At 37.4% G+C, this 67548-nt stretch overlaps 2 protein-coding genes across 4 annotated transcripts in view; one reads left to right on the top strand and one right to left on the bottom strand.

Moving 5' to 3' along the window:
* Positions 1-29938, top strand: part of caskin2a (CASK interacting protein 2a) — a 94466-nt gene extending 64528 nt beyond the window's left edge. The window contains exons 13-21 of the mRNA XM_084740948.1: positions 17966-18087; positions 18404-18485; positions 23287-23360; positions 23448-23558; positions 24588-24689; positions 24925-25063; positions 25337-27577; positions 28394-28631; positions 29366-29938. Of these exons, the coding sequence (XP_084597074.1) occupies positions 17966-18087; positions 18404-18485; positions 23287-23360; positions 23448-23558; positions 24588-24689; positions 24925-25063; positions 25337-27577; positions 28394-28631; positions 29366-29462 (3206 nt within the window). The 3' untranslated portion in view covers positions 29463-29938. The remainder of the gene's footprint in view (positions 1-17965; positions 18088-18403; positions 18486-23286; positions 23361-23447; positions 23559-24587; positions 24690-24924; positions 25064-25336; positions 27578-28393; positions 28632-29365) is intronic.
* A 4871-nt stretch (positions 29939-34809) lies between these two features.
* On the bottom strand, positions 34810-64345 carry nherf1a (NHERF family PDZ scaffold protein 1a). 3 transcript variants are annotated; one of them, XM_084741087.1, is made up of 6 exons: positions 63641-64345; positions 42600-42770; positions 39771-39924; positions 39531-39571; positions 36490-36579; positions 34810-35031 (listed from the first exon to the last, which is right to left on the bottom strand). In XM_084741087.1, the coding sequence occupies exons 1-6, from the start codon at positions 64109-64111 to the stop codon at positions 34867-34869; spliced, it is 1092 nt and encodes a 363-aa protein (XP_084597213.1). In that variant the 5' UTR covers positions 64112-64345; the 3' UTR covers positions 34810-34866. The 3 variants fall into 3 exon arrangements, with proteins under 3 accessions (XP_084597213.1, XP_084597214.1, XP_084597212.1); XM_084741088.1 differs by having other exon boundaries at positions 36490-36576; XM_084741086.1 differs by lacking the exon at positions 34810-35031 and having other exon boundaries at positions 36409-36576.
* Positions 64346-67548: the final 3203 nt, after the last annotated feature.

Here is a 67548-nt window from a genome sequence, read left to right as displayed (position 1 = left end):
TACATGCATACATACATACATACATACATACATACATACATACATATGAGCATACATGCATACATACATACATACATACATATGACCATGCATACATAGATACATGTGACCATACATACATACATACATACATACATACAAACATACATATGAGCATATATACATACATACATATGACCATACATACATACATACATACACACATACATACATACATACATATGAGAATACATACATACATATGACCATGCATACATACATATGACCATACATGCATACATATGACCATGCATACATACATATGACCATACATACATACATACATACATATGAACATACATACATACATATATATGACCATACGTACATACATACATACATACATACATACATACATACATATATATATATATATATGTATATATATATATATATATATATATATATATATATATATATAAATTCTTTTTATAATTCTTTTTAATTTAAAATTTAAAATGAATTGGGACTTCTTGATGTTATTGAATATTTTTGCATATGTTTATGAAATGAACAATGTTCAAATTGGAAAAGGAAGGTTCTTTTTCACTTATGCACCATTATGGTACAATGTTGCCCACAGGCAACGAACCCCAAAAACTTCCAAAAATAAAAATAAAAATAAAATTTCGTCAGATTATGTTTATTTAGTCAATTTTGAGACATAAAAACATATTTCCCTCACTGGCATCATAATGTGTACCATAGAGGGATATGACCATACATACATACATACATACATATGAGGATACATACATATGAGGATACATACATACATACATGCATACATATGAGCATACATACATATGAGCATACATACATACATACGTATATACATATGAGCATACATTCATACATATGGCCAAACATATGACCATGCATACAAACATACATACATATGACCATACATACATACATACATACATACATATGACCATACATACATACATACATATGACCATACATACATACATACATACATACATACATACATACATACATACATACGTACTTATGACCATACATGCATACATATGACCATACATACATACATACATACATACATACATACATATGACCATGCATACATTCATATGACCATACATACATACACACATACATACATACATATGGTCATACATATGACCATGCATACATACATACATACATACATATGAGCATACATGCATACATACATACATACATACATACATATGACCATGCATACATACATACATGTGACCATACATACATACATACATATGAGCATACATACATATGAGCATATATACATACATACATATGACCATACATACATACATACACACATACATATGGTCATACATATGACCATGCATACTTACATACATACATATGAGCATACATGCATACATACATACATACATATGACCGTGCATACATACATACATGTGACCATACATACAGACATACATACATACATACATACATACATACATACATATGAGCATACATACATATGAGCATATATACATACATACATATGACCATACATACATACATATGACCATACATACATACATACATACATACATATGAGAATACATACATACATATGATCATGCATACATACATATGAGCATACATACATACATACATATATACATATATATATAAATTCTTTTTATAATTCTTTTTAATTTAAAATTTAAAATGAATTGTGACGTCTTGATGTTATTGAATATTTTTGCATATGTTTATGAAATAAACAATGTTCAAATTGGAAAAGGAACATTCTTTTTCACTTATGCACCATTATGGTACAATGTTGCCTACAGGCAACGAACCCCAAAAACTTCCAAAAATAAAAATAAAAATAAAAATAAAATTTCTTCAGATTATGTTTATTTAGTCTATTTTGAGACATAAAAACACATTTCCCTCACTGGCATCATAATGTGTACCATAGAGGGATATGACCATACATACATACATACATACATACATACATACATACATATGAGCATACATGCATACATACATACATACATACATACATACATACATACATGTGACCATGCATACATACATACATATGACCATACATACATACATACATACATACATATGACCATGCATACATACATATGACCATACATACATACATACATACATACATACATATGACCATACACACATACATATGACCATACATACATACATACATATGACCATGCATGCATACATACATACATACATACATACATACTTATGACCATACATGCATACATATGACCATACATACATACATACATAAATACATTCATACATATGACCATACATACATATGACCATGCATACATTCATATGACCATACATACATACACACATACATACGTACATATGGTCATACATATGACCATGCATACAGACATACATACATACATACATACATATGACCATACATACATATGACCATGCATACATACATACATACATACATACATACATACATACATACATACATACATACATACATACTTATGACCATACATGCATACATATGACCATACATACATACATACATACATACATACATACATACATACATATGACCATACACACATACATATGACCATACATACATACATATAACCATGCATGCATACGTACATACATACATACATACATACATACATACATACATACTTATGACCATACATGCATACATATGACCATACATACATACATACATAAATACATTCATACATATGACCATACATACATATGACCATGCATACATTCATATGACCATACATACATACACACATACATACGTACATATGGTCATACATATGACCATGCATACAGACATACATACATACATACATACATACGAGCATACATGCATACATACATACATACATATGACCATGCATACATACATATGAGCATACATACATACATATGACCATACATACATACATATGACCATACATACATACATATGACCATACATACATACATACATACATACATATGACCATACATACATACATACATACATATAACCATACATACATACATACATACATACATACATACATACATACATATATATATATGACCATACATACATACATACATACATACATACATATAAAAATTCTTTTTATAATTCTTAAAATGAATTGTGACTTCTTGATGTTATTGAATATTTTTGCATATATTTATGAAATAAACAATGTTCAAATTGGAAAAGGAAGGTTCTTTTTCACTTATGCACCATTATTGTACAATGTTGCCTACAGGCAACGAACCCCAAAAACTTCCAAAAATAAAAATAAAAATAAAAATAAAATTTCTTCAGATTATGTCTATTTAGTCTATTTTGAGACATAAAAACACATTTCCCTCACTGGCATCATAATGTGTACCATAGAGGGATATGACCATACATGCATACATACATACATATGACCATACATACATACATACTTATGACCATACATGCATACATATGACCATACATACATACACACATACATACATACATATGGTCATACATATGACCATGCATACATACATACATATATACATGCATATGAGCATACATGCATACATACATACATACATACTTCTGACCATGCATACATACATACATGTGACCATACATACATACACATGACCATACATACATATATACATACATATGACCATACATACATATGACCATGCATACATTCATATGACCATACATACATACGCACATACATACATACATATGGTTATACATATGACCATGCAGACATACATACATACATATATACATACATATAAGCATACATGCATAAATACATACATACATATGACCATACATACATACATACATACATACATACATACATATGAGCATATATACATACATACATATGACCATACATACATACATACATACATACACACATGCATACATACATATGAGAATACATACATACATATGACCATGCATACATACATATGACCATGCATACATACATATGACCATACATACATACATATGACCATACATACATACATATGACCATACATACATACATACATACATATGACCATACACACATACATATATATGACCATACATACATACATACATACATACATACATACATACATACATATATAAATTCTTTTCATAATTCTCTTTAATTTAAAATTTAAAATGAATTGTGACTACTTGATGTTATTGAATATTTTTGCATATGTTTATGAAATAAACAATGTTCAAATTGGAAAAGGAAGGTTCTTTTTCACTTACGCACCATTATGGTACAATGTTGCCTACAGGCAACGAACCCCAAAAACTTCCAAAAATAAAAATAAAATTTCTTCAGATTATGTTTATTTAGTCAATTTTGAGACATAAAAACACATTTCCCTCACTGGCATCATAATGTGTACCATAGAGGGATATGACCATACATGCATACATACATACATATGACCATACATACATACATACATACATACTTATGACCATACATACATACATACATACATACATACATACATACATACATATGACCATGCATACATACATATGAGCATACATACATATGAGCATACATACATATGAGCATACATACATATGACCATGCATACATTCATATGACCATACATACATACACACATACAGACATACATATGGTCATACATATGACCATGCATACTTACATACATATATACATACATATAAGCATACATACATACATACATGTGACCATACATACATACATATGACCATACATACATACATACATACATACATATGACCATACATACATACATACATACATATGACCATACATACATACATACATACATACATACATACGTACATATGACCATACATACATACATACGTACATACATACATACATATGACCATACATACATACATACATACATATGACCATACATACATACATACATACATACATACATACATACATACATATGACCATACATACATACATACATACATACATACATACATATAACCATACATACATATAACCATACATACATACATACATACATACATACATATATATGACCATACATACATACATACATACATACATACATACATACATACATTCATACATATGACCATACATACATATGACCATGCATACATTCATATGACCATACATACATACACACATACATACGTACATATGGTCATACATATGACCATGCATACAGACATACATACATACATACATACATACATACGAGCATACATGCATACATACATACATACATATGACCATGCATACATAGATACATGTGACCATACATACATACATATGAGAATACATACATACATATGACCATGCATACATACATATGAGCATACATACATACATATGACCAAACATACATACATATGACCATACATACATACATATGACCATACATACATACATACATACATACATACATACATATGACCATACATACATACATACATACATACATACATACATACATATAAAAATTCTTTTTATAATTCTTAAAATGAATTGTGACTCCTTGATGTTATTGAATATTTTTGCATATATTTATGAAATAAACAATGTTCAAATTGGAAAAGGAAGGTTCTTTTTCACTTATGCACCATTATGGTACAATGTTGCCTACAGGCAACGAACCCCAAAAACTTCCAAAAATAAAAATAAAAATAAAATTTCGTCAGATTATGTTTATTTAGTCAATTTTGAGACATAAAAACACATTTCCCTCACTGGCATCATAATGTGTACCATAGAGGGATATGACCATACATGCATACATACATACATATGACCATACATACATACATACATACATACTTATGACCATACATGCATACATATGACCATACATACATACACACATACATACATACATATGTTCATACATATGACCATGCATACATACATACATATATACATACATATGAGCATACATGCATACATACATACATACATATGACCATGCATACATTCATATGACCATACATACATACACACATACATATGGTCATACATATGACCATGCATACATACATACATATATACATACATATAAGCATACATACATACATACATGTGACCATACATACATACATATGACCAAACATACATACATACATACATACATACATATGACCATTATACATATATACATACATATATATATGACCATACATATATACATACATACATACATACATATATATATAAATTATTTTTATAATTCTTTTTAATTTAAAATTTAAAATGAATTGTGACTTCTTGATGTTATTGAATATTTTTGCATATGTTTATGAACTAAACAATGTTCAAATTGGAAAAGGAAGGTTCTTTTTCACTTACGAACCATTATGGTACAATGTTGCCTACAGGCAAGGAACCCCACAAACTTCCAAAAATAAAAATAAAAATAAAATTTCGTCAGATTATGTTTATTTAGTCTAATTTGAGACATAAAAACACATTTCCCTCACTGGCATCATAATGTGTACCATAGAGGGATATGACCATACATACATACATACATACATACATACATACATATGACCATACATACATACACATACATACATACATACATACATATGACCATACTTGCATACATACATACATACATACATACATATGAGCATACATACATACATACATACATACATATGAGCATAAATACATACATACATACATACATATGACCATACATACATATATACGTACATACATATGTAGCTCAGCGTAAGTTCAGTCAGGAAGACCTTCTATTACGCTGCCTTCATTCACAACTTTCCTTTACTCCGCCTCTCTCCTCCTATTCCCTGTAATCAGCTGTTTGTGGGCGTTCACCTTCGTCTTTACCATCCATTCAGATTTTGCCACGGTCGCGATAGCCAGTCAATTTGCTGCTGCCAAATCTTTAAATCGCCTCTGTCTTTGCTCCATCAGTTGTCATTCAGTCAATCGCGCGACCCTCCTCCACCCCTCTCTCCTGCAGTCACTGGACCCAGGTAGCAGAAGATGTTCACCTCGATCCTCCCTGACGCCCTCTCCTCCAGCCTTCAGGTCCAGGCAGCAGGAGTCCAGAGCCACTTCACCTCACCAGTCTCTGCTTTGCACCTCATCATCATCACCACCACCACCAGTGTCTAGACCCCGGGGGGGGTTCTCTTCACTACAGCTTCATCACCCCCATTTATATATACATATTGTTTCACCTCATTGGGGTCTAATTCAAAGACTGTTCATGTTTCATATATCATGCATGTGCCAATAAACCATTTCTCTTTTACTCTTAGTCTCTCCTGATTGAAATGAGCATACATACATATGAGCATACATTCATACATATGGCCAAACATATGACCATGCATACAAACATACAAACATATGACCATACATACATACATACATACATACATATGACCATGCATACATACATAAATATGACCATACATACATACATACATACATACATACATACATACATACATGCATACTTATGATCATACATGCATACATATGACCATGCATACATTCATATGACCATACATACATATACACATACATACATACGGTCATACATATGAGCATGCATACATACATACATATGACCATACATACATACATACATACATACATATGAGAATACATACATACATATGACCATGCATACATACATACATACATATGACCATGCATACATACATATGACCATACATACATACATACATACATACATACATACATATATATATAAATTCTTTTTATAATTCTTTTTAATTTAAAATTTAAAATGAATTGTGACTTCTTGATGTTATTGAATATTTTTGCATATGTTTATGAAATAAACAATGTTCGAATTGGAAAAGGAACATTCTTTTTCACTTATGCACCATTATGGTACAATGTTGCCTACAGGCAACGAACCCCAAAAACTTCCAAAAATAAAAATAAAAATAAAATTTCTTCAGATTATGTTTATTTAGTCTATTTTGAGACATAAAAACACATTTCCCTCACTGGCATCATAACGTGTACCATAGAGGGATATGACCATACATACATACATACATACATACATACATACATACATACATACATATGACCGTACATACATACATATGAGCATACATACATACATATGACCATACATGCATACATACATACATACATATGAGCATACATACATACATACATACATACATATGAGCATACATACATACATACATATGAGCATACATACATATGGGCATACATACATACATACATATGTAGCTCAGCGTAAGTTCAATCAGGAAGACCTTCTATTACGCTGCCTTCATTCACAACTTTCCTTTACTCCGCCTCTCTCCTCCTATTACCTGTAATCAGCTGTTTGTGGGCGTTCACCTTCGTCTTTACCATCCATTCAGATTTTGCCACGGTCGCGATAGCCAGTCAATTTGCTGCTGCCAAATCTTAAAATCGCCTCTGTCTTTGCTCCATCAGTTGTCATTCAGTCAATCGCGCGACCCTCGTCCACCTCTCTCTCCTCCAGTCACTGGACCCAGGTAGCAGAAGATGTTCACCTCGATCCTCCCTGACGCCCTCTCCTCCAGCCTTCAGGTCCAGGCAGCAGGAGTCCAGAGCCACTTCACCTCACCAGTCTCTGCTTTGCACCTCATCATCACCACCACCACCAGTGTCTAGACCCCGGGGGGGTTCTCTTCACTACAGCTTCATCACCCCCATTTATATATACATATTGTTTCACCTGATTGGGGTCTACCCGCCAAAGACTGTTCATGTTTCATATATCATGCATGTGCCAATAAACCATTTCTCTTTTACTCTTAGTCTCTCCTGATTGAAATGAGCATACATACATATGAGCATACATTCATACATATGGCCAAACATATGACCATGCATACAAACATACATACATATGACCATACATACGTACATACATACATGACCATATATACATATGACCATGCATACATACATACATATGACCATACATACATACATACTTATGATCAAACATGCATACATATGACCATACATACATATGACCATACATACATATGACCATGCATACATTCATATGACCATACATACATATACACATACATTCACACATATGGCCAAACATATGACCATGCATACAAACATACATACATATGAGCATACATACATACATACATACATATGACCATATATACATATGACCATGCATACATACATACATATGACCATACATACATACATACATACATACATACTTATGATCATACATGCATACATATGACCATACATACATATGATCATGCATACGTTCATATGACCATACATACATATACACATACATAAATACATATGGTCATACATATGACCATGCATACATACATACATATGAGCATACATGCATACATACATACATACATACATATGACCATGCATACATACATACATACATGTGACCATACATACATACATATATACATATGAGCATAAATACATACACACATATGACCATACATACATACATACATACATATGAGAATACATACATACATTTGACCATGCATACATACATATGAGCATACATACATACATATGACCATACATACATACATATGACCATACATACATACATACATACATACATACATACATATGACCATACATACATACATATGACCATACATACATACATACATACATACATACATACATATGACCATACATACATACATATCACCATACATACATACATACATACATATGACCATACATACATACATACATACATACATACATATGAGCATACATACATACATACATACATACATATGGCCATACATACATATGACCATGCATACATACATACATATGACCATACATACATACGTACATACTTATGACCATACATGTATACATATGACCATACATACATACATACATACATACATACATACATACATACATATGACCATACATACATATGACCATGCATACATTCATATGACCATACATACATACACACATACATACATACATATGGTCATACACACATATGACCATACATACATACATACATACATACGTACATACATATGAGAATACATACATACATTTGACCATGCATACATACATATGAGCATACATACATACATATGACCATACATACATACATATGACCATACATACATACATACATACATACATACATACATATGACCATACATGCATACATACATACATACATGTGACCATGCATACATACATACATATGAGCATACATACATACATACATACATACATACATACATACATACATACATACATATGGCCATACATACATATGACCATGCATACATACATACATATGACCATACATACATACATACATACTTATGACCATACATGTATACATATGACCATACATACATACATACATACATACATACATACATATGACCATACATACATATGACCATGCATACATTCATATGACCATACATACATATGAGCATACATACATACGTACATACATACATACATACATACATACATATGAGCATACATACATACATATGAGCATACATACATACATACATACATACATACATACATACATACATAGATATGAGCATACATACATACATACATACATACATATGACCATACATACATATGACCATGCATACATACATACATATGACCATACATACATACATACATACTTACATACATACGTACATACATATGAGCATACATACATATGAGCATACATTCATACATATGGCCAAACATATGACCATGCATACATACATACATACATACATATGACCATACATACATATACACATACATATGACCATGCATACATACATACATATGACCATACATACATGCATACATACATACATACTTATGACCATACATGCATACATATGACCATACATACATACATACATATGACCATACATACATATGACCATGCATACATTCATATGACCATACATACATACACACATACATACATATATATGGTCATACATATGACCATGCATACATTCATATGACCATACATACATACACACATACATACATACATATGGTCATACATATGACCATGCATACATACATACATACATACATATGACCATACATGCATACATACATACATACATACATATGACCATGCATACATACATACATACATGTGACCATACATACATACATACATACATACATATGAGCATACATACATATGAGCATATATACATACAAACATACATACATATGAGAATACATACATACATATGAGCATACATACATACATATGACCATGTATATATACATATGACCATACATACATACATACATATGACCATACATACATACATACATACATACATACATACATACATATATATATATAAATTCTTTTCATAATTCTTTTTGGTTTAAAATTTAAAATGAATTGTGACTTCTTGATGTTATTGAATATTTTTGCATATGTTTATGAAATAAACAATGTTCAAATTGGAAAAGGAACGTTCTTTTTCACTTATGCACCATTATGGTACAATGTTGCCTACAGGCAACGAACCCCAAAAACTTCCAAAAATAAAAATAAAAATAAAATTTCTTCAGATTATGTTTATTTAGTCTATTTTGAGACATAAAAACACATTTCCCTCACTGGCATCATAATGTGTACCATAGAGGGATATGACCATACATACATACATACATACATACATATGACCGTACATACATACATACATATACATACATATGACCATACATGCATACATACATACATACATGTGACCATGCATACATACATACATATGAGCAGACATACATACATACATACATACATACATATGAGCATACATACATACATACATACATACATACATACATACATATGGCCATACATACATATGACCATGCATACATACATACATATGACCATACATACATACATACATACTTATGACCATACATGTATACATATGACCATACATACATACATACATACATACATATGACCATACATACATATGACCATGCATACATTCATATGACCATACATACATATGAGTATACATACATACGTACATACATACATACATACATATGAGCATACATACATACATATGAGCATACATACATACATATATACATACATACATAGATATGAGCATACATACATACATATGACCATACATACATATGACCATGCATACATACATACATATGACCATACATACATACATACATACATACGTACATACATATGAGCATACATACATATGAGCATACATTCATACATATGGCCAAACATATGACCATGCATACATACATACATACATATGACCATACATACATATACACATCCATATGACCATGCATACATACATACATATGACCATACATACATGCATACATACATACATACTTATGACCATACATGCATACATATGACCATACATACATACATACATATGACCATACATACATATGACCATGCATACATTCATATGACCATACATACATACACACATACATACATATATATGGTCATACATATGACCATGCATACATTCATATGACCATACATACATACACACATACATACATACATATGGTCATACATATGACCATGCATACATACATACATACATACACATGACCATATATGCATACATACATACATACATACATACATATGACCATGCATACATACATACATACATGTGACCATACATACATACATACATACATATGAGCATACATACATATGAGCATATATACATACAAACATACATACATATGAGAATACATACATACATATGAGCATACATATATACATATGACCATGTATATATACATATGACCATACATACATACATACATATGACCATACATACATACATACATACATACATACATATATATGTAAATTCTTTTCGTAATTCTTTTTGGTTTAAAATTTAAAATGAATTGTGACTTCTTGATGTTATTGAATATTTTTGCATATGTTTATGAAATAAACAATGTTCAAATTGGAAAAGGAACGTTCTTTTTCACTTATGCACCATTATGGTACAATGTTGCCTACAGGCAACGAACCCCAAAAACTTCCAAAAATAAAAATAAAAATAAAATTTCTTCAGATTATGTTTATTTAGTCTATTTTGAGACATAAAAACACATTTCCCTCACTGGCATCATAATGTGTACCATAGAGGGATATGACCATACATACATACATACATACATACATACATACATACATATGACCGTACATACATACATACACATACATACATATGAGCATACATACATACATACATACATACATATGAGCATACATACATACATACATACATATGACCGTACATACATACATACACATTCATACATATGAGCATACATACATACATACATACATACATATGAGCATACATACATACATATATACATACATACATACATACATACATACATATGAGCATACATACATACATATGACCATACATACATATGACCATGCATGCATACATACATACATACATACATACATACTTATGACCATACATGCATACATATGACCATACATGCATACATATGACCATACATACATACATACATACATACATACATATGACCATGCATACATTCATATGATCATACATACATACACACATACATATGGTCATACATATGACCATGCATACATACATACATACATCCATACATATGACCATGCATACATTGATACATGTGACCATACATACATACATACATATGAGCATACATACATATGAGCATACATACATACATACATACATACAGACATACATACATACATATGAGTATACATACATATGAGCATACATACATACGTAAATACATATGAGCATACATACATATGAGCATACATTCATACATATGACCATACATACATACATACATACATATGACCATACATACATACATACATACATACATATGAGTATACATGCATGCATACATACATACATACATATGACCATGCATACATACATACATGTGACCATGCATATATACATACATACATACATATGACCATACATACATACATACATACATACATACATATGACCATACATACATACATATGACCATGCATACATACATATGAGCATATATACATACATATGGCCATGCATACATACATATGACCATACATACATACATATGACTATACGTACATACATACATACATATGACCATACATACATATGAGCATACATACATACGTACATACATATGAGCATACATACATATGAGCATACATTCATACATATGGCCAAACATATGACCATGCATACAAACATACATACATATGACCATACATACATACATACATACATATATACATACATACATACATACATATGACCATATATACATATGACCATTCATACATACATACATATGACCATACATACATACATACATACATACATACATACATATGAGCATACATGCATACATACATACATACATATGACCATGCATACATACATACATATGAGCATACATACATATGAGCATATATACATACATACGTATGACCATACATACATACATATGAGCATACATATATATGAGCATACATACATACATATGACCATGCATACATACATATGAGCATACATACATACATACATACATACATACATACATACATATGACCATACATACATACATATGACCAAACATATGAGCATACATACATACATATGAGCATACATACATACATACATATGACCATACATACATATATATGACCATACATACATACATACATACATACATACATACATATATATATAAATTATTTTTATAATTCTTTTTAACTTAAAATTTAAAATGAATTGTGACTTCTTGATGTTATTGAATATTTTTGCATATGTTTATGAAATAAACAATGTTCAAATTGGAAAAGGAACGTTCTTTTTCACTTATGCACTATTATGGTACAATGTTGCCTACAGGCAACGAACCCCAAAAACTTCCAAAAATAAAAATAAATATAAAAATAAAATTTCTTCAGATTATATTTATTTAGTCTATTTTGAGACATAAAAACAAATTTCCCTCACTGGCATCATAATGTGTACCATAGAGGGATATGACCATACATACATACATACATACATACATACATATGACCATACATGCATACATACATACATAAATGTGACCATGCATACATACATACATACATACATACGAGCATACATTCATATGACCATACATACACACATACATACATATGACCATGCATACATACATACATACATACATACATATGACCATGCATACATACATACATACATACATGCATATGAGCATACATACATATGACCATGCATACATACATACATGTGACCATACATACATACATACATACATACATACATACATATGAGCATACATACATATGACCATGCATACATACATACATACATGTGTCCATACATACATACATACAAACATACATACATATGACCATGCATACATACATACATACATACATACATACATACATATGAGCATACATGCATGCATACATACATACATACATATGACCATGCATACATACATACATGTGACCATACATACATACATACATACATATGACCATACATACATACATACATACATACATACATACATACATATGACCATACATACATACATACATACATACATATGAGAATACATACATACATATGACCATGCATACATACATATGAGCATACATACATACATATGACCATGCATACATACATATGACCATACATACATACATATGACCATACATACATACATATGACCATATGTACATACATACATACATACATACGAGCATACATACATATGAGCATGCATACATATGACCATGCATACATTCATATGACCATACATACACACATACATACATATATACATACATACATATGACCATGCATACATACATACATGCATATGAGTATACATACATATGACCATGCATACATACATACATACATACATGTGACCATACATACATACATACAAACATACATACATGTGACCATACATACATACATACAAACATACATACATATGACCATACATACATATGACCATGCATACATACATACATACATACATACATACATACATACATACATATGAGCATACGTGCATGCATACATACATATATGACCATGAATACATACATACATATGACCATACATACATACATACATACATACATACATACATACATACATATGAGAATACATACCTACATATGACCATGCATACATACATATGAGCATACATACATACATATGACCATGCATACATACATATGACCATACATACATACATATGACCATACGTACATAAATACATACATATGACCATACATACATACATACATACATACATACATATATATGACCATACATACATACATACATACATACATATATATTTAAATTCTTTTCATAATTCTTTTTCATTTAAAATTTAAAATGAATTGTGACTTCTTGATGTTATTGAATATTTTTGCATATGTTTATGAAATAAACAATGTTCAAATTGGAAAAGGAACGTTCTTTTTCACTTATGCACCATTATGGTACAATGTTGCCTACATGCAACGAACCCCAAAAACTTCCAAAAATAAAAATAAAAATAAAATTTCTTCAGATTATGTTTATTTAGTCTATTTTGAGACATAAAAACACATTTCCCTCACTGGCATCACAATGTGTACCATAGAGGGTTAAATGCTCAATAAAGCCTGGACTTTGTCGTCGGCCCATCTGTCTTATATTTTCTTCTATAACTCCATGCTGATATGTTTAAGCACACTGAATAAAAAACAAACTGGCTTGTGCCTGCAGATTTTTGAATTACACATTTAGCACTGCAACCCACCCCGACAATTCTTGTACTTTTTGAAAGTGAAATAATGTCTCTGGAACTTAATTTAGACCCTGGCACCTGCAGTCCAATAGGTCCTAGTCCTTGGGGGGAGTTCCAGTGGTGGAGAGATGGATATTGTTAAAGATAGCTCTGGACTGAAGTGTGAAAAAGCTCTATTACAGTCTATATTTGCTTTCTAATTTCTGAAATATTTTATTTTTTAAGGAATAATTTGATATTTTGGTCTGTGTGTTGAGTCTGGAGCTACAGCAGGGAGGTAATTTCTCTAGCTTAGCATGAAATCTCACTAATCAACACATTAAATTTTGTTTGTTATATCCATACACAAACAGAAATGTAAATGTGATAGCTGTTAGTCAAGAAATAGTTACACCATGTAACTTTCCCCCCAAAGCACTAATTGTTATTTTTATATTTCTGTTAATGTAGGCTACAGATTGAACAAAGGATATAAAATTAGTGAGCTTCAGACTTGTTGATTGGTCTATTTTTGAACTTGGACAGAGCTGTTTCCTCCCACTCCCAGTCTTTATGCTAAGCTAAGCTAAGTGCCTCCCAGCCCTGGGTAAGTACTTGCACACGAGGGTCGTATCCAGCTTCTCATTCAATTTTTGGATAGAAAGCAAAAAATGTCTTTCCAAATATGTCGAACTGATCCTTTTTGGGTAAATGGAACTTGCTAAAGACTTATTAGAGTTGTTTTTGTTTTTGCAGTGCACTCAGACCACATACCTTTACCTACAATTACATCCTACAAGATTTCTTTCCCTCCTGATTTTGTAACTCTCAGATTCTCTGCAGGTCTCATTTTACACTGCAGTTTCTCTCTCTGTGTTTTCTCTTTCTCTTCCTCTTTGTTTCTCTTTCTCTCTCAGGTGACAGAAACAGTGTTGGCAGTGCGGGCAGTGTGGGCAGCAGCCGCAGCGCTGGAAGCGGCCAGAGCTCAGAGAGCGGACACAAACAGAACGGGACTCAAAATCGCCACAATGCAGACAAGGTTAGACTACAGACTGCAAAAAGGATGTTCCACATGAAAAATCTTATTCCCTTATTACTCTGTAAAAACTCTCCATACCAAGTCCTCCAGTGCAGTGTATAAAATGACATAGAACTTGCTTGTGAAATGTCAGAATACAGCTGATTTCTCCACTAGCTTGATGCTAACAAATAGTCATTGTAGTTCCCTTGTTTCAGGTATTGAATTAACATTTTAATAACATGTGATCTGACCTTCCATGGTGGATAATGTCTGCAGTGCACCTCAGTAATTCAGCGTTCTTCATTCCATCTTCCGTCATGTGTTTTGCGTGCAGCTGGCTCCCTCTGCTGGTGAACCAGGAGACCATCATCACATTGCAGCAGCAGACCTCAGCAAACAGGCAGATGGAACCACAGGTTAGTCAGGGAATACAACGCCATTTGTTTATTAACAATACTGTTAATTGTAATAAGTTTTCTGTCTGTCCCAGCTCTTTTCTATAAAAAAAAATCTGAGAATGAAGTCATAGTATTGCAGTGACTGTTATCTCCAAACTCTGCAACCCACACAAAAACAATCTAGATGGATAAATAACAGGTAAGGTAAGAAAAAAAATATGTGTTTTTGATTTTGGGTTGACGTGTCCCTTTAAAAGTTTTAGGAGAGAGGCTGTGAGCTTCACATTTACAGAGGTGGGGAAGGCATGGGTTGTTTAACTTTCCCACCTCCTCAGATAAAGTGCAGCGCACAGTCGTCTCACAATAGCTTCTGGCTCATTTCCAGAGAGTTCCAAAGGCCGAGCTTTAATCCTGTTCTGATGCTGTGAACTTGTGTTTTGATCTCTGCGCTCTTTTACTCAGCTGTCTGGAAAAAGCAATTCCCTGCTGTGCTTTAACTGCTGCCTCAAAACATGTCAGTTATGGACTGAATGTTATGGAATGGCAAAGACACAATACCCTTCATCTGCTAAATGTTTGACTTAACTCTTGAAAAATACAGATTTCTCATTTTTTTTCTTGTACTTTTTCTTTAAATATTTTACTTATTTTAATCACATATTCATAAATTCATGATTTTTAAGTCAGAATGGAAAGACTTTTTCCCATAAATGGTTTGGCTTTGTTCTCTTAGTTTTACAGATTTTCTTCTCCTAATATTATGACTTTTTCTGTTTTCTAACATTCCAACTTATTTCTCATAATTGTGGAACTTCTTCTCAAAATATTTTTACTAAAATCTCACCTAATGTCTATCCTAAAAATCCATAGTACTTTCCATTTGCATGTTAGAGGATTGGAATAGTATTTTGCTGTATCTTGAAATCCTACCAAAGTTGAAACAAACTGATCCACACAGCAGATTTGTCAAAATATTTTTGATGATCCAGCACCCATCCAGGTGGACACATATTTTTTTTCTATTTTTAGTTTCTTTATCTGTCTCAAAATACTGCCAGATGAAGCAAACAAACTTAGAAAGTAAACTCAAGTAAAACCTCTTGATTTCCTGAGAATCAGATACATTTTAGGATAAGCTGTGCATCATTTTAGGGCTGTACCATATGACAATATATATCGTGAGACATTAGAAAAATGTCTAATTTAATATCATGCTTGTTTATTTCGTTATGTTGCAAATCACATTCTTTAATGCAAAGTTTTTCATCATGTGGACAATGCTTTGTGCTTTTCTGCACTGCACTGATGCAATTTGCATGAAGGCAACACAAAATGGGGTCATTCCAAATAAGAGAAGGTCTCTGAGCAGCCAAGAAAAGTGTTTTATATTTATCTTGATATTTTAACGTAGGCTCGTTTGAACTCTTGCACAAAGCTTTTAAAGAAAAGGAGAAAAATGATAAGTACATTTTATTTGCCAAGTTCAAAATTCAAAATGTAATGAGAAACAGGCCTTAAAATGAATTTAATTCATAGAAAATGTGCTATGTCATGATATGTATCGTTATCTGGATATAAAATGACCTATTCAAGAACAGGTGATTTTGGCCCTACATCATAGTAAACAGCATCAAAGCTGTGGCTGCTGTTCTAACTTTTCAACATCTCTGGACTTAGCGATACCAGAGGAATGCAAATAAAGACAAATATAGCAGACAGTTGTGCTTCTGTTCTGCAGATTGAGCTGTTATTGCGGTCAGTCTGAAAGGAAATGAGATGGAAGGAGGGAGAAAAGGCTTACATCACCTCACCACAGAAACCAATAAAACCACAAGCTACTCTCAACCACACAGCCCATAAAAGCACTCAATCACCTCTGAGAGGAAACAAAAAAGACCAGCAGAATGTGTCTGCCTGTGCACGCAAGCACAGATCTGAACAACAGGTGCAGAAAAATCATATAAGGTGCACTTGTTGCAGCTTTTCTCCGGACTTAAGCTTTATCAGCTGAGGAGCGCCTTTGAAAATATCTAGGAGTGACATGTTAGATGAAACAGAGGATCTGTGTTGACCTCAGGCTGAATGGGAAGGAGGGTTAAAGTGGAGAAGAGAAATGAGGAGCGGGAGGGAGTGGTCAGAGGGAGGAGACAGAAACAGAAGCAGAGAGAGCAGAAGCTGTTTGTTAAATGAAGGAGAACGAGAGGAGATTAAGTGACTGAAGTTGAAGAAATGTCTGCTCTGCGTGAAGGATAGGCAGAAGGAAGGATGAAGTGCCAAACATCAGGAGCTCTGCCGCTCTCGTTCCTCCTGAAGGGTAAGAACTCGAGTACGGATCTGATGGGATGTTTGATGTTTCCGCAGGGCTGCGGGCGATCAGACAGGTCTGTCGCTACAATGAGTTGTTAAATGTGATCAGAGGAGTCTGCTCACCTCAGTGTTTATTTATTGAGATTGTGATGTGGAGGCAGTGAGACAGTGGAGATGAGAACAGAGAAAATGCTCCTGATAGATTAATACGGTTCTCAACTTGAAAATAGAATTTTCAAGTACAGAGATTTAACATCAGTCCTATTTTTTGATGTTTTTCTTCATTACTATTCAAATTCAGGTACAAACTACCTGTAAAAAACTGACAAGCTTTTATTAATATGTAATATTAATTTTATTAATATGTAATATTTTGTCAAATATTTTTTGGAGTGTACTTTATGTGGCCTTTGTGAGGAGCAGCCTTCTTCTCCACCCAAAAGTCGATGAAGTTTTGTGTCTTGCCCTGAAGCCAAATACCTCTCCACTGGGTGCTGTTTTACTCTCTTGGGAGACCAGGGCCCCTGACCTTCACAACAAAGTAGAGAAAATAGAACTCCAACAACACAGCAAATGAGGAGTACAGAAAGAAAAGCAACAGGGACGCGGGATAGCCTCGGGTCTAGTTGAAAAAAAGTGGAAGAAAAGTGACTTTTATGCTAAACTTTTGATGTGACTTTAAAGCTGCAGTAGGCACTGTAGGGCTGAAACTAATGATTGTGTTCATTGTCAGTTTATCTGCTGATTATTTCTTTGATTAATCAATCAATTAAGGGTCCAAACTTTTTCAAGTTGTTCCTGTAACAATTATTTTCAGCAATCTGTCAATCATTTTCTTGATCGATTAGTTGTTTGGTCTATAAAATATCAGAAAATGTTGATCAGTATTTCCCAAATTGCAAGATGACATCCTCAAACATTGTCCGCAACCCACAGATATCTGCTGTTAGAGAGGAGTAAAGAAACCACAAAATATTCAGACTTAATCAATTATCATAATAATTAGTAATTTATTTTAATAATTGATTCATAATCAATTAATCATTGCAGCTCTGACTCTTGTTTTTCAAGTTGTTTCTGTAACCATTATGTTCGTCAATCTGCCAATGATTTTGTTTGTGACTCAATTATTTGGTCCACAAAATGTCAGAAAATGGGGAAAAATGTTGATCACTGTTTCCCTAAAGTCCAAGGTGACGTCCTTAAATGTCGTGTCGTTTTGTCCACAACTTAAAAATATTGAGTTTACTGACAGAGAGGAGTAAAGAAACAGAAAATATTCACATTTAAGAAATTGAAATCAGAGAATTTAGACATTTGAACTCATTTTCAACAATAATAACAGCTGTTCCTTTAAAAAAGGTGTGTCTCCTGAGAGCCCACCCCTCTGAATCAAACAACCAGTCAGGACTAGCCAGCGCATAAATAGCCAATCATGCAGTCATCCAGGGTTCTACGTGTTTTGGTGTCAGTCTTACCTCTGAGTCAGACATAACTAGCATAAGTAGAACATTCTTAAGTTCTCTTGCTAGTAATGTAACAATACATAACAAGACGAAAACAATGTAACAATGTAAAATACATAACAAGACAAAAATTACATGAAAGACATAATTAGATGAAAATGACGGAACAAGACGAAAACAGTGTAACAGTGTAATGTCATAAAAGATGTAAAAAGATAAAATAGACGGAAAAAGACAAAAACAATGTTAAAGATGTAAGAAGACAGAGAGATACTTGACCATGGAGAAAAGGTGAGGATTAAACAGCTTCACTTAGAAACAGTCAGTAGAAATGTCCTTCAGAGGACAACTTTTTTTCTTTCCTACTTTGAGCCTGTACTGTTTCACTTTAACTGCAGTAAAGAAGTTAAATCAGTACTTCTACTTTTACCAGTCTTTTTTTAAGCAAGTATCTGTACTTCTATGTGAGTAAAGAATGTGTGCAGTTTTGCCACCTCTGGTGTTCAGAAAGGTGCTTTAAAGAAAAAGGTTTTTGTGAACTGTGTTAATTAAAAGGTAGCTGGAGTCTGTCAGACTGACTGAAAGAGCAGAAAGAAAACGGGAGTGATCAAAAAGCTCGCCTCAGGCAACACAGAGGCAAAGCTGGAGGAAACAGAGGAAAGGTGCATTCCTCAGAGGTCTGTGCTAATGTGTCACGACTGACAGAAAGATGAGTCACGAGTGTGTTCAGTGGGTTTTCAGATAAGGTAGATAACACACCTTTACTCACCTGGAGAGACCCAACAACAAGCCCGCCACACGTAGACAGCTGCATGGAGAAGACTGATCCAGCATGACTTCACTTACTGATCTTGACGTGGCTGAAATGAATGCAGACTATATTAGTAACTGAACACATTTGTTATTCTTAGCAGTGTTTTGCGTACAGCTTTGACACACTTAGCAGAAACTTGTCACTGTTGAGTCTTTGTTCCGTCTTTGACCCTGTACTCACAAACGAAGGCGCAGGTTGTCGTCCTGTACAATTGATCGTGTGTGTTTTCTAGGTGGTTCCTGTCGGCAGGTCAACGGCACTCCTCAGAAAGGCTTCGTGAGGCCAGAGCGGCTTCTGGAGGGCAAGGTGAGCCGAGTACCAGGGTTGGTTGTGTGTGAGTGTGTGTGTGAGAAAAAGAAGTCTCATAAATACCCCTCCCTCCTCTGTTGTCAGGACTCTGAGGCCATCTATCAGTGGTTGTGTGAGTTCGAGTTGGAGCAGTACACATCCAACTTCATCAACACAGGATATGATGTACCCACCATCAGCAGGATGACCCCTGAGGTGTGTGTTCCAGTTACCATTCTTATAGTCAATACATGCATATGGGTAGCACTTTATATTACAGCTCAGCAGTAGTGAGATAATAGTTTGATAATCAAGAGGTAATAAGTAATACACTGTAATTACCAAAGTAATAGCAAGGTAATAGCTTATTATTAACCTTGCAAAAATAGCAAAATTGCAGTGATATAACAATTTTATTGTTAGCAGATCACCATATTACTAAACTATTTTGCCTCGTTGCTTTCTTTAAATGTTTTGTTTTTGGCCCTTTATTACCCTGTTATATAATTTTCAGTCTCATACCAAGATGTACACATTGTTAATACCAAGCTATAACTTGGTTGTTACTTTGGTAATTAATTAATTATGGTATGGTAATTATTACCCTTTTATTACAAAACTATCACCATGTTATTTCTGAGCTGTAATGTAAAGTGGTATCATTCATTCATTCATTTGAATTCATTCATTTGGTCAATTGACATTACAGACCTGAGAAGCATACTGATTGTCTTAATCATGGTTGTCTGTTTTGTTTATACTTGTAAACATTCTTATTAACTATTATTTAATTTAGTTGGGATAGCTCAGTGGCTGTTTTTACATAAATCAGTATAAACTGCTACACATGGCATCTTCAACAAGCACCATGGTGGCAGAGCGCTACAAGCACTGCACTTCAGAGCTCAGAACAAAAGGCTGACTATTAATAAAATATAAGCAAATCTGACAGCAGAGACAGCTGCAAATACAGAAATGCTGCAAACTGAAGGCTAAAGAGCAACGGAAATTGCCAGAAGCCAAACATTTACAACATTTCACTTTGCTGTTTTTCTTGTTTCCTCCAGTTGCTGCACATTGAGCAACACTGTGTGTGTTGTGTTCATGTAATCAAATTAACTGAGTTGGCATGCCTGCAATAAACATGAAACGTGGATATTTATTGTACTGCAGCAGCCAATCACCAATATTTGAATGATGAAATGTCTGCTCTTGTTTTCTGCTTTCATGGGTTGTGTTTCTCAGGACCTGACAGCCATTGGAGTGACCAAACCAGGCCACCGAAAGAAGATCTCAATGGAGATCGGCAAGCTGAGCATCCCAGAGTGGCTGCCTGATTATATTCCTGTGAGGAAACACCTCTCATGTCCCACTCACATCTTTATGACATGCAGCTACTTCTCTTGGATTAATAACTCAAACCACTAGTGTCTAACTGTGTGTGCCATCGTGCTCAAACAATTGTAACTGCTACTTAAAATCAGCAAAGCACAACATCCAGGGTGATTATGACTTTTGTGATTTGTTTGTCTCATCACCCCCTCTCTCTCCTTTGTCTCTTTGTGTGCTTGTTACTGCTCAGGCGGACCTGGGGGAGTGGTTGAGTGTGATCGGGCTGCCTCAGTACCAGAAGAGACTGTGTGACAACGGCTATGACTCCATCACTATAGTCAAAGACATCACCTGGGAGGACCTGCAGGAGATAGGCATCACCAAACTAGGTTGGGAATTATTCAGTGAGGATGTTGATGGTTCTATTTTGAATTTACTTTTCAACCTTAACATATTTGCAGACAAGTCATCTCAGGCCAGTTATGCTAACAAGGGAGTGCCTCAGAAATAAACTTTACATTTAACTTGTTTTTGGTGTGAGGAAAATTGAAGCCTCTGGGAGGACTTGCTGAGGCTTTAGTCTGTTTTTTTAGAATTTTACAGATTTATTCTGAATTTCCACTCTACTTTAAGATTGTAATGATGCTGTCTCTGTGTTTCAGGCCATCAGAAGAAGCTCATGTTAGCAGTTAAGAGACTCTGTGACCTGCAGCGCTCTCGTAACCATGCCGACAGAGCTGGAGGTGGGACTCTGCGGCGGAAGCCCCCGGCCGCCCTGGAGCTGGTGGCTATAGAACACACGCCAACACACAACGTGCACGCTCACGCTCGCTCCGACTCTCCTTGCGACGACTGCTGCCCTTCCCCGCACACCCCCAGGGCCCTCCTCTCTTTCCAGGACAGCGAGCTGAGTGCCGAGCTGCAGAGCGCTATGAAGGGCAGGGTGGGAGGTGGAGGAGCCGCAGAGGCGTTCGGCATCAGGGGCGTGACTCCTGCTGCCATGTCGGTAAGTCAGGAGAGCATCAGCATGCGATCGCGGGGATCAGGGAACTCTGGGAATTCGGGAAATTCAGGATATTCTCAAGATCACCAAGCTGTACCACCCTCAGCAAGGACATGCAGCCAGTCAGAGGAGAGTCTGGGGGGCGGTGTGGGGGAGGAGGCCAAGCGTGGAGGCAGCAGTCCTGGAGGCAGGGGCAGACAGAGACCCACAGAGATGTGGGAGCAGCAGAGTCGCTCTGCTACACCGAACAAACTCCCCTTCTCCCCCCTCACACCTCCGCTCACCCCCAGCAAGATGCCCCGCTTTGCCTATCCGGCTGTCCCACCCATAGCCAAACACTTCCAGTCCCCAACCCGCCTCTATCAGCCTCAGCACCACCCACCCGCCTCGCCGACCTCTCCGTCCCCGCAGCCTTCCCCCACTCAGAAGGTCTTCAGTTACCTCCACACCCAGGCAGGAGGCGTCAACGGCACTCCATGGATGCTCTCCATGCCTCTGCCTGGAGCTGTCCCCCTGCTGGGACCTTGGCCTGGACAGGGCCCAGCTAATGACGCTCAAAGGGGCCCGCACAAGAAGCGCGCCCAAAGCCTGACTCGCTACGCTCTGTCCGATGGTGAACCAGATGAAGACGACGACCCCACTCCGCCCTGCACTTCTTCTTCCAATGCAGCCATGCCCTCCTACGCCACGCTGTCACGCAGGCCAGGACGTGGGCACATGGGTGCCACAGGTCCCCAACGCCACATCAACCGCAGCCACTCATTCGCCGTGCGATCCCGACGCAAAGGCCCGCCGCCACCACCGCCCAAGAGGATGAGCTCGGTAAGTAGCAGTCCGCAACACCAACCCGGGAACGGGAAAGTGGTTGAGCCAGAGGTGAAGGGAGGGGTGGAGACAGAGAATACGGGCAGCATGCAGAGCATCGCCGCCCGGCTGGAGGGAAGCAGCAGCAGTCTTACCAGGAGGATAGACATTCCACCACCTCATGCCGCCATTTCACCTGTTTTCAGCCCCGTTTCTTCGGCTGTTCCACATGGAATGATTCCTCATGTCATCCTACAGCAATCCAAACCTGTCCCGCTTCTGGGCGTCGGGGGCCTGAGGAGGACAGCAAGTGAGAGGACAGAAGTAGAGACTGGCAGACAGAGAGAAACACTTGACGAGAAAGAGAAAGCAAAGAAAATTGAAAGATTATCAAAGAGTGCAACAGCGTCTCCAAAGCACAGCCCCGGCGACCACCTCCCATTCGCTGAAGAGGGCAACCTCACCATCAAACAGCGACCCAGGACAGCAGCTGTCGCCCAATCAGGAGCTGAACTCAAGGCTTCTCCTTCAGAGGGTCGGGTCCAGACCCCGAACAGCCTGGAGCTCCCAGAGTTCAACCTGAAAGAGTCTGACACAGTGAAAAGACGACACAAGCCCAAAGACTCGTCGACACCTGAGGAGGCTACCACCCCCAGCAGAGACGACAACCACCCACAAACCAACAACCACATACATAACAACATCAGCACGCTGAGTGACGACGAGTCTCAGCAGCAGGGGATCGTCTTCCAGAGAGTTGGCTCCATGGGAAAAGGCCTGAAGCCTCCAGTGTCCTCAAAACCTTGCAGTCCTCTCAAACAAACCCCGAACAGCAGACCAACAACTCCCCAGAAGTCAGCTGCTTCAGTACCAGCTGGTGCACAAACAGCCATTCCTAAACTCACCAGTGTACAGATTCACACAGTCTCCCCAAAGCTGGGGGGCAACATACACACACAGACGTGTATACCCAGTCCCAAACAGTCTGTCAAACACCCACAGACAGTCATGTCCATGCCAGAGAGTCCACAAAAAGCTCCTGCTTTCTCCGTATCAAGACTCCCTCAGCCCAGCGTGGCCTCACCATCAACCGCAGGTAAGACCAACTTAAAAATTAAACCTGTTTTTCGACTACATCTGCCTCTTTAAATGGACCATATGTGAGAATTTATTGTAAAACATCCAAAAATTAATGAACATTATCAACAGAATGTGAGGAAACAACAGTTTTGAGACATCTGTGTGCTGCAGAGATACATGTAGAGATTAGCATGCTTAGTGTCTAGTGTCTGCCCGTCTTGTCCCATAATACCACTTTGTACCTCAAGAGATGATAGTGAGTCACTGTAGCATCCAGGCTGCTGTAAGAACAATAACACCAAAGTGGTTTTCTTGTGTGTTTTGGCCTCTGGCACTTGGGGCTCCTAGCAGCATGGCTAACTTATGCTGTCCCCTAATTTAGGGTTAGTATGAAGTATGAATTTGACAGGTGGTCAAAGATGTCCCACCCCTTTTGTGTGCTTCAATGACTGGTGAGCAAACTTGGTATCTCTGTCAACTTTTTGCTTCAGTTAGGTATTGCTAACTTAAATGCAAATGCTAGCTAGCTAGCTACATTAGTTAACTTAAGTGAATATGTTGCTTTTACAGGTCTTGTAATTATCTTCAAAATGCGGTTTCCTTTTCAACGTAGACAATCCTGGACTGTAGCATATGTTAGTACTGGAAACAGAAAAGGAAAAAGTTGACTGAAGGGCCAGGTTTTCTAACTGTGGAACACAGAGCAAAAAGGGGCGGGACTTGCAGAGGGTCATTTTTTACTTAAAGCAACTTTAAAGACTGATATTTTGGCCAAAATTGCTTCAGAATGCTTTTATTTTAGATGATAGATTAATCCCTTCTTGCCCCTCAGGGTTGAACCTCAACATGGTCCAGAGCGTTGCGTTTGTTGCTCCGTCCTCCCCGGCTCCGGGCCCTTTGCACCCCATCTCGGCACTACTGGCTCAGGCAGGGAGAGCACGGACACCCCTGGTTGGTGTGGCCGGCCTGGAGGTGCTGGCTCAGAAGAGGCTGGAGCAAACCAGCACGTCGCTGGAGGCCGCTCTCAAGGTGGTGGAGAACAAACTGGCGCAGGGCAGCAGTGTGGACGGGTAAGACTACTGATCCATAGTCACATCAGGGTCAGGGTGGCTGTGTGCGCCACAAAATGTCATTTTCACAGTCGGGACTGTGTATGGGTAAAATATAACATCTTTTTATGTAGATAAGTGAGAAACATTCTCACAATAACGAGTCAGTATCACAAATAATGATGTAGAATCCAAAGTAATGAGAAACGTTCTCAGAATAATAAGTTAGTATCCAAAACAATGAGTTAAGATTTTATCAAAACAATGACTTAGCATCTCAAAATAATGACTTAGCATCTCAAAGTAATGACTTAGCATCTCAAAATAATGACTTAGCATCTCAAAGTAATGACTCAGCATCTAAAAATAATGACTTGGTATCCAAAATAATGACAAACCTACTTATGCAAGCCAATCTTGCATGCCTCTTTTTCTGTAGCAATGACAAAAAATTAGCTAGTGCACACATCTCAGTGATGGCAGGCCTAAGCATTGTCATTCTTTTATCTTTTTTGTTGTCCACCACACTGCCAGAAATGTGCTTCCATAACTTTCAGTTCCACCTAATAAAGTTAAACCACTTTATTTGTTGCAGGGTTCATGTTCCCTGATCTCAGCATTGTAACTGTTGTGTAGTGAGTACAGTTTTATCATAAATGGATAAAACTACAGAAATAAGACACAGGATGTTTACTCAGAACAACGTGACTCTGTTGTATCAGTAGGACTGTAACACTGTCCTGTGTGTTCGACAGCGGCAGCGGCACCGTGAAGGCAGCAGGAAATATTCTGGATGACATCGGCAACATGTTTGATGACCTGGCTGACCAGCTGGACGCCATGTTGGAGTGACATCCTGAAAGTCTGCCTCAGAGGACTTTCAGGGGGAGTTCCTTTCTCAGCAGAGCAACAGAAAAAAGATGGAGAGCAGCCAGCCAACAGGAGATCAGATGAACCTTTGATGCTGGTAGGAAAACGAACGGTGGAGGGCTAAGCACCTCTTCACGACTCTGGATGAATCAACAAGTGCATGTTTGAGGATTTCCTGCACAACTTTTCCTCAATATATTGCCCAGTTTTTCAACGCGAGCACTTCGCCTTAGGACACACACCTGGGAATGTTATTGGAGCAACAACAAACAGCAGCTGCGAGCTCAGCTTCCAGATGTGTGTGTGTGTTCAGTCTGTTATCACTAAAGGGAATGAGGGTCCATTTTCTTCACACGTTACCTGTAAATGTATAGTTAAGTCTATGGTGGCACTGTTAATGTGTTTAGTCAGATATCTTTATACTGAGAATATTTATACTTCTGTATGTTTGTTTTTTTTAACAAACGGAGTTCCTGTTGACTGATTCACTGTTTAAATCATTCTACTGTATATTAGCATTACTGTATTATATATTTGCTGCTTATTATGGAGTCTGATCAGTGTCAATATCAATGAATGTGCACATAAATTCATTTATGGATACTGGATTTATAATTAAACAGCTCTCCACACCAAAATATTCTTCAATGCAGATATATATTTTTTTAATTTCTTAATTTTTCTTAAGTTTAATTTATATACATGTAAAAAAAATCATATAAAGTTATATATATTAAAAAAAAAAGGTTCACAAAACTCCACATTGAGGTTAATGCTATGTCAGTCCCCATAGGATTAACATTATGTGACGACATTAAATAACAACCTCAAATCTACGCTTCAGTAATTGGTTGAAACAGAAGAAGCCATCTGATTGGCTGCAGATAATTCCCTGTTGTAAAAAATAGATTTATGAATCAAGCAGTGAAGTGAAAATTGCTATTTTAAAATACATTTTGTATTTTTGAACTTTATTTTTTCTTAAAAAGTTTAGATTTTTACATTTATATACAATAACTTATATTTGTGTGCATTGAAAAATATTTTTTGTGGAGAGAATCATTTCTATAAAAATCCTGAAATACATCTGTGAACCTTTGTGTTATTCATGAATAGAGACACTCCTCTGACTCCACTCTTACTGTCTATAACATGGGGAAAATATTGTTTATTGTATTAAAAGCAGCATATTCCAGATGTTTGTATTAGATTTAATTTGACATGTTTTTTTTTACCAAAGTCTCTTCTCCTCTTCAGGAGGCACATTAAGAGTTTTGTGTCAGCAGAAAGCGAGGGATTATTGTCAGTGAAAAGATGTTTATCAGGTGAGACTGTGGAGCTCAGTCCACCTCCCACTGAGAGTCTGGAAGGTTTTACAGGTGAGCTCAGCCTCAGGGTGCTACGGAGTGAAGTTACTGTAAGTGTGCCGTCTCCAAAGAACAGGAGATGATTTGAAACATTTCAGCCGGTTGTCTGTTACGAGTAAGTTCAACGTTCTGAAAGATAATCGTTCATTATTTCAAAGTAACTGAACACAGAGTTGTTCTACATAGAGGAGTCTTCAGATTTCTACAGATCTGACAGTGTGGAGTTCTGAGTGTGCAACTGGAATAATTCAAAACTCCTGCAGGTTTAATTATGTGAGGGATAATGAACAGTGAGGTCATTATTGTGAAATTAATTACCCACTTACCAAAAAAATCAATACATTGTCACACATATTATTGCATTCAGACTATGTATTATAAAACTGAAAGTACAAAAAAATAGTGAAAAAGCATTAAATTGGACAAATTATATATTTATTTCCTTATACCTTGTTTTCCTTATCTTTACATTTTAAAATAGAATCACAATATTGAATTTTAAGTTTGTGTTGGTTTGGTCAGACTTCCTGCTTGACGCAATCACAAAATGTTAAAGTAGAAAAGTACAATTCTGACATGGAATTTGTTTATTATTTCATCATTTAGGCCAGAAAATCTTTTTTTCTTTCTTTTTTAATAAAGTCAAAATAGTATTTCAACATTTCAGCTTTATTCTCGACATTAAACCTTTAGTAAAACACATTTTTGAAAAATTAAAATATAAAAAATTATGAAAAATCATTAGTGACAATTGTTATTTTTATTTCCTTATTGTATCAGTTTAAACGTAATCACAAAATTAAAAGTTAAAAGCCTGTCATATGTAACTTTTGGTTGGTTTGGTTTGACCTGCTACATAAACGTATTTGAGTAAAAGAAGGTCGTCTTTATCATTTATCGTTTGGTTCCATTTTGTGATTGCTTCAATTTAAGGAAGGAAACTACAGTTCTGAGAGGAATTTATAATTGCAAAACAGAAAGAGAGAAAATTAGATTATTGATTTGCTAACTTTTTGTCAATCTATTTCAAATCTTCTTAACGTTGACTTTTGTTACGCTTGTTTTAAATTATTCCTGCACACTCCAGACTCCATAGAAGAACAGGAACCTCTCACAAAATAATTCTGGTCTTAACTCTGGCTTTATCGTCTTGTTTTTTTGAACCTTATAGAATAATTACTTTTTACTGCTGCAGTGACTGAGTTTGAATGAATGTCAGCAGTGTTACAGCAGGTTTATTGAAGCCAGATATCTCAAAGGGATCGTACTGTAAGTTGACTTTAGAGTTAAGGAACTGTTTTCCGATTGTCCTTCAAAAAACTCTGAATTTTGTTACACTGTGTTACACTTTACTTTCATTTACCATCCCTCTTTTTATGCACCTTATAGAATATTCACTGAACAAAAAAGATGCTTTTATTATGAATGCATCTGTCAGTCATTGACCCCCTGCCAGACACTTATCGTAGGGCTGAATGCCTGTTTGTGAACTGTCCTCCTTCAATGAGGCCAGAGAAGAAAAGCCATTATCTGCAGCAGCCATCTTTAAATCTACATTTGTCTCTGATTTTTTTTTAACAGCACTCAAAGTTCTTTAGCAGGGAACAGATTTGGGTGTACTGTAACAAAATCAGGCAGTTAATTTTGAGGTGTAAGGCATTTTGACATCAAAACATAACGTTCTAGCACTGTTGGTTCCTCTGTTCTATTTTGATGGATGCCTGTTACTTGTTATTAATATTTCCACTGAGTTCTGTATCATCCTGGAGATCATTAAAAGGAGAATTTGTACTGAAGAGAGTGAGTTGGATTTTTATTAATGCAGTGTGACTGTATAGACGGTCAAATGTATGGAAGCCCATTTCTGTCAAAGTGATGGACAAAAAGTCCTGTAACTCATGAAAAAAATTCTCAAAATATTGACTTAACATATCAAAATGAGAAAGTATTTTGAGTCAGTAATTTGAGAAAGTTATAGTCTTATTATAATGACTTGCAGGATCTATTTTTTTTTCTTCCTTTCCTTTTACGTTGGTCAGATTGATTACAAATTGGAATGACATGGTTGGGCGTCAGTTTTTGACCTCCTTGGCTTTCCATAGTTTCCCCTGGGTGGTGCAAATTAATGTGAGGATATAGTCACATGAGCTGAAAATGTTTCAACTTGAACTAAAAATCAGTATTAAGGGTGAAAATTTGTCTCGTGTTTTTTCTGAACACCCCTTCAAGACGGTGGAAAAACTACACGGTTGTTAAGTTTGACCAAACTTAACAAAAAATCTTAACTCAGGATACATTTAGCTGATTTTTCTGGAGCTTCAGTCACATCTCAGGGTCTTAGGTGGTGGACCTCTGGTTAAAAGAGTTATAGTTGGTTTCTGACACTGACATATGAAATGGTACTGCAGTAATGAACTGGCTATGAAGCAGTTGCCCATTTACACAGCTAGCAGACACAAAACAACATTAGTGTTCAACTATAGTTGTGTTTCTGATTGTTTTAGCTCAGTTTTGGTCTCCACCAACTCCTGATTTAAACATCTGGCTCTTCAGCCATTGAATGCTCCTCTCCTCACCAGCTAGTCATTACGTTTGTCTGTCTGCAGGTAGCGTATGCAGGGTTTATCAGAGCTTTTTTGATTCAAACAGCTGACTACTGCTGCTGGAGACCAGATTCCAGGCCAGAAAAGCAAAATAAATGTCTGAAGGGTGGCAAAAAAGCTTTTCAAAGTTGAGGGGTACAGGGCCAGGCGTGAGGGTGAAAAAAATGAGGAGAGAATTTTTAAATTTTGCTTTTTTTTAAAATTTAATTTAATTTTTTTAAATTAGAGAATAAAGTAGAGATGGTGTTTCAACATTTTGACCTTATTCTCAACATTTCAGCTTTATTCTCAAGATTTTGTCCTTATTCTCAGCTGTTTGGCTCTCAGCATTTCAACTCTATTTGTCTTTATTCCCGACTGTTCATCTTTACTCTCAACCTATCAATCATTTTTGAAATGCCAATAAACTGCCTGGCTGTAGGTGTGTTTTTCCCGCCAGATGACTGTTTCCAAGGTCACAAACTGACTACATTACAAAACAGACTCAATTTGATTTGATCCAAATGTTATATTTGTCAAGCTCAACACATTCTACAGCACGGAACCAACATCAGTACACCTGCATACTTCGATATTTATTTTCACATGAGAAAAGTCTTCGCTTCGAATGAGACTCCAGAATCAGTGACGAGCTTCATTTCTCTCGAGTCAGTCAAAATAAATTTTCCTCTTAAATCATTTATTTGCTTATGTACAAATCTATGAAGAGCAACATGAAAAAAAATAATCTGTAATTTCATGGAATCATAAATCTTGACAGAAGCCCTGGAGGGAACGACAGAGTGGACAGACATGAGGAAGAGTTTCCAGTAAGGCTACCAGAGCTTTCATCACTCTAAAAACTACACGGTCCCTTCAACCATCTTAAAGACTTGAACAGGAACTCTGTCCTGACTGGAGGACAGATTGTCGTGGAATGGTTACGTTGGCAGTAAAGGGCTCAGGAGAGTTGATCAGCGTTGTTCATTCACACATACCGACACAGAAAGTGTGTATTCTTTCATTCTAGTTGCTGATTGGCTGCAGACGTCAAAATCTGACCGAATCTTCATTTAAACTGTAGATTTAAACTTTTGATGCAATGTTATTTTTTCCCATTATGTCCCATAATTCCTTGCATGGTCCTTTTCATGTGACGTTTTTCTCTTTTAAACATTCTTAATATATTAACATTCATTCCTGTGTGGCCGTTATTTCAACATGACAGAAAAGTGGCAAAACCCTAAATTAAAACAAATAAAATCATCTTATAATACTGTTTAACATGGGAACTTTTTAAAATGTTCTAAAAGAACAAACGCCGTCTTTCCTGCACAGCGAGACAGCGTCAAAACTAAATCCAGACACAGGGCGGTACAGACAGTCTGGACGAGGTGGACCTGATGATGATGATGATGGCGACGATGTTGAAGATGTTTACAAGTTGCTGAACAGTTCGTTCCTCTTGCTCCAGTCCATGGGCGGGGCCTTCTTGGCGGCTCGTTTCTGATGGGCTCTCTCTTTGGCCTGAGCCAGTGACAAGCCCAGACCCAGATTGTCGGCCGATGCGGGGGCCGGGACAGAGGCCGGGACAGACTCCATCTGGAGACACACCGTCACAGACTGTAGGTTAGTCCTGTCCTTTCTCAACATCAGGATGTGAATCATTTCTAAACATCATCATCCTCCACGTCACATTTTGGTAATTCAGTGTTTTTTAAAGACACTTTTTTGAAATCGGAGCTTAAAGTTTATTTATACTTGGCAGCTATTTTTCAATTAATATTTATTTTTCAAACATTTCCTGTTTCCATTGTGAGAATTTACTGCTCTTCTTAGTCTTATTGGATATTTGTGTTATTGAATATTAGAGCTGTGACAATTAATCACATAGTTGCAAACTACTAGAAAAACTCAAAAAGTTGAAATACTGCATATTTATGAGAAAAAGCTCAGAAAAAGTCAAGATATTTCTCATGATATTCCAACTTTTTGTCTTATCTATACTGACAGTAGTATTTCTACTTTAATATTTCCACTTTATTCACAAAGTCTCCGAGATTTTGTGGCCTATGTTGTACTACAAAGAACTTGGGAACCAATGGGCCTCATGCAAGAACATTCTCCTGTTCTTATCTTAAATTTCTGTTACTTTTTTTTTTTCTACGTACGAACATGTCACGTCAGATTTAGCGAACACTCGTGATCCGCCTGTGAGTATTTGAGTAAAAGTTTCACAGATCCATAACAGACAGTCTGTCATTTTAACAGCGTCAGCAGTGGAATTAAAGGATTTCTTAAAGCAAAGAACAAGAAAAAGCGAGGGCAGTTAATATCGTGTCACCTGAGGGTCGGACTGTCACTGAAGTAAATAAGAGATCGTTCGATATGAAAGTGACCTTAAAAAAAAAAAAACACGTCTCGCCACTGCAAGGTCAACGGTGACCACAGCGGGAGGAGGGGTCAAAGTGAAGAGTCCATCACAGTGATGGAGGACAGAATAAGTGTCATAGCAGGTGATGTTGCACTGGGGTTATAATGATTATAACAGAGGATGTTCACCTGGACAGGGACTTCATAAACCTGCATAAGACATACATCCAACGAGCCTGACAGCAGGTAATAACACATCATTAACTTAATGATGACAGGCTTAAAATGCACTCAAACAGGATGATGTCAACAGTTTCCACAATGTCTTCAAACTAATGAAATATACAGTCAGTAGTAAAAGTTTGGATGCAGCAGACTGACTGTACATAACAGGTCTGGACCTCAACAAAGATGTTTGTACCTCTGAGAAAATTCAGAATGTGACCAGTTTTAGACACACCACTTAAGATCTGCAATAATCAGTTTAATGCAAATGTGTGTGTGGATCTGCACACACACTCCACCCTCTGCCTGTAGTTAATCATTATTCTGCTGCTCAGGACACTTTACTGAATAAACGTGTTGGTATCTGAGGACTTGAGGCCGTTTAAAGACAGCAACAGACAAATCCTTCTTCTGCTACATTTAAGGTGAAATGTAATGAACGTGTGTTTTTGCTCTCAGTACCTCTGGAGGGGGGGTGCTGGTGTTTGCTGCTGGCAGGGAGGCGTTGGACGAGGCGCTGGAGGACTTCCTCTCTACTGCTGCTGCTGTCTGCTGAACACAAAAACAACACAATGTTCAAACCGTTCAAAAGGATCAGTTCAGCCAAATCACAGAACAACATAACGTACCATCATACTGTTTGTTTGTTTGTTTGTTCAAGACAGAAGAAGGCATGGTTTCTATAATGTTGTCCAGCAGGGGGCAGCAGAGCCCTGCAGTCAGTAACCCCGCCGTGCAGCATGGGGGCCTCACAGCGCTGCACTTTAATCATATTGTCATCATGGCTCACTTATTAAAGCTGTGTGTGTCAGCACTGATCTGGGAGCAGCAGGATGAACTCTGGTTAGAATATTAACACTGTGCAGGACAGAAAACACAGTGCTGACGTCCAACACTGTGGAGGCGCTCTGTGTGACCTGCTGCCGCCCTGCAGACGCCGTGACTCACTTCATGTATGTATGAAAGTGGCATCCAATTCATCAGCAGCTGCTCTGCTAAAAATACACTCAGCCTCTAAGTGGCTTTAGACAAACGCTACAATACACTGCAGAACACATAAAGAGCCCGGGGTGATGTGTTATAACTGCTGCACGCGCGCGCGCACACGCACACACACACACACACACACACACACACACACACACACACACACACACACACACACACAGAGAAACCACAACAAGTGCAGTTTAATTCACACACACTCCTCTTGTAATGGACTTTCTACATCCATTAATGCAATAAAACCTCTTAAGATATCGACTCCATCAGTCCAGCAGAGTTTTGTGTGAATGGTTGGACCTGAGCTGCTATTTATTGCTCCTTTGATTTATTGATTTATTCTCTAAGACTGATCAGTCGACCAGTATTATCAGCTATTATTAGCTTTCACAGCTATATGAGTCTATATTGGTATTACTGTATATGTTGTCTGATAGGTGCGGATATGAAACCTTTTCCACCGAACATAATGCAGACTTTTATTTGTATTCTTTATTTTTTATGGGCAGCATTTTATGAGACAACTTCTACTGTTGACTTTGAAGAGCCCAACTGATACAAGATTTTTGGGGCCGATGCTGATACTGATAGTAAAAATTCAAAATATTGGCCAGTGACAAAGGATATTAGCCAATATTTTACTCCCTAATACTGACATCAGCCCCAGAAATCCAGTATCAGTCAGGCATCCCAAAATTCAGATATCAAAATATATTGGATACATATTGATATACTGATACATCCAGTATTCTCTGATATTGGTATCAGCCCCAACAATCCAGTATAAGTTGGACTCTACAAAATTCCAGTATTGATTTATATCCCATAGATATATATCAGATATATCAATAGAATTTTTGTTTTTTATGCCCTAATATTGGCATCTACATCAGCTCCCAAAATCTAGTATCAGCTGGGCTCTCCAACATTCTGATATTGATATAAAGAAATAAATTGATCCATCCATCCTGTCTCACATCCAGCAGCAGAGTGTTATGTAATATTACTGTGAATGAGTGATTGTTGTTGCAGCAGAAGAAGAAGAGAATCTGCCTGCATGTGACAGTATGTGAACAGCACTCGTTAGTCTCCTCATTAGCATAATCCCCAACTCGCCCTGAGAGTTAAAGCCACTTCAATCCCATGATCCTCTGGGCCACAGAAGAGAGAGAGAGAGAGAGAGAGAGAGAGAGAGAGAGAGAGAGAGAGAGAGAGAGAGAGAGAGAGAGAGAGAGAGAGAGAGACGCACTCTGGTGAGCTCTTGTTGCCATGGTGAGGGGTCAGCCACAATGTCACCAGAGGGGCCAATCCACTTTTCCCATGTTGTCAGTGAGTGAGTGTGTGTGTGTGTGTGTGTGTGTGTGTGTGTGTGTGTGTGTGTGTGTGTGTGTGTGTGTGTAGAGAGAGAGAGAGAGGAGGTGGGGAGTGTTTACTTTTGATAAAGTGGCCCTGCTGTGCCTGTGGAATGTCACCTCAACACGTGGAGTTAATACTGACAGCTAATTAAAGGAGTATTCAGCTGATTCTACACACGTCAACATCACACTTGTGTTGTGAAAACAGCTGGATAACGTCTTCTGTGGCTCTGGGGAGGCTGTGTCGAGCCCGATGATGTCATAGTGATGTCATCAGGCTTATCTCATGGCTTGGAGACGATACATTTACAACAGAAAACCTGTGTTACAAACTGGGAGCGCTGATTGTCAAAAACATTTACTAGGCAGGAAGAGGCTCATGAAAGACACCGCTGAGTTGCGTTATGGGAAGTGTAGTGGATTCAATGTTTTTGGATTCTGACCTCAACTAGAGCATCAAAGTCAGGATGTCCTGATATCTTGGAAGCTTTTTTAGCATGTTCCTCACAACACTCAAAGTTTTATCAAAGTGTCACTCTAAACTGATACAATGACTGGTTCATATGATTCAGTCATTATTATCTCTCTGTATGTGAAACAAATTTAAAAAGATGACAAGAACAGTGATAATATTTTCAGTACATAGCTCCATGACACAAGTGAAGGGGTTGTGAAGAGGTTTGTACACTGTCATGTAAAACTGTGAAGCACAGTTCATTTTACTCAAGAAATCTCAAATCAAATCTGCTCTTTTTTCCAGTATTTGATTAATATTTGAAGTACTGTGATACTGATTTAACATGTATCATCTCAGCACTAGTTTGCAGTAGAGAGCACTTTGAAGGGTTTTTCTAGAAAACAGTGTTAGAAATATTGAATACTACCACAGATGATCAGTATCAGCCTTCTGAAAACGTCTCTGTCAGACTCTGGATCTGTGTGCTGACTGTGTGTGTTACAGTGTAGTCCTGACAGGAAACAAATGAAGACTGAAAGCTTCACACAACACTGTCCAGAAGTCCTAATCTGATACCAGGAATGTCCAGAGAGGATCAGCAGCGCTTTTCCAGTTCACTATCTGTCAGTGTGTGTGTGTGTGTGTGTGTGTGTGTGTGTGTGTGTGTGTGTGTGTGCAGTGGTCCTCACCTCCTCCTCCGCTCTGTCTGACACTGGCTCAGGAAGAGGTCCTACAGAAGACATGAAGGACTCACTTTAATCATACATTTACTGCACAGTCAGTCAGAACTGTATTCCTCACCACCTTGTTCTCGATCTTTTTAACACTGTAATGATAAACATGCATTTGGACTGGACTGGTTCTGGACAGTTCATTCAAGTAGCAACTTTTACAAAGCCGAGTGGAGTTTGTGCAGCTCAGTGTTGTACCAGTGACGTGCTCCTCAGAGGGCTGGACGTTGCATCTCTTGAAGAATTCTTCAGTCTCGGCGTCGACCACCAGCAGCGTGGTTTCGTCTCCTCCTGCTTTGATGGCTGCCACCACCTCTGAGTGCTGCATGCTGATCACTGACACACCGTTCACCTGAGAGAGGAGACCAGAGACGGTTGTTTAATTTATATAACTCTTTGTTTTTAGTTTGTTTTCTAAGTTATTTGGTGCAAATGGATCAAAACATGATCAGGCTCAGCAGTCGTAAGACTTCAGCTTACTAAGGTGTCAGGAGACAGCTTGAATTGTCTTGTTTTGTCCAAAGCACAGATGTTCAACTTACACTCATTTAAACCAGAGAAAATATTTATTTTCAGTTTCTGAGCAGCTGACATGAAACCAAAGCAATGACCCAGGTTTGGCATAGATAATGTGTGATTTCCACTTGAGTCCTCATCATGAGACTAAACGAACAGAAATTACCTAAGATTTCTATTTTAGTGCCACAAATCTCCAAAAGCAGCGCTAACCCCCCCTGCTTAAGATTTCATTGATCCCTGAGAGAAAATCATTTTGCCGTCCTGAACAATGACTGTAGAGCAGATTACAGGTTAAGAAACCAGCTCAGAAGCACTTTGACTGGAACAAACAAGTGATCAAAGCAGCTCTCTGGTTGGTGGACATGCTAAGTAGCTGCTATGCTAACCTGGTGATTTACAGCTGCATATATGCTGATACCATACAGCTGTGATAGATCAATATTGGGGCAATAATAATGGCACTTTCAGTGGGCGTGCTCTGACAGGACTGTGCTGCAGCCTGTTTTGTGTCAGGTGGCTGAGACGATCTACTGAAACAATGTAAAAAACTTTTGTACCCATCGGTCTAAAAATATGCAGAATTAATCTTAAATTTGCAGAATGTATTTCTTTGATAGTCTTTCATTTATTTTGCAACCCAAAGAAAATCTACTGGATAAATATTGGACATAAACTGTCATTAACACAGAGGGTCACAGACAAAGTGTGATGATTTTTTTTAAGGTTGGAAAAACTGTAGTTACCAATCTCGTGGCTGTAGTGAAACCTAATGAACAGACTGACACCTGACAGAAGAGTAATGGTGCCAGTGACAGAATATGCCTGAAAATGTCATTATTATAGGGTGCGATAGACAAGCATACTCCCAGAGTTGGAACTAATAAAGAATCCGGGGAGATAAGCCACTGAGGAATTCCTGTGGGAGGACGATCCGAGAAGGGAATACCATCTCAGTCCCACCAGCTCCCACACTGGCTGTGAACACTGGGCAGGTGGTACAGTACTCTATATGTCTCCCTAATGACCCCTGTCAGACTGACTCCCTATCTGACCTCCACAGGGAATTTATTCATTTCCCAGCATTCTGGCTCCTTGCTGCTGCCCAAACGTTTTAAGCTTCTATCTGGAGGTGAATACAGTATAGTTGAAAAAAGAGCAGTGTTCACTGAACGTGTGCATATTTTTGGTGAACTCAAAGGATCAGTTTGCAATTAATGAGTGTGAACATGAGTGTTGTTCACTCCTGAGATAAAAGTGTTGATGGGATATAAAAACTTTGATCCTGAAGCCTCATGTTTCTCTATAATTCTGTGGTTTTGTATGAACTACACTGCAGGCTGGAGAAACACACATTATACACTCATCTCCAAACATCTGTATCTATAGAAGCACATTTCCGACAATATGATGTAAAAAAAAAGAAATATTGTAAGTCATTACAATCAGAAACTGTCAGAATAATGTCATGGAATCTCTGAATAATGATTATATTGATAATATTGAGATGGTATCTCAAAATAATGAGAACTCAATATTTTAAGATAGTAGAGACCGAGGGCAATTGTAACTTTTTTTTTTTTTTTTTTTAACTCGGACTATTTGAAATACTTGGTGCCCACTGGCAGTTGTTACAGCAGTTGAGGACAGTTGAAACGCTGAAAAAAGTCATCAGTCATATTAACCCACTGTCTTAAATAAAAGCACACCTAAAAGTCATCACATTATTGCTTAATATTGCTTAAGTTTTTTTTTCTTTGTATGTGGTTCAAATTCTTTTAGCTGTCGTCTGCATTCAAAGAAAAATCTATCTCTATTTTTTGCAGGGGATGCAGCTGCTACTCGAAGATTTTAATTATTATTAATATTATGAATACTGCACACCATTTAGTGTAGCATCATTATGTGGACTCCAGTGTCCCTGGTAGGGGGAGGTTCTATTTCAAATAAAATTAAAAAACATATATGTATGAAATGAAATTGAACTAGTTCCTTTTAATCTCTGTGAACTGAACTTCAAGCGTGTTCTTTTTAAGTGTGAAGTTGCACAACACTGGTTGTGTTGCTACTTCATTTCCATCACCCCCCCCCCCCGCGGTCTAATGTGTGAGGCCCTGCAGACTGCTGCTGCAGCCCACAGACACAGTAAGTAGATTAACTCTGACCCTGCAGTGTTCAACATGGTCTTCGCACACACAGCGAGGGAGAGCTGCTGATTACTGCTTCAAACACACACCGAAAAACGCTATTTACACAACACAACACACACACATATAGATGAACACACATGCACACACACACACAAACATAAACATCCACTCTCAATCAAATAACAACCTAATTCCTTGTGGGTTTTCAGTTTCCCGTTTGCCCACTGATGTAATAGGATTACAGCTGATACACACAAACAAAACAAAACAGACACACACACACACACAATACCAAGCCAAACTCACAGCAATCAGGTATCTGTGTGTGCATGTGACTTGAGTGTGTGTTGTTACAGTGTACCTGGATGATCTTGTCCTGTGGTCTGAGGCCTGCTCTCTGCGCTGGAGAGTCTTCGTCCACGGCTCTGATGAACTGGCCCGGTTTGTTCTTCTGACTGTGCAGGTTGAAGCCGTAGCCGCCGGCGCCCTTCTTCATGTGGCAGAGACGAGGCCTCAGCCCGCCTCTCTCCTCCTGCACACACACAAGACAGAATCAGCAAAAGGTGTAACCAGGAATAGTTTCCGGTGTCCGTCAGGGCATGAAATTCGCTCAGATTGGTGTCTGGTAATTTGTGTCACTCACCAACCAAAAGAAAAAGTTAATCTACTGAGGAGTTGGAAAATTTTGAACATTAGTTAGCCAAAAAAGGTAATTTTGCACCCAAGTCTCTCTTTAAAAAGTAACAATTTGATTGGATACGATTCAACTTTATTGCCACTGTACAGCTGTACTGAGACAACACAGTTCAACATTAACCAGAAGTGCAAAAAGTATCGAGTACAGAGCAGCGGACAAATGTCTTGTTGTAATACACCCATTCTTGAATAGGGACAAATCATGTCGTACCAAAAAAACTTTAAATTTTTTTCTACTGACACTCTAATTTCAAATTTTGGGGTGAATATTTAAAATTTTGAGGAATTACATGTGTGAATTATATGTAACCTTTTAAAATATTTTGGTCCGCTTCATTTTTTTTTTGAATTTCTAAACTTGCTCTGTGCGAGAAAACAACTTTGTCCCAGAGCAGAATTCACAGCTGCAAACCACTGAAAAATGTGTTAAAAGTCTACTGATAACACATGTAAAATGTGCTACATATATAATTAGGGTGGTGTATTGGCAATAATCTCATGATACATTATGTATCACAATACAGGGGCTACAATTCAATATACTGTGATAATGTTGATCTATTGCTAATTTTTAATCTACTTTTGTAAAACTGTCATAAAGAAAATCTGAGTAAAATATCTTCTACTATTTTTTAGGCACAAAAATGTACCTCTGCCATGAATCTGTGCGTGTATCATGATATCATGCTATACTAATACTCAGGCGTATCATTTTGTATTTACACCCTTTATTATCATCATCATCATCTTTGTTATAAAATACATTTTTACTTTAAATATTGGCTTTCCATCAGATTTTTATCAAAATATGATTTAATCAGGCATAAAAAGGGTTAGCTATACCCTAAGGACCCCTGTCTCACTTCCTGGTTTGAAAAAAAAGGTGGGAAAACTGCCCAAGCACTGGTAAACTTTATATTTTTCTACAAATTCATGAAATAATATTTCTATCAGATGTGTTCCAACAATAACATGTCAACTCTGTAGTCCTTTTAAAATCAAAGCTAAATAAGAATTATGGTTTAAAATGTGTATTTTGATTAACATTAACTCTGACCAACTTAAAAATAAAATAAACTGGCTGCTTACTACGACTAAGCTGTGAAATTTAAAAAAAAAGAAACATCTTGTCAACTCTGTCAGATTTTCCATCTGACGAAACTGACATCAATGCTGACAAAGGTGACATAACTGAATTAAATAAATAAATAAGAAGTCAGTACCAAGTCCAAGTCTGAACACCTACTGTCGCCCAGTGCTTTCTCATGGTGGGAACCTTTGGGTCTCTGTAAATAATATGATAGAGTAGAGTCTAGACCTGCTCATATGAAAAGTGTCCTGAGATTACTACTGTCATGATTTGGAGCTGTATAAATAAAATCAATTTGACTTGACCAGATGATGTAATTTAACATGACTGGGTATGTGGGGTATATATAAATATATATATGTGTATATATAGTGAGCAAATATGGAAATGTAACAACTACTGCTAATATATACTGAGCATTTTTTAGGACCTGTAAACCACTGTAGCACTTTGTTTTTGACACACCCAGAAATATAGCTGGTCTAAGAGTGGTAAATATGAAAGATGATAACGGTTACTATGAATCCCAGATACTTGTCACACTTCGATGGTTTCATAAAGTGAATCACAACAACAACAAACAGCGACGGCAGACAGAGTTCTCAATAACCACATGGCCATTTCTAATTAAATAAGGAATGTGACACATGCTGCGTAATAGCCGCTTTCAGCCAATGCAATTTAAGGACAATTTAGTGCAGTTAATCTTCCAGATGTGGCTTACATCAATCAATATTTGTTCTGAATTACAAAGGTATGTACGTCATGTAACTTCCCTATTTACATACTGAACGCATGGTGCTTATTTGGACAAACTACATGTTGAGTCAGACTTAAAAAAAAAAGAAACACGCATATGAGGTTATAAACGTCCATAAAGACAACAAAGTCTTTTGTTAAAACATGATTGATGTTGACCTCAGACAGATGTTCACACGCATATTAAGACAGATTATATATACAGTACAGTTAACTTCCTCTCCTGACCGAATGAAGCAGCAGATCTCTGCTCTCCTGCAGAGGATAATCCTGCTGTGGCCTACGCCTAGTTAACTGTCTAATCCCATGTGTGGTTAAAGGGCCTGTACATTTATTCAAACATTTAACACTATAATCACACGTGCAGGTAGAGCACTGCTGCATGGACACCAGGAGATGTCTAGTTTTTATGCATTACTCCCTGAAATGATTGCTGAATTGCTCCTGTTACAAAAAGGTCAGCTCCATTAAGGTGTGGTCATTTCACAAGACACAATTTTTGCCAGTGGCGTTGCTGCCAACTGTCCTTTGAACATGAACAATCAAGATCATTAGTCAGTTTCACAACTCTGTCCTTTATTTGATCATGAACATTTTATATGGTCCAGCCTGGGCTGGGATGTGGACATGTATGGAAGGCCGATTCTGACAAAGACAGAAAGACAGAAAGACAGAAAGAAAGAAAGAAAGAAAGAAAGAAAAAGAAAGAAAGAATTACAGCCTGACTGATATACTGGCTGATTGATATTGGCCCATCACAGCTATACTGGTCTATACTGGCATCAACGTATGTCATCTTTTATGTGCTGATGTAAAAACTTCTTTTTTAATAAAACATAACTCACATTGGTTTAATTTGTTTTTTTTACAGGCAGTATTTTATATATATGTTTGATCATTTTTCTTAATTCATGTTTAATCTACAGTATACATGTATTTTACTTAATACTTTTGTACAATAATATTTATTGTTAAACTCAAAAAAAATCATACCATTATAATATAATGCACACATAAATAAACACAGATATGGTTTTATTTATGTGTCTACTCTACATTATATTCTGTATAAAGAATACTGGAAGATATATTGAGAATTGTTTTACTCTCTAATATTGGTAACAGCCCCAAAAATCCAGTATCTAATGGAAATCTAATCTAATGAAAAGTTTGGGTATGCAAAAATATATAATATGTATTCTAAGTCACGATTTGGAGATACTACATCTTCATTATGAGATAATGAGTCAGAACTTAAAATCAGAGTTAACCCAACTTGTAATTTTGACTTTGGAAGTCAAAATCATTTTGATTGACTATCTTGTCATTTTTATTTAAAAATTCTAACTTTCAAATTATTATCATAATTTTGATGTGCTTGACTTTTTGTGTGTGGACATCATGTGGGAATTTGCTGTGTGTCCACCAGTAGAGATTTGGAAATACTAGAAGCACTTTAATTTTCTAATTTTATGCAAACAACAGATTCATTATTTAATAAAGGACGTTTTTTCAAGTTGTCATTGTCTTTGTTTTTAAGATCAAGATAAATATAATATCATGGACTTTTTATTTTGGCATTATCATACCTTTAGTTTTTAGTATTGTTACATCCCCAGATATTACCTAATTTATCAGCCCTGAAATGGGACACTGCTGAGATTTAGATGCACGGATGCCAGTATGCAGATAATTTGTGGCCGAGTCCGTACATGTGAGAAAACTGCCTCTAAACCTTTTAACAGCCAACACGTGCGTCTGCATGAGGCAGTCACAGTAGTAAACACCTGTGGATCTGATAACAAAATGCTCCCCACCCACCTGTTGTACTTCCATCACCTAATAAAACCACAGATATCTATCTAACATCCTCAGCTATCAGCGGCTATCTGTAAATGAGTCCCTGCCAAGCGTCCATTTAAGATGAACCGGTGCAGTCTCAGCATTCCCTGGAGACAGACACACCCTCTCAGCCACAGGCAAAGTGGATTATGCATTGATCCACAGGGTTTATATGAAATCAGCATGGTTGATGATTGCTGAGATATTCTGAGTGAGTCACTGTGATCTTCAGGTGAGGTGATAGTCAGGTTGAACCTTTGGATGGAATCACACATTTATGACAAAGCCTGCATAACCAGTGGTTGTTAATGAAGGTGATAAGGATGATTTAACAGGTGAGGTGCAAAGTACACAGCTGGAACACTCTACAATTATCTCACTTTGGCCTTCAAGGCAGAGCCTCCTGTCAGGCAACACAGGTTCCACCCTCACATAGCTCCAAAGTTGGGGAGCAATACTGCCTTAAAGCTGCACTAATTCAGATTTTGATATAATCAGTCTGTCAAATGACTACATGCAAGTGAAAGGTGAAGAACTTCTCATCCGACTCTGTGGTTCCCTTCAGCTCTTCAGTGTTAGTGCCGTCTTTAATCTCATTGTTTTGGTATTACAGCTCACAACTTGTATGCTTTTGTTCACTGTTACTGCTCTCATCAAACTAATTTCTGGTAGTAGGATTAAAAAAAGCTCTGATAAGACAGACATGATAGGGACTAGGTGGCGAACATAGAGGAATATTTAGTTAAAAAGCCAGACATTTCACTCAGGAGTCAGTGGAGAACAAAAGAGAGCACAAGGTCAGCAAGAACAACTTCACAAACTTCATTAACTATGTTTATATGCACAAATTATCACATTTTTGCCCTTACTCCAAAAAATATTCCTACTGAGCTGTTTACATGGCTAATGAAAATGAATATTCCACTAACATTCCCACTAACAAGCAGCCGTGTATACTCCATTAACATAATGACAGACCACATACATCCTACAGCTGCGTCTTTCAGAGGAATATAATATAATACTCAAGTCTTTCATAATATTTTAAAGTAGATGTGTTTCTCCTTCAACCAGGAATCTTTGCTCTTCTTTTGTCTACACTGCTGGCCTGAAAAGGTGAATAATACCAATAATGCACTAAACTGCTGGCTTTAATCAGTTTGCAGAAGCATTTAAAGGAAAGGATAAAGGAAAGGCTTTAATTAGTGTGAATGGGATTTGAATAAACCTCATAATGTATTTAAGATATGGAACATAAGATTTGAATTCAGTTTCTGTCTTAAAGTAAGAATGAGCAGGAAAAAGTTGAAAATAGTATCAATAGCTGAGAAAGGGGACAGAGTGTAAGCACAGTGCTGAACTGAACTGCTTCACTAATGGCTGAGAGCGTTGGCTTCAATTTACATGATTAATGAAGTTTTTTTTAAAAATCTGACAATTATGATAAATGAAGAATCTCCAGAAAGAAAATCAGACGGACGCTCACATCATTACACTAGAGGCTGAAGCACTGCATGGATTTATCTGTACTATACTGGAGTTTGTTTTTACTTTTAACTCTCTACATTTTAACTTAATACCTGTACTTGCTTCTCCTTACATTTTAAAAACAGGATTGTTATTTTAGTCTCATGGCTTTTTAGAGGAATTCATTATTTTTATTCTGCATCATTGTGCAATGACTTCCCAAAACCAAGACAGAACAGATAGAAAAGATGATTTCTTGTGTATCCATCAGTGCATATCATGCACGAGACACAATGAGATAAAAACTGTAAACGATGTTGTAAGAAGAAAACGACTTCAGACAAAAAACAACATAATGATTAAACAGGTGTAATACTGGATAATGGCATAAAAGATATAACAAGACTTAAGACAAAACAACACAACCAGATGAAAAAGATGTTACAAGTTATGTAACAAAACAGACGTAGCAAGATGAAACAGACAAGAGAGGGATACTCGACCACAGAGAAAAGGTGAGGTTCAGTTAGCTTTGCACAGAAACAGCTGGTAGAAATGCTGTTAAGGAGGAGAAACAGGGTGTTCAGACCTTGGATGATGACTAACACTTTGTTTAATGTATACTAGCTCAGTAGACAACATGGTTACTGATAGGCATTTGAACCAGTCATGTAAGGTCAACAAGCTCCATATAATCCAGTTACTGCACCACAGGGGAGCAGAGAATCTGCCTGTGGCACAGGAGGTGGCCGGAGATAGACTGACACCTCTCTGTCTTTGTCTCTCTGCCAATACCATCTGAAGAAGACCCTGAGAGCATGAGGCAGAGACACACACACACACACACACACACACACACACACACACACACACACACACACACACACACACACACACACACACACACACACACACACACACACACACACACACACACACACACACACACACACACAGGCATGTCCTTTGTCTAACATCTCCATAAATCTCTCTACATATCACCGGCATCACAGCACGTGCATTTCAAGTGACATTTGAGCACTACTTTGTGATTTTCCAGGTTTTTCCTGAGGTCAAATTCAAGCACTTTCAAGGTGCATTTTTAGGCTTTTCCATCACCTTATAGCGATGGTAAATGGCATATTTATATACAGACACATACTCAAAATGCATAAACCAATCCTACAGAAGAGAGACAAATTAAAGGAAACCACAACTAAGTTTCATGTTTCAAAATGTGACACCTGTCTGTAAGTAGACTTGGCTTTCTATTAGAGTCGCAACAATGAATCAGTTAATTGCTTATAAGTCAATCATTAAATTAATCGCCAAATATTTTGATAATTTATTAGTCAATCAAGTCAAAATTGTCTGATTTGAGCTTATAAATGTGATTTTTTTTCTGGTTTATTGACTCCTCTCTGACAGTAAACTGAATATTCTTGAATTGTGGACAAAAGAATATATTTGAGGGCGTCATCTTGGACTTTGGAAAACACTGAATGACATTTTTCAGAATTTTCTGACATTTTACAGAACACACAACTAAGTGACTGATTGAGAATATGGCCGACAGATAAATCAACAATGAAAATAATCGTTGCAGGAAAGAGATGAAAAGTGAATAGATTGTGACAGGATTAATTAATCGCTTTGGTTCAAGCAGTTTCAAGCACTTTATCCAAAATCCAAGCACTTTTCAAACTTGGAAAAAACGACATTAAAATTCAAACAATTTCAAGGATTTCTAGCGCCCGTAAGAGACCTGCTTTTTGATCTTTCACTTCATGCACAGGAAAACCACAGTATCAGCAGCACGGCGCTCAGCAACAACAGTGCAGTGACAGCAAATGCTGTATGATAATAACTCCTCTGGGTGAAGTCCAGCACAGAGTCTCTGTAACATGCCAGCATTTTACAATGTTTATGTAAATTTGATGAAAATGCAGCTTCTAATTAATTTGTATATGGACAAACAAAACGGGCATTTTAATGGGACGTGATCCTGCTGTTGACGTGGGGAGAGAGAGCCGACTCCACTGACAGGTCCTCTCTCTTCTTGTTTTCATGTATACAGGGATGACAGAGCCACATCACACATGATGTCTGGAGGACAGCGGGGACTGGATACCCGTCTTCTGTAACTTTCTTGGATTAGCTGGTGAATCAGAACAGCCAAGGTGCATTTTTAAATATATATGTGCAATAACTTTGTTGAACTAAAAAACACAATGCTGCTGGTACCTGACTTTTCCTAAAAGTGTCTGTATGTTAATGTAACTGTAATTACTGTAAACATTATATTTTTGGATTAAGGTGCTGTGTAATTTTGTGTATCTTAATAAGCAGCACAGTGTACTGGGTACTTTATTATTTCATTGTCATTTATAGTACTTTGGATATTGTTTCATTTGTATGTTTTCATGCGCAGTGTTTACAGAGATTCATCCCTTGGTTATGAGCTACCTGGTTCCTACCTGCCTTTGTTTTGGGGACAGGTAATGAGTGTGACACAGGAGAGTTAATGTTGGGATGTGTTTGTAGTGTCTTGCCATTTTGGTGAACATAACAACAACATGTGTCCCACTTATTACCCACAGCCCAGAACTGGAGAATGCCAACAACCAAGAAAAGAGGGTTACATTCATTTAAAATGTTTTTTTTAATATATAATCTACACAAAAGGCAAAGAAAATCTGATCATTGTTATTCATTTTGGCCGTAGGCGGTCATATTGACTACACAGAAATTGCAGCTGTTATATTGTTACATTTTGCACAGTTGGAGCTGCAGCATCTTGGTTGCTTAGCAACTATCATTGTCTCTGTCAATAAAACTTCACAAGTGGTCTCAATTTCCAATTTCATGGCATTAATATGAAAATAATTAATTAATAAGGCGCAACTAAAAATAAAGTAGGGAAGACCAGGGATGGTTGTAACACCATTTGTCTCGGCACCTATAACTCACTGAGTGTTGCTATGATTATTTTTTGTGATGTTTTAGGTGGAGATTTGTTGTTATTAATATTATTAAATAACATGTTTATAATCTTATAAAATACATTGGACTGTTACTCGCTCTGAGAAATGCTAGATGAATCTAAAATTTGAATCGGATCACTGATGGTTATTATCCTACAGAAAAATACTGCTGTCTATATGCAATCATTACTTACTTAATTGTTACTTCCCACTACGGCATATGCTTAAAACAAACAAAGAACAACAACAACAGTGGCAGGCTAAACCTGCCATTTTCCATCCAGCCATCGTTTGAAATGTGCCATTTTCAAGCTTTCCTCTGCAAGAAGGTTAAAGGTCAACTACAGAGCTGCAGGCTGCTGGGGATTCAGCATAACAGACGCACAACATGCAGTTTGTGTAGCAGAGAGCTGGGTGCAGGCTCGGTGGATGGCACTTTGTACAGAGACATAACATCTGCCACAAACAGCCACAGTGTGAAGGGTAGCAGGCAGCGATTACAAGCATTCTCTAAGCTCGTTATATATCAAAGGTTAATGGTTTTACAGCTGGCTTTAGTTAAACATCAGACCCTGTCATCCAACCTAGTGTCTCATAAAGAGAGCTGACTTGTTGGGAGGACCTTGAACTGAGAATGAAACCCTGAGCCGTGTGCGATGTGAAACCTTTACGACTGCACAGAGAGAGAGAGAGAGAGAGAGAGAGAAAAAAAACCTACATCCCAACATGTTATTAATTTGCCTTTGAGCGCTGCATGTGTTGTGACACTGCAGAACCTTACAGCCGCCCTCACGCCAACCTTTTGAAATAATCAACTCGGAAAGAGTCGAGGGGTTGCGACAGTCCATGGTGCACCTCAGCAGCAAGAGTTGTGCAATGGATTACAGCAGCTCCTCACTGAAGTTAACAGCACATACAACTGGGGCAACAAACAAGCATGTTTTTAATACTGACTGAAACAACCTGCAGCACAGAGTATCAAAAACAGTAAAGCTGGCATTGAAAATCTGCTCAGATTTGGAACTTATTCTCTGAATTAATAAGGATTTTTTTTATTTAAAAAGTTACTAAAAACGATTAATCAAGTAACTTAATCCTGCCACAATCTCTATGGAAAAACTGAGGTTTCTGTGCTCCACGTTTTTTACATCCTGTAACGATCAGTTTCATTATTGATCAAAGGGACAGACACTTTCTCCACTAACTGATTAGTTGTTTGGTCCATAGAATGGTGAAAAATGTTGATCAGTGTTTCCCAAAACTCAAGATGATGTCCTCAAATGTTTTTTTTTTTAAATCACAACTCAAAAATATTCAGAGAGGAGTGAAGAAACCAGAAAATATTCACATTTAAGAAGCTGAAATCAGAGAATTTGGGCTCAGCAGTCAGTCAATATGATAACAGAATTAGTAATGGAACAGAAAAAAATAGTGTCATATTTGTGATGATCTTGTTGATTTATTGCTAATATTACTCTTCCTGAAGTACATCTCATGGCCAAGCCAGTTCCCTTTGCTGATGAAGGCCATGAAATGCGGTTGAAAGCTGAGAAAAACTTTGTAGGTGGACCTTGACACAAAGATACTACTAGGAATCATGGCGTCATTAAATAAATTCAAAATCAGTTACAAAGTGAACCAAGTCTGGTAGCACTGGCTGTGTAACTCAAATATCTGCTGGATGACTGAGTAGTTTAATCTGTCAGTTGTTGTGGTAACAATTACTTTTCGTATAAAACATTTAACCATTGTGTTATGCATGAGAAACCAGGCAGGCAGCCATGCTCATTCTGACTCATTTTCTGTGGTGAAAAGCCCAGTGAAGAACGCTGCTGCCACATCACTCTGCTTCACATCATTCTGTCATCCTCATTTAACCTCTAGAAACCATTTCCAACATGCACTTCAGTAGCACAGTTTTACATACAGTATATAGTGTTTGCCTGTGTGTTGTACACAGTGGTTGCTGAAGTAAATAAATCATGGAGGGTAAAGCAGTCAGATGTATTCTGGTACGTGAAACTGTCCAAACTGTTCGGTCATATCTGACTGACTGTGTGTTTGCCTGATGAATGTGGTAACATGCAGCTCAGTGTTTATTGCTTGAGGAAGTTATAAACTTACATAATCGCCGTAAACTACACAGAACTGCCACTACATGAAGCATTATGGTTATCATTAACTGGCTGAGACAAAAAAAACAAACAGTGAAGCTTCAGCACTATAGCAACTCGCAACAAGGACAGGAAGTGGTTTCTTCATTGGCTCCACCCCAGCAGATACAAACATGTATGCTGACAGAGGAACCTGCTGTTTGTGTTTGTGTGTGTGTGTGTGTGTGTGTGTGTGTGTGTGTGTGTGTGTGTGTGTGTGTGTGTAGGTGGTTGCAGAAGTGGCCTTTACTGACAAAATATGCAGCTGTTGAAAATTCATGTATACCACTTGTCAACATTTTTTCCCTGACCTCTTCTCAGAAAGAAGAAAATAAGGATTAGCACTAAACTATAGAAATGATTTTACCTAGGGGAGTATATGATGTCAAATTAAGCTAAGTGGAGCACAACAGGGGGAAAGTCATCCATCCAGCTTTCTAACACACAAAAAGTAAACAGAGTTAATGATTAATCACAATGGCCCTATGTCCAATGGCCACAAAAAGTTCTTCTGTGGCCATGAGAGCTGCAACAATAAACTGAATAATCGATTATTAATCAATTATTAAATTAATGCCAGCTATATGAATAATCAGATAATCCTTTGAGCATTTTTTTTAGAAATAAAAAGGTCAAAATTCTCTGATTTCAGCTTCTTAAATGTGAATATTTTCTAGTTTCTTTACTCAGACAGACATTTGAGGACATCATCATGGGCTTTGAGAAACACAAATCAACATTTTTCAACATTTATAGATCAAACAACTAATCTATTAATCAAGAAAATAATCAACAGATTAATTGATGATGAAAATAATCATAGCTAAAGCTAATGTTTGACATTAGCTGGTGATGAAGTTTCTTTTGCACAGAGTCTGGGCTCATGAGTGAGACTAAACAGAAAAAAGTTTCCTGGTGGGCTAAAATAATTTTTTTAGTTAGCACTCATCTCATTGAAATATCATCAGAACAATTTAAAACTGTTTTTCACTGCAATGTCCGTGCAGATTACTGTTAGCTTGCCATTAGCAAGTAGACAAAATGAGCTCCCCTTAGAAACGGGGATAAGAACTCAGAGATCTGAAAGACGCCTGGTGTAGAACCATATTTCTTCACATAAAAGGAATCATTTGAGGTGGTTCAGGCATCTGATCCAGCGGGCCGTGTGAATGCCCCTGGAAATTTTTAGACAACATCCTTCTGGGACGAGACTGCAGAGCAGACTCTGAACATTCTGAATGAATTAGGATGGGAAAAAGATGTTTGGGCTAATTTGCTTATTCCCCTCTGGCCACCGCAACCCAGCCCCAAACAGCTGTAAATGGATGGTTTGCAGAATCTTTTTTTATTAACAGTATTTTTTTTAAGCTTAGCTAACTTTGACAGCATAACAGAGCGTGTGAAAGGGAACGGTGACAAAAATGATGTATTTTCATATCCGCACACACTTCCCCTTGCCCTCTGTGCTCTATAATCATCCCAATCTGTTTGGTCATGCTGAACTCTCAGTTTAGCAACTGCTGACTGATGAGAGTTGAAGGCCCAAAGCTTGGGGTCAAAGCCCAATATGTAACATAGTATCAGTGCCTTCACAGTCTGAGAGGAGGAGAGACTTCAAAGACACTTTCCTAATTGCTCACACCAAATGTAATTATAATCCCTGTCATGCCAAAGACCCCGATTAAATCTTGATGGATCAGTAGGCTTTCATTGGACAGCTTAACTGCACGGTCCAGTCAGAGCTGAAGGGAAGAAAATGATCATCTCCTGTCATCTCAGTGTCAGTAGCATGTCCTTGGTTAACCTCAAGTGGAAAATCCTGAAAAATGAATGAATGGCTACATGTTCTCTATAGCTAAGAATAAAGGGCTGAAATGGAGGCTTAGACGCCGGCGGCCGATTTTGTATCTGTGTGCGTATTTATTTAGACTATGTCACTAAGAAAACAGTGAGGCAGCGAGGATCCCAGTCAGCTGACGCCAGCAGCACTTTTATGGAGTTTGTTTTGGATGTCAGCCCATATAAAGAACCATCTGATGGAAAGTTGCTCCTGCAGGCAACCTCATCAAGATTTAGTCTCAGGAACAAAACTTTGTGTTTTTTCCTCACTTTTCTTTTGGAGAAACTTGACTGGTGAAGACAAAAAAGGGTCATTAAAAATATTACACACTGTTACAGACTCGTTTTTACACAATGTAAAACTGTCAGTGATGTGTAATTAAGGTGTGTTCGCATTAGGTACAATGGCTGTGTATCGTGCCTGAGTACAATTGCCCTCCAGTCAGCTTTCACATTAGTAATGTTGTTCTGTACCCAAGTACGCTTGCATCATCACCAACACAACATTTGTTCATGTTGTTGCTATGATGTAGAAAAGACAGCCAATCACAAGATCCCAATAGCAGTTCACTTCCTTGTTTTGATACACACATGATACAAAACGTACCCACGTATACATGAACTGTACTCGAGACCACCTTTCCACCTGTACACGTACAAACTGGACTTTGTGTTCAAGTGTTCTTTGATCCAGGTCCAGGTCCCTGATGAGAAATTCCCCCAAAACACACATATAGTCAATGGATTTATAAAAACAAATGATTTGACTCAAAAGTCTCTAAAAGAAGCTATATATAAGAATTGTCCACCTGTCGAATTGAAACTCCAAACAAATAGGAGGCAGCATATCACCAGAAAATTAAGATGCTGTTAGCTAGTTGGCTCAGTTAGCTGTGGAGCTAGAAGTCCAGAGCACCAGGGGAGTGTTGGTTGGTCTAACACAGGTGCTCTGGGCCAGAAGGAGGAGGGGGTTTTCAGACCCTGGGCGAGAGGGACCCAGCGGGGAGGGAGCGGTGCCAGAATATGGGCCAGAAATGGGACCAAGCAAGCAACAGACCCAGGTACTGTAGCCTTCCTGCGAACACATCCAGACCTGGGGCAAACACACCCTCCGAGGCCGACAAAAGTCAGTTTGATGATAGAGATTAACAGCACTGAGGTGATTTAGAATGGCTCTGACCAGGACTCTGACTCTGAGAGACATGCTGGGTTCAGGTGGGGACAGGTGGTGGTTCCGGCATAGTCAGCCTTGAAGCCAAACCTCGCAAGAGAACCACTTTGATGTTGTTGGCCTGAGGGCAGACTGGACACTACAGTGACTCACTATCGCCGCTTGAGGTACAAAGTGGAAAATATGAGACAGAACAGGCTGAAGCTAGCTGGTTAGCATGTTAACGTCAACAGAGGCTAGAGCGGGGGTCCGCAATCTGAGGCTCCGGAGCCACATGCTGCTCTTTAGCTCCTCTCCAGTGGCTCCCTGTGGCTTTGGCACAAAATTATATTGAAATTAATAATTATTATTTAAAAAAAACATTTTATTGTCATTTATCATTGTTGTCAGTCTATGAAATAGTTTAGATGACTTAAAACATGCTGCAATAGTTTTTTTTAAGTATAAGTATACTTAAGTATACTTAAGTATAAGTATAGTATAGTTATACAAGTATAATTTTGATGATAGTTTGTCTTCTTGGGTCTCTATGGATGCCTAAAAAGTCTTCAGGGCAAAGAGAATTGCGGCTCCAGACAGATTTCTTTTTTCTCTTTTTGGCTCAAAATGGCTCTGTTGCTTGTAAAGGTTGCAGACCCCTGGGCTACAAGAACCAGCATGTTTGGCATTTTTGCCTGAAAAATTACCTAACTTATTAATCAGTAATCAAAATCAGCAATTATCTTTCTACCCATTTATGAGAGCCGACTGATAAAAACCATCAACTGCAGATACAACTGTAGTTGGTATACATGCTGACTGAGTAAAAATGCTGCAGATAGTTTGAGACCATTTAGAAACAATACTGCCATTACACAGTCTGTTCACTAAAGTATTCCAGCATTGGTTAATCAATTAACTGACTAAACAGTTCAGCGCTATAAAACCTAAAAAATGCTTGAGGCTATGTTTAATAATGCACTGAAACCAAATATTATACACCTACTCATTGGCTGGAAACTCCAAGCCTGTCTCTCATCTACTGACATTATACTACAGCTGCAGACAATCGATCAATGGAATAACTGCGGCAACTGTTGAGAAACATGACAGTAATACAGATTTATAGCATCCACTACTCCTGAATCAACAAAGTGCCAGATTAATTGTTCTTTCCCAGGCTTATATGAGCTTGCTGATAAGAGACATTGTGAAACACTGAAGAAGAAATGATCTCTTGGAAAGTTGAGAGCTGCCTCAAGGCCTTCATTCTGACTCTGAGGATCAAAGTCTTCTATAACTGCAAACAGGGAGTGGAAAAAAGGAGCGCACAGGGTGACATAAGTCTCTGCAGGTACTGGCCCCTTGTGCTACAAAGCCCCTAGATTTGGTTGTCAAAGCACATTTATGGTGGCCAAAATGTAACCTTTAATGGTGTAAGAAAACATAGACACTGAATCATGATATTGTGGCATTGGTTTACTTTGTGTTGTGTTAAAACCCCCGACTGGTAGATAGCAGTGATGTAATCCATCTTCAGTGTTCTGGTTGCATAAAAAAAACTTTTTAACTCAGATTTTATATATGGTGGTGTGTCCTAAAATAGCAGTGTATATCACCTTGCTGACCATATCACAAGACATCGCAATATCTTGAATCACAATCCCTGCAATATGAGATCTATTGTATCACCAGATTTTTGGCAATACACAACCCCAGTAAATGTCAGTAAATGTCAAATCAATAAAACAAAGGCAATTTAACGCAACTTAACACAACCTTCATAACTAAAATCACTATGATGTGGTGTTTCCTGAAGGCATTCTTTCCAAAGAAAACAAGCTAGACTTCACATCTAATTGAGGAAACTGGCGGCACACACCGCAATATATTATGTCCTTAGATGTGTCATATTCTAGCCACTAAACTCCTGCTTTCATTAACTTCCAAATTTTCTTTGCCATATCCTTTTTTCGAAGTCTGCCTTTTGTGTCTCTGGTTCTTCTATAAGAATCACATTAGCAGTTTCAGTATTCTTAATAAACCCAAACTGTTCACTGTTTGGGTTCACCGTTTTCATACAAGGTTTAACTAAAGGGCGCAAAGGAATCAGGATGTTTGTGGGACTGTAAGGTTGTAGTATTGGCGAGGCCTCACAGGCGGCAGGAGTCGACATTAACAATGGCATGAAATGTTGTAGGTGGACCCCTGGGGCCACCAACTTTTAGACCCATACTCAAGCCCTCACAAACACAATGTTATAGAGTTCCACAAATGTCCTGTTTTCTTTGCACCTTGTAATTCGAAATTCTATGAAAACAGCAAAGTATTCATTGCTAGCTAGCACCCCAGATGGTTTGTTACACATGACCATCTGGGAAGTCCTCCCTAGATACTGTTCGGAAAAGGGCAAGCACTTTCCAAAAAACACTCGGCAGGTGATTGGATGAATCATCTGTATATCACGTCTAACACGGGCGAACTTCAACCAATCAGACAAAACTCTTACCAAAGCCAGTTGGGAGATAAGTGAAAATATGTTTCCATGGAGAAAAGCCTTCACTGCCATTTTTTGCTCTCCTTTCAATGAAGAAATACTCTCTAGTTCTGATATAACTGATGCTATCACAGTATCTACGCTAACCTCCTCAGGAGCCACCATTGTTTGTTTGAGATGAGTTGCTTCCATGGACTCTTCTTGCTGAAACCATGCCTGCAGCTGCCAGTAGTCCCTCTTGGGACACTGATTGGCTGCACCACTTTTAGTGTACACACAAATGGATGACTTGAAGCCTGACAAGATGGATGCTTACGTGATTTTGTGTATTCAGCTGCCTCGCAAGGTAACATTGGACACTTGTTTATGTTGTATCTTGAGGGTGTATATAATGGGTCTGAACAAACTTGAATGGATTTGTGGGAAGGAAAAGCACCAACTTTTTACTTTTGGTCAAGAACCCTATTATACTGAGCGGTGCCTCAACACTTTTAACACCCAATCATTTAGGATCCCATTCATCATTTGTTTGACATCTTCACATCAACAAGTAGAGAAGAACAAATTGCTGTTTAATCCCGTGGCCAGTCCCCTCTCGCCCACACCCACATATTCTCACTTCCCTCCAGCCCCTATTGACAGTGTGTGTTAAGTGAGGGTGTAGGTATTTCAGGGTCAGCGTGGCCTCCTTGTTGAGGCGTGAGAGTGCTCTCTCCTTTCCTCCCTGGCCCAGAAGCCTTTCTCCCCATGCAAACACTGTGGACAAAGCCTCTTTCTGCTGCTGGGGATCTCTATGGTGACCGATAGACAGCCCTCGGAGTGGTGGAGGACTGAGCCGCTGGAGGCCAGGATGTTACCATAATATGATGACATGCTCACTCACTTCATGCTTTTATCTTCAAGGAAAAAACAATCTCTGAAGAATTAGATATCCAAGTCTTTGTTGAGACTATCACCATGAGGATTTCACTTAATCTAGCGTGAAAAAGGTTTGGTGACTGAGCCCTGGACTGCAATACCAAGTCCGACCAAAGACAATCACGTGAAAGGAACTATTGTTTGAAGCGTAACCATGATTGTGTTCAGCAGGGCCAGTTTCACGTCATCGTTGGCCAACCCACTCAAGCGTATCCCACTGGGAGGCTGGTATCAGAAGCCAGTATAAGACCATCAGTCAGGCTCTGCCAAGTTTCCCATCAGGGAGGAATGTAGCTGGAGGTTTGTAGCATCTCAGCCAACCAGCCTGGACTGTTCACTTACTGGAGGTCAGAGTATTAGTGACGGGGAAGGAGCCACCTACGTAGAATGACACAGAGAGCTAGACATCCCATTTATAACGGCAGAGCAGGGGGAGAATAAGGGCTGTCATGATTACCACAATGCCTACTGTGGGGTTGAGCTCATTACAGTCATCAACACGCTTATTTTGAAGGGTCAATCTCGTGTCGAGATCAGCATATGGTTCTGTCAATACATCTATGGATCAGTGTTGTCACACACAAGTCAGGAACACAACCTCTGACTGGTCAATATACACAACCCAAGACATCTTGGGATTGCCAGTGAGCTGGCTAACAACAACAACAACTGCTTTCAAGACAGAAAAATGAAGGAATAACTACTGAAGACATCTGGGGTTAGATTTATCATCAATCAAAGATACTGCAGTTGAAGGCTGGATTACAAGGCCTCTGAAAGGGATACAATCACACAGAGCTGACACTGTAAAGGTAAAACACTAGCACAAGCATTAGCTTAACATAGCCTTTACTGCTCAACATGCTTCAGGGTTAACCTGCCTCACTCACAGCCGAGATTTTTCTTGGTCTTGAGAAGCTGCAATTTACAAACCTGAACTGTACATTTACTACCAGTCCAATGAAGAGTAATTATTAGGCAGTAACCTGCCATACGGCAGTATGTTGCTCTGTCATTGCAATCAGACAAAAATCCATACCGTCACAGTCCTAAGCAGAATGTGCTTACATGTAGGAGATTCATATAGATAAAGGCAGAGGCACAGATTTGAGTCATACGACTTGGATTCAAGTTGAGTTCCCTCCTATCAACATGGGTGACAAGTGACATATTTATGGGGTTATGAAGCAGCATATCTTATACAATCCATAGCAGCCTTTTTTATGAGGATATCCACAAACAACTTGAGGTTTGGAAAGAAATTGGGAAGAGTTAAAAGTAAGTAATGTGTCCCGCAACTACATAGAAACAAGTTTATACAAATCTAAAACTATAAACTATAAACATTTGCTCACACAACAACAGCGTTTTGGGGGCCTGAAAACAAACTTTTTAAACCGTGTTCCAGAGCGTAATCTTCCGAAAACACCACCCTTACCATCACTGTGTAAACTGGCAATACTTTGTTCCTGTGAAAACGCCGACGTCGCACACATGCGTATTTCGCTTTCAATCAAACTAGCCTTGCGCAAGTAGGACAAGAAAAACAAGGGTTGACTAATGAGCTACGCTTGTGCTGCTGACTCTACTGAGTTTATTAACGCTCCTCGGGTAAAATGAAGAGGTTTTCAGTTGTGCATTCAGCATTATATTCTTGTTTGTTTGTACTCACCACTCTGTAGAGGAATGTTTTTGACCGAAGGCGTGTGGTGTTATTCTGTGCTGTTTCACTACAAAGCTACACCACCAACTGCTGGACTGCACGGATACTACAGCGTTTTCTGTCTGCTGATCCGTGTGCCTGGGGATCATCTTCACAACGTTTCATCTGAACACGGAGTTTTTTTAAAACGCAAAGGAAAAACTCTACCTTTTTTAGCGAGACTGTTGTCATGTAAACATGGACTTTGCTCAATCTGCTACAGTCCGCTCACTCACTGTATGTTATGAAGTGGTGTGAAGTGGCCGTTTGTCCACGCGTGGCCACTGTCCATGTCCATTTGAACTGAAATGAATCATCAATTAACAGAATTGTTTTTTTTTTTAAACTTTAATAGACCAATAATGCAAATAAGCCACAAAAAACGCTGAATCACTAGCAGTACCTCCATGTTCTTTTGTAGCTCACCCTTGACTCCTACTTACTCATAGGGGGCCAGTCTAAAAATAACCAAGTGTCCCATTATTTTAAAACCACTTCCATTTCTCAGAACTCGGCAAATGGCTAAACACCTCCACAATGAGGCTATTTTGCATTACTGTTACACAACATTTAAATCAGGGCCCAGACTTTGCACTGACTAAAACAGTAACATAGCCTACAAAATCTTCCCATGTTTATAACCATTTCAAAGAATAACCTCATAAAATTGTTTCATAACCGACAACAAAAGGCTGGTCTTTGAAACAGGCAGGATTATGGTAATCCAAGAAAGGAAATGTGTGTCCAAGTACCTCGAAGTCTGATATGGTGGAAGGTCTCAGAGTTTCAGACAGGGCGTTGTTAATTGTGGTACCATGAACAAAATCAGATAATCAGGCACTGTGAAGCACCTCCATCCAGCACTTAAGTCTAGACACTCTGGGTGTGTGCATTGAAGCACTATTTTTATCTCATTCTGTTGATTCATATCTCCCAAGATCCGATCAGATGATAATTAATAATAGTGTAAAAAAGGTCCTCTGTCTCGCTGACATGCATCAAAGTGACAAGGCCTCTGGTCTGACAAGCCAAACCTGACGGGGGAATTCAAGACGGGAGGCAGAGAGACTGATAGACATTTCTATGACAAAGAGTCTGTTGAACAGGAATGAGTCGAGGCCTGGAACATTTCACGGTGCTGTGTCACCTCTCTGTCTGAGCTTATAGCCTTTCACTGGCTGTGGAAGTGGCTACTTAATAAAAGGATCTATTTCCTCATAACCTTTGCAGTTCAGCGGCAGGAGTGGTCTCAGATCAGATAGGATGGATTGAAGTTTGGGGCGCTGCTGTTTTGGCTGATTTATATGACAGGTTCCGACTCCTATGACGAGGTAATATAGAATGAACTGTGCTTAAGTTCTGCACACACTGACAAGTAGAATAAGGAATACATCAGCATATAGGCCTGACATATGTGAGATGACATATATATACTATATATAGTATAAGGGTGTTAAAAAACAGTGTGTGTCACACACTGTACAGATTGTAAAGTCCCCTGAGGCAAATAGTGAAAGTAGGCTATATAAATACAATTTTAATGGATTTAACCATGGTAACTGTCCCTTAAATATCTCTGGCTGTACACACATTCCTTACTTTTTGTCTTCTTACATATTACTTGTCCTGTTATGTCTTTTTCGTTCTATTACATCTGTTGTGTATGGTATCCACTGATGGGATACACCAAGGAATTATCTGTCCTATGCGTTATTGTCACAGCCATTTAGGTTTAAATTAATGCATGAAAACTAAAGTAACAAGCCTATTTTTTAAATGTAAGGAGTAGAAAGATATTTGTGTTAATATGTAGGGATTAAAAGTAAAAGGTTGCAAGAAAAATAAATACTCAAATAAAGCATTTGCCTGAAAAATATACTTAAGTACAGTAACAAAGTATTTGTACTTAGTTACTTCCCACCTCTGATATGTGATAACCATTTTTGCATGAACGTCTTCAGGTTTCAACAACAAAATAAACTGTTGTTCAACTAAAATTGCTTGTGGATACAATAAAAGCAATTTTACATTAATATAATATGTACTGACACAAAATGACATGATACTGGATTTTTATCGCTGTATCTACTACTATTCACAGCTCAAGAGGAACAGCTGACCTTTTGACCTGACACCAAAATTAAAAGAAAAAAAAAGTGACACTCATTTAGTCATCATTATATATATTTTAAATATGTTTGCTCAAGAATATAATTTCATTTCATTTCATTTAATATCATGATTAGTCTGTGGTCCACTAAGTAAAATGTGCTTGATCAGAGTGAGTTGCTGTGCTTCACTGTACCTTGGTGCTGGAGCTAACGCTCAGCCTGTCCGACCTCTCGGAGGAAGCATCCCCGTTCTCGCGCGGGACTGGGGTAGACTCCCTCGGGGTGCCGTTGCTGTGTGTGTCCGCGTGCTCTGAGTCGCTGTCCCGGCCGGGCAGGGGAATCCCCTCCGTGACGAACTCTTTCCGACACTGCAGGTTGTGTTGCTTGAGCAGCTCAGCCGTGTCGTTGTCCACCACGATAAGTTCCAGCGCCCCGACGGTGGCCCGTATCCTGGCGACCACCTGCTGGTGGCTCTCGCCCTCCACGCTCTCTCCGTTCACGAACATCAGGCGGTCGCCCGCGAGCAGCCCGGCCACAGCGGCGGGAGTGTCGGGCTCCACGAGCCGGATGAACTGGCCGGTCTTGCCCTTCTCTCCGTGCAGGTGGAACCCGTAGCCGCTGGCATCTTTCTCCAGCACACACAGCCTGGGTCGGAGTTTTGACATGTTGGTACTCTTCTAACCGACGAAAACTTCTGTCCGCACTATACAAACCACTTTCTAATAAGGAGTCACACAACAACCACCGACACACTGACACCTGTTACACTCACTGACTTCACCAGACTTGCACTTCCGCTCCACTAAATCGCAGTAAACTTTCAACGGCTAACGTTGCGTTTTCACTCCGAGCGCCTGCCTCACAGATCCTCCCCCTGTTGGCTGCTCTGTCACAATCTTCTTTTCACGTCCAATCCGACTACGTCTCGTGCTCAGCGGAGGTACCACCACTGTCAAGCTGTCAAAATGGCGTTAACACGTGTCACCAGATTTTCAAAATAAAAGCTAAATGTTCAGTACAGGTGGGTGTGTGAAAGCCCATTTCCGCCGTCAAAGAACAGGTATTATCATAGCAAGTCATAATTATGAGATTAAAAAAAGTCATAACCATGAGTTAAAGAAGTTGAAATTACGAGTTAAAAAGTTAGAATTAAGAGATTTTTAAAAAGTCATTATTATGAGATTTAAAAAGTCATTATTATGAGATAGAAAGCCAACATTTATGAGATAAAAAGCTGAAGTCAAGGGATAAAATGTCATTAATTATAAGGTTAATAAAAAGTCAGAATTAAGACACTTTTAAAAAGTCATAATTATGAGATAATATGTTTAAATTACAAGATAAAGACAACATTATGAGATAATAAGTCATAATTAAGAGATTTTTTATATAAAAAATATGAGGAAAAAAAAGCCAAAATTACAAGATAAAATGATACAAATATTTGATAAAGTCAAAATTAGGAGATAAAAAGTTGAAATTATGACTTAAAAAGTAATAGATTTTAATTTAAAAAAAAGTCATAATTATAAGATTGAAAAAAGTCGAAAAAGTAATATTTAAGAGATTTAAAAAGGTAGAATTATGATAAAAATGTTTAAATTACAATGTAAAAATCATAATTATTACATAAAAAGTCAGAATTGTGAGATAGAAAGCCACAATTATGAGATAAAAAGTGAAACAAAATATGAGATAAAAATTCAGACTTTTTGTCTAATAATTCTGGCACTTGTTTTTAGAGCATCATATAGAAAAGCATATAATTAATTTTAAATAATTAATAATTGATGATGAAACTGCATGATAATTTTGGCACATTGTCGATATCGGCCAATAAAGGCGAACTGGACATTAATTCTTCTACAGGAGAGACTTGATGTTCTCAGCAATTAGATGACAAAAAAGTGTATATATCAGTGTCTGCAAAGAACCAAAATTAATTTAAAAATATTGTGTTTTGGCAAAAATTGTAAATATCATGCATCCGTGGGTGAAGTAATCCAGTATGGAAAAAAATCCAAATGAATAGAAGATTTTTGAGAATTTTCAAGTTTCTGGAAAATTATCAGAGATGAGGCTCTACTTGAATTTATGTCCTCTGTATGTTTAAGTCCTGCTACAAGCCTGGCTAGCAACAATATTTTGGGTAACTAATGTAATTTCAAAATATTTTTCTTTTCTTAATGTCTGAGTTCCAGTTCCTGCTATCTGTGAATCTTATATTGTTGTTTTCATATGAGACTCTCACTGTAAAGGCTGATTTGTTGCACTCATGCAATTGCTTGGGATGCAAAATGGTGACAAGTCAATAAGAATTAAAAATGTCAGTGTTAAAAAGAACATGTGTTACTAATAACATTAATTAGTTCTGTAGCATGTGATCTTTTCAGTCATGACTTAACATCATCATGTGCAGGCAGGCACAACATGTCAGACCTTTTTAAAATCCAAAGACAAGCTTTACACCTCTGAAGGCTGTGGTTTTCTCTGAAGGATCATTAGAAATCTGAACTTTTTAAACAAGCAAAAATTGCAGTAAAATTTGGTCAAAGAAAGATCAAAACTTCACATAGGTCCTCAACAGAGGAGAGCAATTAGTATCTACTAAAGTAGATACGTAGCCTCCTAACAGTGATATAACTTTACTATAAGACCACTGAGATACAAACTCTCCCTTGTTGGAGTTGAGGTTAATATCAAAGGTAAAAATGAATTCTGGTTTTTAAATGCTGCTATGCTTTAATTTTGAAGGCCGACCCGCAAATAGGAAGTTTCTGTTTATTCCTGCAGATTTTATAACAGCTTCACTACATATTGTGGTTGATCTTGACACATGTTTCATGATCCAGTTAAGATCAATATTAAAGAAGTTCAAGGACACATAATTGTTTGTCAGGTGTTTTGTGGTCATGTAACTGATTGCAATCTCTCACATACACACACACCCTCACACCCATGTGGTGACAGTAAACTACCATCTGGTGGGTGACTGCAGGGGAGACTTAATATAATGTGTGCTCAGTTAAAAATAGTTTATTTTTATGCAGCATACAGCACGTCAAAGACAACTTTTGGCAGCAACAAATAACTGTTCAATATATACAAGGTCTAATGGCCACAATCTGAATAATTTTAGATAATAATGTGTGTCAGACCTGAGCTGTCCAAACTGAGTCACAGCATCCACATGGTAACTGACCAATATGAAATATTTGCAGAAGAGCATTGCATACTGTTGTCAAACAGAAGTTCATAAACTTACTTGTGTTCCAGTATAACCTGAACATGGAGCTGTTGTTCTGACATCGTTAGTTCCTTAAAGCTGCACTAATTAATATTTTTGATCACCAATGGATAAAATGACTATAATTGAAAAATATGTTGCCGATAGTTACAAAATATTATTACTCGACTCTGCAGTTCCCCTCCGCCAAGTATAGCATTTTAGCTTCATGAAAACTAATTAAAACTCGGTGCTTTTTTTTAGATAAAAAAATCTGCTAAATCCACCGTTTAGTACAGGCCAAACAACAAACGTCCAAGTTAGGAACTCGCTGGTAAACAAAGTGCAGCAACAACATTAATTTATTTTTACATACGTTAAGTTAGGTAAGTTACATTACATACATGAACTTACCTAAGGTACTTATTTCACTCAGGGGACTGGGGCTCATTAGTCAGCTGTGATTTTGTTTAACTTATGCAATGTTTGCAAATTATGTTACATAAGTTACGTTACATATGTGAACTTATTTAACTAAGATAATTATTGAAAAACAAACTACTTGCTTTTCCTAAACCTAGTCAAGTCTTTTTTGTGCCTTTATTTTGAAAATCTAGCTGGATGTTGCATATTTATTATTACTAACTAGAGCACAGAGAAGGGTACCAAGAGTGTCAGTATGAAGCTCAGGCCCGTGACCAAGCTGCTGTCTCCATGAATGCTTGTCGTGTTAAAAGGAAACAGTCTACAAAAGTGATTCCCAAAAGAATTTTTCAAGGCCATAATATGTCAGTGTTTAAAATTTGTTCTGCTGCCTCCTAGTGGCCAAAAAGAAATGTGTAAATCAATTAATGCAGCTTTAAATTGTAGATATAT

This window comes from Lutjanus erythropterus, chromosome 17 (assembly GCF_056507025.1).
Source record: "Lutjanus erythropterus isolate fLutEry1 chromosome 17, fLutEry1.hap2, whole genome shotgun sequence".
Lineage (NCBI taxonomy): Eukaryota > Metazoa > Chordata > Actinopteri > Lutjaniformes > Lutjanidae > Lutjanus > Lutjanus erythropterus.
Note: the sequence above shows the minus strand (reverse complement) of the source record. Positions and strands in the feature narration are given on the sequence as shown.

Excerpts from the sequence above, each read along its gene's own strand:
- nherf1a (XM_084741087.1), bottom strand. The coding sequence starts at position 64,111 with ATGTCAAAACTCCGACCCAGGCTGTGTGTGCTGGAGAAAGATGCCAGC. Across the intron at positions 42,771-63,640 it reads GCGTTAGCTCCAGCACCAAG|GAGGAGAGAGGCGGGCTGAG; the intron begins GTACAGTGAAGC and ends GTGTGTGTGCAG. Across the intron at positions 35,032-36,489 it reads CCAGCACCCCCCCTCCAGAG|ATGGAGTCTGTCCCGGCCTC; the intron begins GTACTGAGAGCA and ends GTGTGTCTCCAG.